The sequence below is a fragment of the Salvia splendens genome, chromosome 2, assembly GCF_004379255.2.
Source record: "Salvia splendens isolate huo1 chromosome 2, SspV2, whole genome shotgun sequence".
NCBI classification, from domain to species: Eukaryota; Viridiplantae; Streptophyta; class Magnoliopsida; order Lamiales; family Lamiaceae; genus Salvia; species Salvia splendens.
In genome coordinates, this window is record NC_056033.1 from 18530679 (window position 1) to 18602767 (window position 72089).

General features: G+C 38.5%; 2 protein-coding genes across 3 annotated transcripts; both read right to left on the reverse strand.

Annotated features, from left to right (window-relative positions):
• Positions 1-19727: 19727 nt before the first annotated feature.
• Positions 19728-21300, reverse strand: LOC121763764 (protein LIGHT-DEPENDENT SHORT HYPOCOTYLS 6-like). 2 transcript variants are annotated; one of them, XR_006042492.1, is made up of 2 exons: positions 20388-21300; positions 19728-19761 (listed from the first exon to the last, which is right to left on the reverse strand). XR_006042492.1 is itself a non-coding variant. In XM_042159846.1 (1 exon), the coding sequence occupies exon 1, from the start codon at positions 21098-21100 to the stop codon at positions 20540-20542; it is 561 nt and encodes a 186-aa protein (XP_042015780.1). In that variant the 5' UTR covers positions 21101-21300; the 3' UTR covers positions 20309-20539. The 2 variants fall into 2 exon arrangements, 1 of the variants encoding a protein (XP_042015780.1); XM_042159846.1 differs by lacking the exon at positions 19728-19761 and having other exon boundaries at positions 20309-21300.
• Positions 21301-63425: 42125 nt separating this feature from the next.
• LOC121762414 (putative uncharacterized protein DDB_G0291608) lies at positions 63426-66336 on the reverse strand. The gene is made up of 3 exons (XM_042158294.1): positions 66098-66336; positions 65319-65609; positions 63426-64849 (listed from the first exon to the last, which is right to left on the reverse strand). Exons 1-3 carry the CDS (start codon positions 66242-66244, stop codon positions 63722-63724), a joined length of 1566 nt encoding a protein of 521 aa, XP_042014228.1. The 5' UTR covers positions 66245-66336; the 3' UTR covers positions 63426-63721.
• Between the last annotated feature and the right edge of the window lie 5753 nt (positions 66337-72089).

Below are 72089 nucleotides of genomic sequence, written 5' to 3' on the forward strand. Positions count from 1 at the left end.
GCTAGATAAGAAGTATCGTAGTGATGATGCGGGCACTAAGAAATGTGTAACAGCTAAGTACTTGGACTACAAAATGGTCGATTCTCGACCAATCATGGACCAAGTGCAAGAGTTCCAGCTGATCATACACGACCTCGCCGCCGAGGGAATGGCCATGCCTGAAGATTTCACGGCGGCCACGGTCATTGAAAAACTTCCACCCGGCTGGAAGGACTTCAAGAGCTACCTTAAGCACAAGCGAAATGAGATGAATCTTGAAGACTTAATCGTGAAGCTGCGCATCGAGTCAGACGTGCGCAAATGCGATGGTTTGGCTAAGGGCCATGGCCCACCTATTGCAAAGGCCAATCTGTTGGAGCAGGGCGGTCCCTCCAACAAACGCTCTCGTTCAACTGCAAAGGACAAGGGCAAGAGGAAGCAGCCTGCGAGGAAGGTCGAAGGCAACTGCTATAACTGTGGCAAACCTGGCCACTTTTCTAAAGACTGCCGCAAGCCGAAGAAGAAGCCGGCTGCCCACGTTGTTGAAAAAGAGTTCAAGAACTGGGATGAAAGTGACCTTGTTGCTGTGGTCACGGAAGAAGTCAACCTTGTTGATAACAAAGGTGGCTGGTACATCAACACTGGAGCTACTACCCACTTTTGTGCCTATAAGAGCAAGTTCCCCTCCTACACCGCTGTTAAAGGGAGGAAAATCAATATAGGGAATCAAGCCTCGTCTCAAGTCCTCGGCATTAGGGACGTGATTCTCATGACGACGTCCGGCGTCACCATCACCTTGAAGGATGTGCTGCACGTCCCGGACATCCGCAAGAACTTAGTCTCGGGATCAATAATAGTGAATAAGGGGTTCAAACTTGTATTCGAATCTGATAGGTTTTCTTTGTACAGGTTTGGAAAGTCACTTGAAAAAGGCTTTGTAACCGACGGACTTTTCAAGCTTAGTGTAGCTACACGCCATGTCACTAAGCCGTTGGCTAATAATAAGAATGCATCTACTTCTTCTTACTTGACTAGGTGTTCTAACTTGTGGCACAATAGATTAGGACATGTAAATCCAAATGCCATTAAAAGATTAGTAAGTTTAGATTTTCTAAAGGCAAATGAAGTAGAAACTCAAAACAAATGTGAAACTTGTCTTGAGGCGAAAATGACTAATTTACCGTTTCATTCGGTTGAACGAAACACAAAACCCCTTGAATTAATTCACACAGACGTATGTGACTTAAAATTGGTGCAAACGAGAGGTGGTAAAAAATACTTTATCACATTCATAGATGATTGCACAAGATATTGTTATGTCTATCTTTTAAGAAGTAAAGATGAAGCAATAGAAGCGTTCAAAAATTATAAGAATGAAGTCGAGAATCAACTTGGATGTACAATCAAAATGATTCGAAGTGATAGATAAGGTGAATACGTAGCCCCGTTTGAGGAATTATGCAACGCAAGTGGTATAATTCATCAAACGACTGCACCATATTCACCACAATCTAATGGTGTTGCAGAACGCAAGAATCGAACTCTCAAAGAGATGATGAATGCATTACTGATCAGTTCGGGGATACCCCAGAACATATGGGGGGGAAGCTGTTCTAACAGCTAACTACATCCTAAACAAAATCCCACGCAAAGGTAAGGACGTTACTCCTTATGAGTTGTGGAAGGGAAGGAAACCATCCTACAAATACCTCAAAGTGTGGGGGTGTTTGGCAAAGGTGATGGTTCCTCCGCCCAAAGAAGTTACAATCGGTCCTAAAACGGTTGACTGTATCTTCATTGGGTATGCACTTAATAGTAGTGCATATCGATTTGTTGTCCATAAGTCTGAAATACCGACTGTCACAGTGGGAACAACAATCAGTCAAGAAATGTTGTATTTCTTGAAAATATATTTCCTCGCAAAGACAAGGAAAATATTGCACCCAATTCTGAGACAAGAATTGAGGATGAAACTACTAGTTCTAAATTAGTGGATGAAGAGCCAGTATCGCGCAAGCGAACAAGGCCTGATCCAAACAATGCGGTACCAAGACGTGGTAGCAGGGTCAGAACACCAAAGATATTTGGTCCTGACTATATGGCATATATGTTGGATGAAGAACCAATATCGATAAAAGTAGCCTTTGCTAGCCCAGACGGGTTGCATTGGAAAGAAGCTGTTCAAAGCGAAATTGATAAAATTTTGCTAAACCACACGTGGGTGTTGGTTGATCTACCTGAAGGTGCTAAACCTTTAGGATGCAAATGGGTCCTTAAAAGAAAGTTTAAGGCCGATGGAACAGTGTCAAGTATAAAGCTCGACTGGTAGTCAAAGGCTTTAAACAAAAGGAAGGGTACGATTTCTTCGATACCTACTCACCTGTAACGAGGATTACATCAATTCGAGTGCTTCTCGCGATTGCTGTTGTACACAATCTTGAGATTCATCAAATGGATGTGAAGACTCTGTTTCTAAACGGTGACCTTGAAGATGAAATCTATATGGAACAACCAGAAGGTTTCGTAGTACCTGGACAAGAGAACAAGGTATGCAAACTGGTTAAATCCCTCTATGGATTGAAACAAGCGCCGCTGCAGTGGCACTTGAAATTTGATAACGTGATGTTATCAAATGGATTTAAAATCAACGAATGTGACAAATGTGTCTACATTAAGAACACTGATAATGGATACATTATAGTGTGTCTCTATGTTGATGATATGTTAATCATGGGTAGTAACACCCAAGTGATTAACGACACGAAAGTCATGTTAAAGAGAAACTTCGACATGAAGGATAAGGGTCTAGCCGATGTAATTCTTGGAATGAAAATTCTAAGAACATCCAAAGGAATTACCTTAACAGAATCTCATTATGTTGAGAAAGTATTTAAAAAGTTCAATGCCTATGATGTCATCCCGGATAAGACGCCTATAGAGCTCAATGTTCACTTGAGCAAGAACAGGGGTAAACCCGTTGCACAAGAAGATTATGCACGAGTCATTGGATGTATTATGTATCTTACTAATTGCACTCGACCTGATATTGCTTGCGCCGTGAACAAGTTGAGTCGTTATACGAGCAATCCAAGCAAGGAGCATTGGAAAGCTCTTGTAAAAGTTTTGAGGTACCTCAAGTATACTCAAAATCATGGGCTACACTTTTCGAGATACCCCCGGTACTTGAAGGGTACTGCGATGCAAACTGGATATCCGATAACAAAGACTCACTTTCGACAAGTGGATATGTCTTTACCATTGGGGGTGACATTGTCTCGTGGAAATCCATGAAACAGACATGTATAGCCTGATCCACCATGGAATCTGAATTCATAGCTTTAGATAAAGCCGCGGAAGAAGCCGAATGGCTTAAAAACTTCCTTGAAGATATTCCATGTTGGTCAAAGCCCGTGCCTCCAGTGTTAATTCACTGTGATACCACTATTGGGAGGGCAAACAATATCCTGTACAATGGTAAATCTCGACACATCAGTCGACGACATAATACCGTGAGACATTTGATCACAACAGGGGTGATTACAATTGACTACGTGAACTCATTGGACAATCTAGCGGATCCGCTAACCAAAGGGTTAAATCGTGATCAAATGAATAAATTGCTAGAGGGAATGGGTTTGAAATCCACAAACTAAAGAATTGTCATAGTGGTAACCCAACCATGATGACTGGAGATCCCAAGAACTTGGTTCAATGGGAAAACTAAGCTATGAGAATTCGTGTGAACGAACACTCATCTACATCTATTCCTTAAAGAGTAATAGAGTGTTGAAAAACTTGTCTAGTGGTGAGGTTAAGTCTATGACTTTTAATGATCCCTAAAGGATCTCGTTCAGATGAAGTTCTCAAGAAGACGGAGTATGGCAAGATACTTAACGAGGAATCACCTATGTAAGTGTGAAGTGGGGCCGCTTCAAACAATACACTTATGAATCCAAAGTGGTGTCCAAGGCCTGAAATGGACATCAAACGTGAGAACAGATGAGGTTGAGGTGTTGAAGTGTTAACATCATTGTCTCGGTGCACAGTGTGGAGGAATAGTTCAAAGCATCGCGCTACTAGTCCACCAGTGTATCCGATGGTGTTGACTATGGATGGTTCAGAGACAAAAACTACCTATCATTGTGCTTACATACCTCTTGATGGTAGAGTTTGTGTCTGCATACATATGCATTTGGCAATTTCCACTCATGTGGGGATTGTTGGAATCGTGCTTGGTCAAACGACTTTGACTAATAATAAATGTTACAAGAAATTTAATTTTGTGAAATTAAATGCAATAGCGTCGATCTACGTTCCGAGTAGATGACCGTAGTATATTCATTTTCTCAAATCCGATTCCCGGTAAGTGAGAAATAATATATTAAAATTGGTCACAATAAAGCTAAAAAAAAGCTATGGAAAAACTAAGAGATTAATTAACTAAGTGTTAATTATCCCACATCGGGGATGATAAACTTCTTTGATGAAGTATTTAATCATATGAATTATTATGTGTAATAATTATCGTAGAATAAGATGGGTGACAGAGCCCACACACGCGCACGCGCGCCGCCGCCGCCCGCGAGCTGCGAGCTGCGCACCGCGCATCGTGACCGGTGACCCGTACCCCGTGCACCGGGCGCCAGGTGCCGTGTGCCGTGTGCCTTGGATCTTGGCAATTGGTCTTTGGGTGGTCTTTGGGCTGTTCTTTGGAGCTGGTCGTTGAGCGTGTTTCAAGCCCCGCTTGATCTTTTTAGACCACCCAAACTCCACGCTATCCCCGATGGGTCCTAGTCCCGTCGGGGATAGTGTGGAGACAAAAGGTCCCGCTGGACCCCGACGCATATGGTCCACGTCATGTTCCCGCTGGACCCCGACGCATAACGGGAGACAAAAGGTCCCGCTGGACCCCGACGCATAACGGGAGACAAAAGGTCCCCGATGGACCCCGACGGTCCATGGTGTATCCCGTCGTGTAGCATGTCCAGGTGCGTCGTGTCTCTTCAGCTCCCAATGATTAGTGCACTAGTCAATAACCCCCGGCGGTTACAGTCAAGCCATCATGGGACACATAATGGCTATTGACTCCATCAATGCCCTTGCGGGTGGACTTGGCCTATAAATAGGCATGCATCCATTGCATTCTACACATAACATACACAAGCATTCTTGCATACACGCTCTCTCCCTCTCTGCATAAACTTCCCGTCGAAGCTCTACCCCTGCCTTACTCTTGTTTGCCGGAGCTTTGCTGCTAGCAGTGCTGCTACTTCAGAGACGAAGCCGTTTTATTTTTGGGGACGACACGCCAAACCGAGAGCGCTACCGGGGCGTATTTCGTCTTGCAGAAAGAGGACTCATCGACTCGGCTTACCGCTTTCCACAGACTTTTACGTGTAATTTTGTTTTCAGTTGTTTCCGTGTAATTTCCTTGTTTTTATTTCCGTGTAATTTTTGCCCGTCAAGTTTGTATCTCAAATTTTCCAACAAGGTTGTGGGAACCGGCACTACTATTGTACTCGCCGGAGACACTGAGCCTCGTCCATGCCCGCCAGCCAGCCTCATCCCCGAACAAAATTTGGGGGATTCAATCAGCTCTACATAGGCATCCCAGTACATAAATTGCCTGAACCGTCTGTGCTCGGGGAACTGCTGGTGCGACAACGATTTGACATCGCCTTAGCTTATGCCGCTTGTCATCATGCGAGTGATGTTCTCGTAGATACCGGAAAATCTAGAGACGGCGACCTTTATCCTATCCCATTGTTTCCGGAGTTCTTCAGGCTTGTGATACTTCGCACCAATTGGCTTCAATGTTTCGTAGCTCATCAGGATGGGAGTCCACATCCCATCCGTTAACTGATTACTCAACCGAACCAGATCATCAACGACAGAGACCTACGCCTTTGCAAGAGCATTGGACACCGCTCCACTCGTCAAATGGTCCAAGATGGGCCGATAAACATTCGTACATTATCTTTTCACAAAAATCCAAAATATGACCATAAAGCACGAAACAAGTCTTATCAGCTACTTTCACTAAAATAAAAACCTAATGGCTCCACTAAACAAGAACTACCTTAACATTGAACTTAGATCTATAAAGAAACAATGCAACCACAATGGATTTTATTTTTGATAAATATTCAAAAATGGGTACTCAACGTTGAGACTTTGTAATATTCAATATGAGTCTAAAGCTGTTGTAAACAAACCCTAACATAACTATTTGTACTATTAGTAAAAAAAGAGGGCAAAATAGCAAAGTTTTGTACAAAAAGTTAATCTCGGGACAAAACTACCAGTCGCACGAAATTAGGCTTTGAAAACGCCCGGCCCATGCAAACTCTATGGAATTGATTGCACAAAATTGGGCTTTGAACCCACTTGGCCCATGCAAACTCTCTGGAATGCAAGAACGCCTAGTCCCGCATTTTTATGCATCAAAACGCACGGCCTGCACATAGGCATGCACAAACCGACCCGGCCCGGCGGTTAACCGGCGGTTCGGAACCGCCGGTTCATGAACCGGAACCGGGCCCGGAACCGGCGGGTTGAACCGGCAGAAGGGTCGCAGGGTCATAAGGGCCGGTTCAGGTTCGGCAATATCTTGAACCGTGAACCGGCGGTTCGGCGGTTCGAACCGCCGGTTCAAAGGGTCGAACGGCATAGGGTTCGTAGGGGTTCGTAGGGGTTCAAAGTAGGGATTGGTATGAACCGGCGGTTCGCCGGTTTTGGGCGAAAACCGCCGGTTTTGGACGAAAACCGCCGGTTTGAACCAGCGGTTCCGACCGGTTTCCGCCGGTTCCGAAAGCTTTTCAGGCGTAGGGGCTAGGTGAGGTCAGAAACCGGCGGTTTGTGTCGGAAAACCGTGGACCAACCCTCCAGTTTTGTGGAAAAACCGCCGGTTTTGTGGTTGAACCGCCGGTTCAGGCGGTAAACCGGCGGTTCGGCCGAAAATTTGAAATTTGAATTTTTTTTTATTTCTTCCAATTTTACTATAATTGTTGATTGTTAGACGAAACTCAACATTTAAAGTTGAATTGCTAAAGGTGTCCTTAATTTAGTTATGTAGAAAGATCTTCTTCGCCGGTTAAGAGTATATATATAATACACTTATACGTTTAAGAACTTCAACGTCATTTCTTGTCATTTGTAATTAGTTCTTCACTAGTAGTCTCATTCGTATTTAAATTTTGTTTAAGACTTCAAGACCGCCATATGTTTTCAATTTGTAATTGTTGTAACTTGTAACGTGTAATTTGTAAACATGCAATTTCAATAAAATTGCAACTTTAGTCGTATTTTTTTCAATTTTATTTACTCACATTGCATACAAAAACAAACTTGAAAAGTGTAATTTAATTTGATTAAAATTGAAAAGTTGAAAAATGCAAAAAAAAAAAAAAAAAAATTCGTCGAACCGCCGAACCGGCCCGGAACCGGCGGTTCAAGCCGAAAACCGGCGGTTTTGAACCGCCGCGTAACCCGCCGGTTTTTTGAACCGGAACCGGAACCGCCGGGAGCTAGGCGGGCCGGTTCAGGTTCGGCAATTTCTCGACCCTTGAACCGCCGGTTCGGGCCCGGAACCGGCGGTTTACGACCTTTGTGCATGCCTACCTGCACAATTCAATCTAGAATGCATGATCTTCATGAAACGATCATAACTTCATCTCCTGAACTCGGATTGAGACATACAAGGTATTCACATAAAGCTCTTTCGAATATAAAGACATTTGTGGTGTTAGAGGTGAATCTGGACATCATTTTATAAGCATATTATTGTTTGAATCAGACTCTAGCTTCGGCTTGACTCCTTGTCATGTCTAACCCTCTTCTCGAACCCCAATCAATCCATAACCTTCAATGACATTTTATTATATCAGCACCACTTGCGACCACCTGAAGTTCGCAAGTGGTGCTGATTGTTGGGGTTTGGTGCTGATTGTACAGCGGAAGACTTGAACACAACAAATAAATCAGATAAGGATCTATTTGACCGATTATGTGATTAATCAATTCACATGTTAAACAGATAACTGCATGCTAGAACACAAATAATACATGCTTAAAGAAAATAAATTCTAAACATGAATACTACTGTTTAAAGTTACCGATTTGATTCTCCAAAGAATTGTCGATTGCTTGCGCCTTCTCCACGATGACCTTCAATACTAGACCACGGATCTTCTGACTGGTTCCTGAACTGTATTTCGATATCAGTGTGAGCTGATCTTTTCAAAACACTAGGACTCGAATAAAGAAGACAGAATTCCCACACGGAGTAGGAAAAGAAAATTTCGACTCCTTCTGTAGATAGAGGAGGGGACGAAAATTTCATCAAGTAAAATTGTATTTTCTGTCTCCTTTATTCTCCTATTTATATTTAGTTACATATTGGGCCCAATTAGGGATTTATGGAAGGTTTTGGATATGGCCTCCCCAATTAGCTTTTTACTAATTAAATTGAACCCACCATTTAATATAAGCTTATATTGAAATATTATTATCAACCACTACAGTAATAATATTGCACTGCCCATCCAAATCCGAAATTACAAGTATTCCGGATATTCGTTTTGTTTATTGTTTATTTTCAGCTCTTAAGATATAATTGTCCATTAATTAATTAAAGTCTGCTATGGACTTAATTAATTAACATCTTTTTAATTCCAAGAGTGGACTTCGCAAAAAACGCTTATTTATTATTCATGGAATAACTAAATTACAACTAGCCAGTTTTCGAGTAATAAAACCTTGTGTCGAGCTCCTCTTGAGGACATTATCAAACCAGACTCACCAGACGCACGATTCAGCATAATAGCAATCCTAGCATACCACCAGGTGTTAAGATTAATATACTAAAAACCATGTTTCGAGCAATTTGAACAATTAGACTTGATTGTATACAACAAACTCTACAATCTTCTTTTAATCCAATTTTATTACGTCGTATTTGCTTATGCATTTATAGGATGTTTCTCAAACATTTAAACGTATAAGAATCAAACACGTCTAATTAGTAGACTGGTTTTAAGAGTCGTTTATAGAAAATAACACATTCGGTACTATACAGTGCTTTACATAAGCGAAATAAATTTTCACAACATAGATGGACTTTGGCTACCTATCGTGAAAGGTTGTAGTGTTAGTCTGCATATTTCCTCTACCTTTAGAAAAAAATTGACATTAGTGTGGTATAGCACAAAACAGATCTAACAGTGAGTGAGATAAGTTTTTTCTTGTTATTTACTAAAAGATGAGGTCTCGGCTGGGTCAAGCGAGCATAGATCAAACAGTGAGATAAATTTTTCTTTGACTTAACAAGAGGTGAGGGTTTTTCCTAACTTAAGAATCCTGATATTTTGGGTAGTGGTGATCAGTATCTAGAGGTGCTAGAATTAATATAAGTCTGAATCGTGCGTTGGGTACGTCCAGTTTATAATGTCCTCAAGAGGCGTTCGAAATAGAGTTTTATTATTCAGAAACCCGTCTGATTGCAATTTATTCCACGAATAATAAATATGCTTTTTTAATTTGAAAACTCTTGGAAAATATCTTAATTAATTAAAGTCAATAACAGAATTAACTTAATTAATGGTTTTTTTTATAACTTAAGCGCGGAAAATAATATATTAAAGAAGAAAGCCTGCAATATTTGTGATTTTAGATTTGGATGGATAGTCAATATTATTTTACTATATCATCTGATAATAATATTGTATTTAGATTTGAATTTAAGACTGAACTATATTAATTAAATTGAACCAATAAATTAAATTGAGACTCAAAGTAATATGATATTTGAAAAGTAATATGATATTTGAAAAGTGGGATTGAGGTTAAGTTTCTCGGCTACGCACTCACTCAGTGCCAATAGATTCTTTGAAGTGAAACTTGACAAATAAAGTTGTAGACTTTGCTAAAATTAGTTTTGAGTCAAGCCACTGATGACTGATGGCCTTCAGCACTTTTTTGGCTGTATATTAGTAATATAAATGAGGTAACACGTGCTGAAATAGGAGTAGTGTCCAGATTGTATGGCTTTGAGGTGGTAAAGGCCCAGCATTATGCGAGAGGGGACCAAAGATCCACCCTCCCCAGTTTTAGCCATACACTGAGATTCTACATTCAAAATCCACTTGAATTTACTCCATCACTCCCTATTAAATATTTCATTTTTCTTTTTCATCCGTCCGTTAATAAATATCTCATTTCACTTTTAATATATCTAGTAAGTGGATATACAATCCACTATTTCACTCACATTCAGTATATAACAGTAGGTCACACATTTCACTAATTTTTTCTACCCATTTTACTATATAGAATCGAACAATTTCTTAAAACTCGTGTCGGTCAGATATGAGACATTTAATCATGGATGAGAGAGTATATAACTATGTAGTACTCTTTGTTGTGTTATACTACTTTTTTTGACTCGGCACGAGTTTTAAAAAGTTGATTAACTTTGTGAAGAAAAAATAGGAAAATTAGTTAGTTAAATGTGGATCTCATTTTTATGTATTGATTTTATAATAGAATGCGAGTGTCATGATTTAGTTGAATGTTGGGCGGCCACTTACCTAAACTTGCGAACCTCCCCAAATGGTAACATGAGGTATTTTTCACGGAAGAAGAGGGTAATAAAATGTGAGTTGAATAAATTAGTGGATTGTGGGACTCATTACTAAAACTAATAAAAGTGAAGTGAGACAATTAATAAGAGACATCTCCAATTCGAAAACTAAGACACATAATGAGAGATGAAAGAAGTACATCCTCCGTTCCACAGTAGCCATTTTTCAATTTCGGGACGTTCTATCATAGTCGAGTCATTTCCCTATTTAGCAAAAAATAAAACTTTATCCCTCATTTACATTATTCTTTCTTACTTTTCTCTTTTTTTTTTCTACTTTATTATCTCTTCACCTAATATATTTAATATCTCTTTATCCCTTTAATTATTATGGAATGGAGAGTACACAACATGAAGAAAGACATCCTAACTGAATGGTGGAACATGTGAATTTATCTTTTGCTCTTTCCACTGTTAAATAAAAGGGTAAGATAACCAAACAAATAAATATGTATGATGTATATGTAGAGTTGACGATGTTTCACATGATATAAACATCCATAAAATTATAAAATTTGGGTCAAATATTATTGGGTTCATGTCCTTACTAAAATCTGATAACTTTGGGTTCAAATGACCCATTAAAAAAATAATTTTAATAATTTAATAATTTTATTATTTTAAAAATAAAGGGTAGTGATAAAATGCAAATTGTATCTTTCCTACAAACCACAAACTATGATCTGGACCGTTATATTTGAAGATTTGATGTCAACATATGACAAATAACGTCAACATAAAATGTCAATACAACATCAATTAGTTGACAATGTTGACAACGAATTTTGAAATCTAACGGTTTAGATCATAGTTTAGAGTTTGTAAAGTATTTAAAGTTTTCATTTGATTACATCCCTAAAAATATACTCCTTATATCCCATTAGAAATGAAATGTTTTCCTTTTTTGGTTGTCCTATTAAAAATGAAATGTTTCTAAAAATGGAAACAACTCTCTCTCTCTACTTTTTCTTCTTTCTTACTTCTCTCTTCATTAACTAACAAAACAACACTACATAAAAATCTTGTGCTAAAAACCAAATGTTTCATATTTAATAGGACGGAGGGAGTATATATTAAAATATTATTTTCTAGGTTCGTGTAAATTAGGTTGTTATCATGTAAATAGGTTTTTAAATTACGTTAAATCATGTAATATTTGGTTTTAATCGTGTAAGTTAGGTTTTTATCCTGCAATATTAGATTTTAATTGTGTAAGTTAGGTTTTTATCCTGTAAATCAGGTTTATGTCGTTATTGAGTTGTTATCATGTTTATCAACTCATATTATATCATATCATATCATTAACAAGTTCGTGTAGTATACAGGTCATGTTCGGGTCTAAAGGTAGCAGTCAGGTTCAAGTTTGAAATAGCAGGGCAGATTTTGGTTCGAGTTCAGAGTTTCTTTAATAAATCGGGTTCGGATTTGACCTGATTGAGTTGAATGGTTATTTGATTTACCTATAACGATCCAACTTGCATGATTTGCCACATCTATGTGCATCTTGGGTAAATATGGATTTTCAGTTTTGTATGTGATGGAGTACGTACTAAACAAGCCCAACAGCAGTAAAGCCCATCAGCCTACAGATCAAGAAAGAGTATCAGTTCGGCATGACTAAAGAGTATCAGTCCGGCATGACTAAAGAGTTCAGTTCGGCACAACCAAAGAGTTCGGCCCCAGCCTACAGCTCGGTAAAAGCCAACCAATCAAACTCTGCTCTCAGGTCGGCATCAAGCTCTACTCTCAGATCGGCAAAAGCTGCTCGGCAATAATTCAGCAGTTCGGTCTCAGTATTCGACCGAACTAGGAGATAGTGGACTCATGCAGGATTTCCACCTCCACTACACCCACGATCTATTTAGTGGTGTCAAGCAGTCTTTAACTCATGCAGGATAGTGGACCCATGCAAGATCGCCACGATCTCCACGACATCCACTACCTAGTAAATGGTGCTGCATGCCACGATCTTTGGTTCAATGTATAAATAGAATCTAGATCAGATAGATAGGGTTAAGTTCTAAAGAAGCTCTCTAGAGAAAGAGATCAAATAGCAAGTCTGTATTGTAAGCTGTAGAAAACAGATCAAGCAATACAACTCTGCCCTCTTTTCTTCCCGTGGACGTAGATTTACCTCAGTAAATCGAACCACGTAAATCTCTGTGTTGTGATCTGCATTTTCCTGCATTCATCACCATCAAAAATTCGCGGATTCATCACTGGCGCCGTCTGTGGGAAACAGAGAACCAAATTTGTGATAAAGCGAATTTTTGACCCTTTTTCCACCCCAAAAAAATGCATACCAGATCACATACTACCCGTAATACCGTTCGTGATAACCGTGAGGAAGCTAGTCCAGCTCGCAGGTCTGAAAAACGGCCTCGGGAGACATCTACCTCCGGTTCTCACGAAGAAGGAACAAGCCACTCCAGGAGTCATCGCACCGAGTCTTCCCAGCAGCCCGATTTAAATGAAGCTGTCAAGCTGTTCTTGGCCGAGAAGCAGGAGGAGTTCTTAACCTTCCTGCAGAAGAGCCAACAGCCGGAGAAGACAACGGCGGATTCTCCCTCCTCATCCAGACATGAAAGTCACTACCGCAGTAGTGACGTGTCTTCCAGGAGAAAGAATCCTCAACACCGACATGTTCCTGTTCCTCCTCGGTACCGGAACCACAGGAGAACTCCATCTCCTCCGTACCGAAGAAATATCGGGTTCGCCATGTACGGAGCATTAAAGACTCCGTTCTCGGACGATATCACCCGAACTCCTTTGCCGCGGAACTACCGGACACCGTCAATGACTTATGACGGGCTAGTGGATCCTCATGACTTCTTGGGACGCTATCAGTATAATATGGCGAACCAGGGTCTCAATGAGGTCCATATGTGCAAGCTGTTCCCCGAGCTTCTTATCGGGAACGCGAGAAGGTGGTTCGATAGCCTCCCCCAAGGCAGCATTAGATCTTACCGAGATCTAATGGATGCTTTCCACAGGAGGTTCTTTCAGAAAGCGGAAGCCCGGATCACTTCGGCTCAGCTGCTTTCTATACGTCAAGGTCGCGACGAAAAGATCAGCGACTTCATGACGAGATTCCACAAGGAATGCCTACAAGTAGATGATCTCAACGATCTACTTGTCATTTCGGCATTCCAAAATGGAATCCTGCCCGGAGCTCTCTACAGAAAGCTTGTGGAGTGCGGTCCGCAAACAGCTCAAGAAATGTGGGACATTGCGGACCAGTTTTCCCATGCGGATGAGGCAGACCGTCGAAAACGGTCTTTAGACAGCTCATCCCGAGAAGAGAAAAAGAAGCCCGATCAAAGCGGCCAAGTGCTTCCTCGCCGAACTCCTTTTGAAAGAATTCAAAGGGCACCGGTACAAGGCAGATTGGGGCCACGTCTCAATCCTGAGAAGCCGCCCGCTCAGTTCGTACCATTAAACAAGTCAAGAGCGGAAATTTTCGAACTACATTCCGATATGTTCGAAAAACCAAAGCGGATGACGAAATCAGCCGCGCGGCGACCTCAGGATCAATATTGCTCCTTCCATCAAGCCCACGGTCACGATACCGAGGAGTGCCGAAATTTGGCTGCAGGTATTGATGTTCTTGTGAAAACAGGAACGTTAAAAGAATACCAAAGCAAGCAGCCGAAAAAGAACAAAAGGCAGAGAGGTGCGAACTGCAATCCTCAGGATCCGAAAAGGCATGAGGATCCCGAAGACGACGACGAGCCGCAATATGATGGAGTAATCCAGACTATTGATGCTCTCCCTGCCGGGAAGACTAAGTCGTCCCTAAAAGCAGAACGCAGAGGTTCCAATCAAGAGGAGCCAACACATAAAAGGCTGAAGAAAGACGAAGTGATTACATTTTCAGATGCCGATCCCGTCCCAGCCATCTCTCCTCACCAAGACGCTATTGTCATTCAAGCCGGAGTGGCAAACAAACTGATCCACAGAGTATTTGTGGATACAGGAGCGTCAGTCAGCATTCTTTTTAAAGAATGTTTCGATAAAATGGAAGTGGATCCAGCTCGGCTCAGTCCGGCTCCACTTCCTCTGAAAAGTTTCGCCCAGGAGGACACCCGCCCTGAAGGTATTATCAGCCTTCCGATCACGGTGGGAAAAGCGCCTACAAGCTCCAATACGATGATCGAGTTCTTTGTGGTGAAAGCTCGGTCCCCGTACAACATCATCCTGGGGAGAGACTGGCTCAACACAGTTCGGGCCGTTTGCTCTACTTATCACCTCACCATCAAGATCCCCACTAAAGGTGGGATAGCGGTCATCCGAGGTGATCAAAAGAGAGCAAAAGAATGTCTGCAGATTGCGCTTAAAAGTGCCGAGCAATCAGTTCGGCACCATCAAGCATAGCAATCACAGCAACCGGAGTCAGAGGTAAGCGAGATGACCGAAGTCACTTCAGAGCCGAACTCAATGACCGTTCAGTTATACGAAGATGATCCATCCCGAACGGTCAAGATCGGCTTCGCAGGAACGCCTCTACTCCGGGAAAAGACCATTCAGCTCCTCAAGGAGTACAAAGATGTCTTTGCATGGTCTCCGTTGGACATGACCGGAGTGCCCCCCGAGGTAATCACTCATCGGTTAAATATTGATCCTTCAATCCGGCCAGTAAAACAGAAGCAAAGACTCTTTGCGGCAGAAAGAAGCCAAGTCATCCATGACGAAGTCCGCCAATTACTAAAAGCGGATGTACTATTCGAGGTGAAATATCCTTCTTGGGTGGCCAATCCTGTGATGATCAAGAAAAAAGGAGGAGGATGGCGGATGTGCATAGATTTTACCGATCTAAACAAGCACTGTCCTAAAGATTGCTATCCCCTTCCGAATATAGATAAAAAAGTAGAAGCTTTGATCGGCTTCGAAATTTTCTGTTTTCTTGATTTATACAAAGGATATCACCAAGTGTTGATGGATGAGAGTGACGCTCCGAAAACAGCTTTCATTACCGATTTCGGCATTTTCGCTTATAAAAAGATGCCATTCGGTTTAAAGAATGCCGGAGCCACTTATCAAAGGATGGTAGACAAGCTTTTTCGGCACCTAATCGGAAAACAGGTTGAAGTGTATGTCGACGACATAGTTGTAAAAAGCAAAAGCACTTCGGAGTACGAAGACAACCTCAAATCCACTCTCGACGTGCTCCGAAAAGCCAACCTCAAACTCAACCCCCAAAAATGTACCTTTTTGGTAGATTCGGGAAAATTTCTGGGTTGTTGGGTTTCAAAGGACGGACTCAAGGCAAATCCCTCAAAAGTTCAAGTTATTCAGAACATGGCGATGCCGAAGTCCATACACGATGTGCAAAGACTAACTGGATGTCTAGCCGCATTGAATAGATTCCTTTCCCAAGCAGCCGAAAAGCAACTGCCGTTCTTCAAAGTGTTAAAAAAGGCACCAAAATTTGAGTGGGGAGCCGAGCAGAAAAAGGCCTTTGACGAGCTCAAAAGTTATCTAGCCAAGCTTCCTATTCTCTCTGCTCCAACCGAAGCCGAAGTAATATTCTTATACTTAGCGGCATCGGATCAAACCATCAGCGCGGTGCTTGTACGAGAAGAAGGCCTAAAGCAGTTTCCCATCTACTTTACAAGCCGAGCATTAAGAGGTCCAGAAACAAGGTATCAACCTCTGGAAAAAATTGCTCTGGCGTTAGTAAATGCAGCAAGGAGACTGCGGCCATACTTCTATGCTCACAAGGTATGCGTCTTAACCGATCTGCCTCTTCGGCAAGTTTTGACCAAGCCAGAAGCATCAGGCAGAATCGCCAAATGGGCCATAGAGCTGGGAGAACACTCAATCGAGTATCTACCTCGGAAAGCCATCAAGGGACAAGCCTTGGCAGATTTTCTTGCAGAAGCAAAGTTCGATCAAGCAATTCCTGTTATTGCCGAACAGAAGAATTCTGCCAATGCCGAACTAGCACAGCCCTTGGAATCCGAAGTAGAGCCGCCGGACTGCTGGAGCGGATTCGTAGATGGAGCTTCAAACAAGATGGGAAGTGGAGCTGGTATTTTACTTGTCGCTCCCGACGGACACGAGGTAACCTACTCACTTCGGTTCCTATTCCCCACTACTAATAATGAAGCCGAGTATGAAGCCCTCCTGGCCGGACTCCAGTTAGCGCAAAGTCTGCTCGTCAAATCTCTCAAAGTCCATTGTGATTCACAAGTCATAGTAAATCACATGTTGGGTACAAGTGAAGCTCGTGACGAGAGAATGAAGAAGTATTTGGACAAAGCGCAAAGCATCAGCCGAAGTTTCTCCTATTTTCGGATAATCCGCATTCCCAGAGCGGAAAATAGCCGAGCAGATACCTTAAGTAAGTTGGCCTCAGATCCGAGCTCAAAGGCGGAAGAATTAATGCATCGAAGCATTGATGAAGCCGAGGTACATTCAGTATCCAGCTCGCCGAACTGGATGACGCCGATCTTGCAGTATCTGGATCAAGGACAATTGCCCGAGGATAAGAGAGAAGCTCGGAAGATCACGTGCCGAGCACTTCGGTACGAACTTCATGAAGGAGTCCTCTTTAGAAAGTCTTACCTCCAGCCGTTATTGCGGTGCGTAGGACCAGAAGAGACGGACTACATCCTCAGAGAAGTTCATGAAGGATCGTGCGGTAGCCACATCGGAGCCAGAGCTTTAGCTAAAAAAGTTCTGAGATGGGGATATTATTGGCCAACCATGGTACAAGAGGCAGTGCAGCTCGTCAAGAAGTGTACGAAGTGCCAAATTCATGCAAATGTCCCAAGGATGCCGCAGACCGATCTATACACTATGCAAAGCCCTTGGCCTTTCATGCAATGGGGCATAGACATAGTGGGACCACTTCCTCAAGCTCCTCGGCAAATGAAATTCCTTATCGTTGCCGTGGACTACTTCACGAAGTGGGTGGAGGCTGAACCATTAGCTACGATAACGAGCTCAAAGGCATTGGACTTCGTCTGGAAGAACATAGTGTGCCGATTTGGCATACCCCACATCCTCATCTCGGATAACGGGACTCAGTTCACCAACAAGACGTTCAAGAATTGGTGCCAAGAGCTGAATATTCAACAGCGGTTCACTTCGGTCTCTCATCCACAAGCAAACGGACAAACGGAGGTAACAAATCGTATCCTGGTGAAAGGGTTAAAAGCTCGGTTAGAACAAGCCAAAGGACAATGGGTAGAAAATCTCCCTCAAGTCCTATGGTCCTACCGAACTACACCCACAACCTCCAACGGTGAAACTCCGTACAGTCTTGTGTACGGCACTGAAGCCGTGATTCCAGTGGAGATCGGCATATCCAGTCCCCGAACTCTAAATTTCTCAGCAGAAATGAATGACGACGGACTGAGAGCCGAGCTAGATCTTGCCGAAGAAAGAAGAGAATTGGCATGCATAAAAGCAGCCAAGTACAAGGAGCAAGTAGCCCGGTATTACAACCAAAGGGTGAAGAAGCTGCAATTTCAAGTGGGAGATCTCGTCTTGAGAAACAACGAAGTAAGCCGAGCAGAAAAGCTGGGCAAGCTCGAACCCACATGGGAAGGTCCGTATCGGGTGTCAGAAGTCCTCGGCAAAGGGTCTTACAAATTGGCTCACATGTCAGGAGAACAGGTACCCCGAACATGGCACATTTCCAACCTCAAGAAGTTCCATTTGTAAGAGACAGTCCGGTCAGTCAGTCTTGAGTCCTGTTCGGTCAATGTGCTTTATTTGGTTTGCTTGGTCTTTGTTTGTCTCTGTGCTTTTTGTCTGTGTGTTTTGTCTGTCTCTGTGCGTGTCGTCTCTTACAAATGTTACTGAGGTATCTTGTTCTTCGAAGGCTGATCCCCTTCTTAGAACATATATAAGCCAATGATTGTGAGTCAAAGCTTCTAAAGAGGATACAAGACCACAATTCAGCTTAAAACAAGCAGTTCGTCTAAAACGAGCTGCAATAAGCCAACGATTGTGAGTCAAAGCTTCTGAAGAGGATACAAGACCACAATTCAGCTTAAACAAGCACTTCGTCTGAAACGAACTGCAATAAGCCAACGATTGTGAGTCAAAGCTTCTGAAGAGGATACAAGACCACAATTCAGCTTAAACAAGCACTTCGTCTGAAACGAACTGCAATAAGCCAACGATTGTGAAGTCCAAGCTTCTAAAGAGGATACAAGACCACAATTCAGCTTAAGAATCAAGCACTTCGTCTGAAACGAACTGCAGCAAAAGTCCGATTCACGCGAAAAAACTTGCCTGAATTAGGACAAGGGAAAGTCCGATCCACGCGATAAAACTCGCCGAATTAGGACAAGGGAAAGTCCGATCCCCAAATTAGGACAACGGAAAGTCCGATCCGAGCGATAAAACTCGCCAAATTAGGACACAAACCATGCCCGGTCAAAGAAGAGTTTACTTCATAAGACCGAGGACAAACATCAACTTACCCCGTACCTTTATCCAGAATGCCGAAGTGATTCACTTCGCTTTCCGGGGGGGGGGTAGTGATGGAGTACGTACTAAACAAGCCCAACAGCAGTAAAGCCCATCAGCCTACAGATCAAGAAAGAGTATCAGTTCGGCATGACTAAAGAGTATCAGTCCGGCATGACTAAAGAGTTCAGTTCGGCACAACCAAAGAGTTCGGCCCCAGCCTACAGCTCGGTAAAAGCCAACCAATCAAACTCTGCTCTCAGGTCGGCATCAAGCTCTACTCTCAGATCGGCAAAAGCTGCTCGGCAATAATTCAGCAGTTCGGTCTCAGTATTCGACCGAACTAGGAGATAGTGGACTCATGCAGGATTTCCACCTCCACTACACCCACGATCTATTTAGTGGTGTCAAGCAGTCTTTAACTCATGCAGGATAGTGGACCCATGCAAGATCGCCACGATCTCCACGACATCCACTACCTAGTAAATGGTGCTGCATGCCACGATCTTTGGTTCAATGTATAAATAGAATCTAGATCAGATAGATAGGGTTAAGTTCTAAAGAAGCTCTCTAGAGAAAGAGATCAAATAGCAAGTCTGTATTGTAAGCTGTAGAAAACAGATCAAGCAATACAACTCTGCCCTCTTTTCTTCCCGTGGACGTAGATTTACCTCAGTAAATCGAACCACGTAAATCTCTGTGTTGTGATCTGCATTTTCCTGCATTCATCACCATCAAAAATTCGCGGATTCATCAGTATGATGGCAAATATAAGAGTGCGGAGGCACAAACTATTTACCATTCCTGTTTTGGATCAGAGACTTATATATATAAGTACAAATAGAGATGAAATAGTAATAAGAAAGATCGTTTTTAAAAAAGGAAATAAGAAGACGGATAATAAACCAAAATGAAGATGACAAATATAAATAATATTAAGAATCCACACTCCAAACACGTACACCTCTGATCCTCTCCACTTAAAAAATGCTCGTGAAATTAGTTACTACAATAAAAATGAGATCATATAAATTAAATTTTGTACATACATGTGTGTCAAAATTGATAATTAATTGCCACTAAACCCCAACTATTATAGAAACCATTGTCGGTGCTAGCTAGTTAGCCCCTCTATAACAAATTAAACCAATGTCGGTCGATGTATTATTGCCTTTACTTAATTCATGTGTTTGACAACCCTAATTTAATTAGCTCATTTTCTATCGACTATATTCATATATAAACATAATAATCCATTATTTACAATTAAGAGAAACAATATGTAAGATAATAAAAAAGTTAAACGAAATTGGAAGCAATTTATAATTACAGTACCATGTCTTACTTGTTTAGTAACTGTAGAGGAATCTCATCCTAACAGTGTCAGACTATGGAGAAGGCGAGTTTTTTTTTAATGCGTCGCCAGTCCGCTGCTAACAGTGTCAGACTATGGAGAAGGCGAGTTTTTTTTTGTAGTGGACATTTTTCGACCATCAATCATACCCCAACGGTCAACTCTCCACCTGCCGCACCACTGCCACTGCCATCGCCATCCCCATCATCTCCTCGGGCGCTGCGATCCGGTCTCTTGCGCTTCTTTTTCTCATAAGGAATGCCTCGGGCTTTGGCCTGACTCTCTCTGACTTCTCTGAGATAAATCCTGACCGCCTTCGCGCCGAAGGGGTTGGAGTCAGGCTTGCCCCCGTGCTCCTCGTATGCGGCGCGGAGGCGGCCGATGAGGGAGTCCAAGCTGCCCCAGGCCTGCCTGGAGGGGCAGGCGCAGGGGGCGGGCGGACTGAGCTGCCCAAAGTTGGGGCACTCGGCCGAGTGCACCTTGGTCTTCCCGAACTGGTCCAAATATTTCAAGAACTCAATCACGTGCGCGCCGCTGCATCGGGTCAGGGTCAGCGGCGGCTTGTGGTTCTTGAGGTACTGAAGGAACGTGTTCCAGTCGCGCCGCTTCTGGGACTCATAGCGGCTGGGGGGCGGGGCCGCCGTTGACTCGCCCTTGGACGACGGCCCCGCCTCGGCCGGGTCGGGTCCAGGTGCGGAGTCCATGAATCGAATCGATGATATATATGATTGTTGATTGGGATGAGATTGAGAGTGTGAATGGGAAGAGAAGGATTAAGAGTGGAAGTGATGGGACGTAAAAGAGCAAACGTAATTGGAGAGTGAGTATGACTTTGTTAGTAGAGAGAGAATGCAACGGTGGAGTGGAGTGGAGTGGAGTGTAATCACATGGTGGCCCCTTCATCAGGTTTACTATTCAACACCACGGCGGGCCGTTAATATTTTAGTACTACTACTTATTTAATTCATATCTTTTGTCTTATATATTGCGTTTAATCAATCTTTATGTATGCTAATCATGAGTATAATAATATGATTTCTAATTAGATATAAAACATGTAGAGCGCCTTCTACTAAATACGAAATATATATTTTTTAGAGGGAACATATTTTTCCATGAACTTTGTCAGATTATTATTTTTGGTCTACAATATTTGAAAATATCTTTTTAGGTTCGTCAACTTCGACTTAATATTATTTGAGCTATTTTTTGTTTTGGACAGAAATACCCTTGTGGCCATAAAGGGTAATTTAGTTTATTTATTCTCTGCTCTTCATTAAAATATTTAATTTTCCTCTTTCTTCTCTCTCTTCATCCTTCTCTGTCTCATTTCTCATCTGAATTGTCTCCGTCCAGGTTGATTTCTACACCAATTTGAAGAATTTAAAGCATCAAACACAAGAACACAAATTCACTTTTTCTTTCTACCTCCTCGTCACCTGCAATTCACTTTATCTCCCCCAATTCACTTTCCCTCTCTAAGTCCTCATCAGTTAAAGCCCTCCTCCAACTGCAGATAAAGTGAATTGGGGTGACCAGGAGTAGATAGAAAAAGTATATTTGGGTTCTTGTGTTTGATGCCTTGAATTCTTCAAATTGGTATAGGAATCGACTTGAACTCGGACGATTGAGATGAGGAAGAAAAGAGAGAAGGATGAAGAGGAAAAAGAATGAGAGGGAAATGAAAATATTTTAATGAAGAAGAAAGTAAATAAGATAAATTACACTTCATGGCCATAAGGTATTTTTGTCCATAAAAAAAACTCACTAGATATTAAGATGAAGTTGACAGATCTCAAAAGATATTTTCAAATATTATGAACTAAAAATAATAGTTTGGCAAGCTCGCATACTAAAACAAATGCTCCCTTTTTATTTTATTAGATCATTTAAATAAAAAATAAGGTCATTGTTTTAATGCATTTTGGTTCATTAAGTTCTTTTATAATTTTTTTGTTTCATTAGATACTAATAAAAATATTTTGATTTAAAAAGTTTTTCATTTTCATTTTTATTTTGGTGTGAATCATATTTAACGAACTTTAAAATTTTATTAATGTTTTTTATAGTAGTTAAACTTTTTTTCCTATTTATTTTGAAATTTACCATATCAACTAAAAATAATTAAACAATAAAATTTTATAGATATTTTCATTATTAATTAATGAATTTTTAATTTTTATTAATAATTCTTTAGTCTTTATAACAATTCAATTAGTATAAAAAAATATAAGAAAACTAAATATATTTAATTAACACTTGAAAAGTAAATTAAAATAATAATAAAACTAAAGAATCTTTTAAATGAAATTTCATTAGTATAAGGATCTAATAAAACAAAAAATTATAAAAGAATCTAATGAAATAAAATACATTAGCACAAGTATATAGGCAACAAATTGTGAAAAATCTAATACTCTACCCGTCTCATAAAAATAGTCTTATTTTTTCATTTTAGTCTGTCCCACAAAAATAGATCCTTTCTATTTTCGGCAAGTCTTTTTCTCTCTTATAAAGTGAGCCTCACTTTCCATTAATAAATTCAGTAAAAAAATTTTACATCTCTCATACTTTCTAATTTCGCATTAAAACTCGTGTTATCCCCAAAATCTCTACTTTTATAGGACAGAGGAAGTAAAATAAAATGTATTTATAAATAAACTTTTAAAAATGTTTTTCCTTTAAAATATGCAATGTATGTGTGCTACATTTATTGCAGTTGCTTATTTAGGTTGGAGTTCATTTGTTTGATTATTGAGAGATGCTTTTATTGGCGGATTAAGTAACTATCACGCCATATATTGTTTAAAGATTTAGAAAACGATCTCTCGAGAAGAACATGAATATCCCACATTCTTAATTCATAGATGATAGGAAATTAATGCTACTTAACCTAGTCAAACAAAATACTACTGACATACTTAGTAGTAGTATATAAACAAATTAATTTATTACTCTTAATCAATATATAATGACATCAAATTAAAAATAGCAACAAAAAATTCCTCCCCCTCTCTCTGTAGCATGTTCGTTCCGTTCCATTTCTTCCCTCTCTACTAATACTTCTAATATCCAATACTGTTATCCAGGCGTGATATCTATTATGAGACAGACGAGTATTAATTTATTCGTTCTCATTCGGAGCAAAACATTTTATTTTTAATATGAAAATTTATGAATTATCAGGGAGAATAAATTATGAAAGAAAATAAATTAGAACATAGCATTTCCAATTCTAGAAATGTCAGTTAAATGAAAAATCTCAGAAAAAATATGTCACTTTAAAAGCATATTATGAAAAAAAAAGATAAAATAAAAAGTGATTGAAGTATTATTAGTGGAGAATTAGTCTCCACTTTATTACAGTAAAATAAAGTTCTAAAATATAAAATGCATAATTTAATAAACAAACTAAAATGAAAATAATTATTATTAAGGAACAAAGGAAATATTATTTTATACATAAGCAATAGAAAATATGTTAATTTGAACTTGTTTAAAATGAACATAAAAAATTCCAGTATTATTTATTCCTTTGTTGTTTTTAGTACAAAAATTTTCAAGCTAGTTAAGGTATCAAAAGTGAAAACCTTTATTAATTTATTTCATGTGCAAAGGAGTGTAAAATTATACTCCTTTCGTACGTCATTATTTCTCACTAAGTGAAAACTTTTATTAATTTAGTTAAAAGTAAAAATCTTTATTAATTTAGTCATACTTGTTATACTAACACTTATTTTTCTTATCTCATTAAAAATGAAACGTTTCTTAAATTAGAAATACCATCATCTCTACTTTTTTCCACTCTCTTATTTTATTCTCTTTTCATTAACTCAAAAACAATGCTACATAAAATCACGTGTCAAAAAACAAACGTTTCAAAAAACAAACATTTCAAAAAACAAACCCACAGTTGGGGTACCAACGAATCCACTTTTTTCCTCTCTACTTTTGATAATGGAACCCACATTTCATTAACTAGTTCCCCTCACATTTTATTAAAACTAGTAGAACTCACTATCCACTAACATTTTTAACTCTCTTTCTATCACGGGTGCTGAACCACCTTATACGAAGGTGGGGCAAATGCCCCTCCTCAAATATGTTTATATGTTCCCCTTCTCCAATTCTCAAATTTTCTTCAGATATAATTTTTCCCCTTTCATTTATAATTTTAGCTCCCTCCTGTTCTATCACATTTTTTAAAATCCATCTCGGATCAAAGTATGACGTTTAATAATGGACGAATGGAGTAACGTAAAATATGCAAAATGTACGTCATCCATTTCACACTGTTCCAACATCTTTCAACACAACGTGTTATGTGTGTAAAAATATAACACCACATACCTCACACCTCGCCTTGACGCCACTCAGCGTCAAGCATGCTTAATACATAATTAAATAATTACAAAAATAGATTTAAATTTTGAAAAAAACATTTCCTCTTTACAGTTGGGGTACCAACGAATCCCATCTTCTTTTTTATTAGTATTAAATTTCTTTGCTCTAAATGTATGATGAGAGTCCTGGAAAAAATTTGTGCCGCAAACTGATCTACAATTCCGGAATTGGCAACTGTCAGAACGTCCCGACGAAATCCATATGTTCCGTCGCACATAGTTCGAAGCTTCAGCCTCGTTTAAACAATCATGATTTTTGAGTGTTCAATGTCAACACTATTTATTTATAGGCAAATATAATTTTGTATTATTATATGCTTAGTATTGCTTGAATTATGACATGTTGAGGAAATTATCCGAACACGAACCCGGCCTGACATATTTAAACTGAACACGATCCTCGCTTGACACGAACCCATTAACGAAACTATATAATATGGATTGACACGACACCGTACGTAACGACACGATATCAAACCGAATCTGATATTACACGATTGAACCTTATTTACACGATAACTTTTTTACACGATTGCTGATTTACAAGAGACTAAAGAATTCAAAAATGTTTTTTTTAAGTAATAATATTATTTCTTAATGAGTTATATCCGTATCCAACTCGCTTCTAACCCAAAATTATCAGATTCTTAACCGGTCAATCCGATAAGGACCGGATCCAATAAAACTTGACCCAAATCTATTAGTTATGTGTGGATTCATATTGGATTATCGTTTCGTATCAAAAAATTATTAGGAAGTGTCATATATTCTTCCAAGAATCACACAATTATTATTAGATCATAACTGTCGACGATTCTTCAAAGTATAATGTACAATAAATCCACCAAACAATTATTGGTCCCAGTGCTAACTGTTATGAAAAAAAATCCAGTATATAAAAAATGAGAAAATGTTTTGCGAATTATGAATTATAGCATAGGTCTAAATACTACTACAGGCCATCCGCAACGCTGTCTCTTATCCGTCTCATCTTTTAACTATTCATGGGTCTCACTGTACTTTTCATCTCATCTCTTAACTAAGAGACAGCACCTGCAACCCTCTATCTATTAACCGTCTCTTAACCATCTCATCCTTTAACTATTCATTCAATTTCATTTTTTATTTTTATTTCCAACAAATTCAATTAATAAAAACACAGTTCATTAAATAAAATAAAATTACAACTTAAAATTCTACGTCGATCTTCTTCAAGTGATTCTTCCATTATTCGACGCATTTGCTCAAATGGATCCATGAATGGATTAAATTTGGGAGAAGAATAAAAGAGATGATTTGAGATGAAAATTGGAGAGGAAAGAGAGATGATTTGAGAAGAATAGATGTGTGTTTGTGTGTGTGAAAGAGGAGTATTTATAGAATAAAAAAAGGAAAAAAATAAAAAAAAATTAATAAAATAACTGTTGAACGGTCATATTACCGTTTTTAAATTTATTATTATTATTATTATTATTATTATTATTATTATTATTATTATTTTTTTTTTTTTTTTTTTTTTTATTAAATTTGATTTTTTTTAAAATGATTTATTGCATCAGCGTGACGAATCCCACTCGCGGGCCGGCGAGTGGGCGTCACGCCTAGCGCCAGCGCGCGACACGTCGCGCGGGCGCGTGGCGAGCTGGCGCGCCAGCTGTCTCGGTGAGACGGGCGTCTCGGCGAGACATGGACGAGACGGGACGCTGCAACGCGTCTCGCGTCTGTCTCGTCTCGGAGGGACGAGATAAGAGACACAGGCGGGATGCATTGCGGATGGTCTAAGATGATAAGAAATTTACGAATTTCGTTTACACATATTGATATAAAAGAATATAAGTGTGTGTATGTGTGAGAGAGAGAGTAAATTAAATAAATATAGAGAGATTAATGAAAAGAGTACCTCAAACGAGAAAAAGGGGAAAGGAAAAAAAATACTAGAAAACAATGAAAAAGTACATAAAACGAGATTATATCATTATTCAAAGATCTCTGGTGATATTTATTTTATAAGATATCAAAAATGTGTAAATCCCATTGACCAATAATTTTTCTTTGGAATTAATTCACTATAAATTTTTGATCACACTATTACACTTACTCCGTCATTTAAAAATAAAAAAATTATTTTTATTTTGATCTTTTCCTTAAAAATAAAAACATCCTGTATTAGGAAATTTTTTTCTAATGAGAAATAATGGTAGTTAAATATTAAATACGTACTGTATTAATTACTCAAAATGCATGCAGTGCGACTCCTTCCACGTGTTAACAATTTCTTGGTCATTAATAATCTTCATATGAAAATCAGCATTTAGATATTTAAATAGTTCTAAATTACGTTATCTCATTTGCCCCTACCTCTCTGTCTCACACACACTTTTCCTACAAAGACTATCGATTTAAGATTTGTTATGGCTCATAATCACAAACTTATATTAATTGTGATAGTGATGTGACCAAATGAAAATTTTAAATATTGTACAAATTTTAAATTATGATTTGGACTGTTACAAAATGTCAACATATGATAAAATAATAGCAATAAAAAATGTCAACACAATGTGAACGATTGATGTTGTGTTGACATTGTGTTGAAAATATGTTAGATATTTTTTGTTGCTATTATTTTGTCATCTATTGACATTTTCTAACGACCCAAATCATAGTTTAGAGTTTGCATTTTATGACTATAAATTTAGTTAAATCTCTCTATTATTACGAGTAACGTATCAAGATAATTAGTATACTATGGAGTACTACATTAAAACGAAAATAAATTTCCACAAATCACAAGGCCTTATCGATCTTTGCATTCATTGATTGGGATTTGATATTAATACTAGGGTATCAAACATTAGCATGTACTCCCTCTGTCCCAAGGAAGATAACATCTTTCTTAGGTGGCACAGAATTTTATGCATTTTTATTTTGTGTGTTAAATGGAGAGAGTAAATTAAGAGAGGGGGATAAAGTAGAGATAAAAGTGTTTCCATTTTAAGTATGAGTCATCTTGGTTGAGACAAACCAAAAAGAAAAGTGAGTCATCTTTAATAGAACGGAGGGAGTATACGTTTAATCGTTTACTTTATTGCCTGTAATGAAGAAAATAGTGGATAATATTTTGTGTAAACAAAGATATGGGAATCACCGTGATTCCGTGAATTGGTGATTAGAGAAAACTCGAGTTAATTATTATGGATTAATTATAGGGTTTAAATCAACTTACCGTGATTTATGGGAAGATAATTATAGAAAATATTAAATTAAATACTAATTACACTAGTTACTCAGGGGTGGGAATTTGGGTATCCATGGGTACCCAACCCGAAAAAACCGGGTACCCAAAACCCAAAAATCGTCCAAAATGCACACCTAATACATGACCCGATATATTTTTCGGGTAACCAAATACCCGCCATGAATATCCAAACCCGATGATTGGGTACCCAAATATCCGACTCTTTACATATATTAATAATTAATAAAAAAAATTAAAAATGAAAATGTATTAAATTTTTAAAGCTAAAATTCTCTTTAAACATTGAGAATATTTTTTTTATGTATCCAATACCCGACTTTTCTTAAATTTTATTACCCGATCTCATATTGAATCCCATTTTATTGGATATTGGATATCCAATTCCCGGCTGGTATCGCCCTATCGGGTCGGAAACGGATAAACCCCATGATCCATATTCCCACCGCTACTAATTAGGGTATGACGCGGAATAATATCCTAGTTTGAAGTTCAAATATTAATTTATTCCAAATATAAATTAATATTCGAACTTCAAATAATCAAACAACAAATTTCTTTTAACGATTTGGAATTTTTCAGTTTTTTTTTAGTTTTTATTTTTTATCTTTTTTTATATTTATGTTATGTTTATATTTTCCGACTAGGATATTAGGTGGAATATATTTAATAATTAACATATGATGTGTTATTTTATAACAGAAAAGTTACCAGTTCCGTCAAATAAGGATTACAATATATCGAATATAAAAGTATAAGGATTTACTAAAACAAAAAAATTGTAAAAGGAGTTATTGAAATAAACAATCAAAGTACAGTGATTTAAGGGTGTGTTTTGTCTATATTATACTAACTATAATACACGTATATACACATTAATTACTATCTTATTAACTATGAACTTAAATCCTTCACATCAATTCCATCAATATTGATATTATTGAGAATAAATTATACACGTAGGAATCATCACCTATTTCCAAGGATTGCTTATATTTTTTTATTGCTAACATTTCACATAATATATAATGATTTTTTTTTTCGTTTTTGCTAGCATTGAACACAATAAATCTATATGAATGATTATATAGTATGAATCTTATTTTATTTTTCCATAGTACGTTAATTTGATAATATTTATATTCTATATTAAAGTATAAATATAGTTAATATTAATAACATGATAAAAAATAGTTTATTATATTAAATCTTTGTCGATATACTATGAAAAAACTCTAGAAACAAAATAGAATAGATAAGTGTTGCATTAATATGAATAAAAATAAAAATAAAAGAAATAAAAGTATTTTACTGATCACCAACTATAAAGTTTCATCATATAAAAAAGAATAAAGGTCAATTTTGATCCTAAACATATGACTAAAATATGAATTTAGTCCAAAACATTCACTTTTAGAAAAATAGGTCTATAGCGTTGACCGTTAGTTTTTTTACGGAACTGTATAGTAAAGGGCTACTTCGTCGACATTTTCATTTGTTATTGACATATTTTTCAAAAAGTGAATATTTTGAACCAAAATATATTGTTTGGGACCAAAAGGTAACAAATTTAATATTAAAGACCTAAAAGTTTTTAGAGCAAATGTAAAGGACCGATTTGGACTTTAATATATATTAAATCATAAATTGAATGCAAGTTAATCAATAAAAGGTTTGTGTATAAATAGGCAGTTTATGTCAAAAGTTAATAGAAGATATTATGAAATTGAATATATCATTTATTAGATTTAAATGTGATGCATGAGCTCATGGTAACTCATAAATCAATTGATGCCCTACATAAATTTGGTATAATAACCGAATCCATATTTAATTTAAATCAATAACCAGCTAAGAGGTATAGCTATAAATACACAATACATAACTTTCTCAAAACATCACACTAGTCAATAGAATCCTCTAAGAAAACATTTAATCTAGTAATGTCTTCCTACAAAAATTGTTATGTTGCAATTCTTTTGTATATTTTTGCAACATCATGTTATCATGTAACATTATCGTTGTCATATAGTGAGGAAAGCATGTCTATGAAACATGAGAAATGGATGGCTCAACATGGATTCTCCTATGAGAATGAGGAAGTAAAGGAAGCACGGTTTCAAATATTTAAACACAATGTGCAGCATATTGAGAGGCATAATCAAGACGGGAATCACACATACAAGCTTGGGATAAACAAATTTGCAGATTTAACAAATGAAGAGTTCTTGGCTAAATATGCAAGAAGTTCCATGTCATCATTTAAGGTAGCATTATTGAATCAATCATCTTTTGGATACAAAAATATGAAAGATATACCACCTAATTTTGATTGGAGGGATCACAATGTTGTTACAGCGGTAAAAGATCAAGGAACTTGTGGTTAGTTCTCACAATTTTAAATATGACCTATTGTCTTTTATAGTAACAATGCAATACATTTTAATTTATATTATGATAGTTATGGGAACTCTATAACGAACCTTATGTAATCTGCAAAGTTCTCACAATTTTAAAATATTTATTTGAACCACATAATATATATATGTGTGTCGTGTGTTAATGTCAAAGTCGCATTACATGTCCATTATTTGCATATTTTGTATATTTTGGTATTTTGACATGTTTTGTGATAAATGTGCATATTTGAGCCTAAAAAGGGAGTCAAATCGCGAAGATGGAAATCTGGAGCTGTTCTGCATGTCCAGCGACCGCTGCAGCACAGCCGGCGACCGCTGCTAAGCCAGTAGCGGCCAGCTCCGAAAAAGTTGTGCATGAAATCAAGACACGCCCACCGACCGCTGGAGAATGCGTGGCGACCGCTGTCAAGAGTCCAGATAGTTACGGAATGATGGATGGCGACCGCTGAAACGAGTGCAGCGACCGCCAGCCAAAGGTCAGAAGCCTCAGACCATCTCGTGGAGACCGCTGGCCAAGGTGCAGCGGCCCGCCAGGAAAAAGCGGCGAGCGAATTTGCCCTACTTTTTCCCCATGATTTACCATATTTTGCAACCCTTTTCCTTATATGATGAGATGCGATTTTTCCCCTATAAATAGCTCCCAAAGCTTCATCAAAAGAAGTTCTTCTTTTTGCAAAATATTTCCATAGTTCAAGAGTTAGAGTACTTCATTGTGCAAGGAGTTGAAGAAGGATTCAAGATCATCAAGGCTACAAAGATTCAACCTTTGGGTTTTATTGCTTCATGGCGGACCTGCGGATGCGACTTGCGGTTTTCTTTGATTCAAGTTATATGGAAGAGATAACTGAACCGGATGGATCAGCTAGCAAATGTCGTTGCTACTTGATCAAGTTGCTCTCGCTCTCGCACGCCACCAATTTAATTTATAAACTCTCAATTTTGCACTACTTTAACAGTAAAGCGGCAAGTTCGGGGTCGATCCCACAGAGAAGCTCGTGTATCAAGTGTGTGAGTAGTGAACAGGGGGTTGGCTGCTGCCACGCTTTAACTTTTGGGAGTTTTTAACTACTTATTTTACCTTAGACAGAAAAGTAACTAACTACTTGCTCAAGGGAATTTTAACTACTGGGTCAATTGAATTTCAGACTGGAATGAAAATTAACTACTTGGAACAGTAAACATGATGACGAAAGTAGAACAACTTCGATTTTATATTTAGAATCCAAACGAGTGAAATGCGGAATACAAAAAGCTCGAAACTTTAACTACAAAGCAACTTGAAATTAAACTAAGCTAACACTTCGGAAAATACGAAAGCAAGTAAACCGAGAAGATCCTCGGCAGGAAACATGAGACAACGCTAATAGATATAGAGTATTCTGTAGCGCTCCCTTCGGTCGCCCTTTTCTCTAACTAAGCATTACTTTATCTAAACTATCTAGAGGACTGGACTAAACTAGAGAACTAACTAAACTAAAGACGGAAAGTAAAAGATCGGATTTCCTTTTTTGTGGTGGCACATCCTCTATTTATAAGCTAGGTAACGACCTCCAGCTGGATAACGATATTGGCAGGGAATATTCGCTCACACTGAGAGTGAGCGACTCATCGATTGCTACGTGCTTTCCTTCTAGAATGACGCCACTTTTCAGTAACAGATTCATGACTCAGCTCCGTCCTTGCGTCTCATATATCAGCACGTATCCCCTTCTAGACCGTTGTCCTTGCTAACAGAATGATGCGCACCATCCAGCTCATTGCCTCACATGTCCTTCTTCTGGAAGCCAGTGGTCCCCTCCTTGACTGCTTGATTACCCCCCTTGATCAACTCCCCCGCTTTCTGGCCTTTTTCTCCTATTGTACTTGCTTGATCAGTTTGGCCTTGTTGCCTTGGTCAAGCGGCATTTCTGCACATTTAACACTTGCTTTGCGCGATAAAACCGATCAAGTAGCGTACATTTTACCCCTAAATCGATGCATGAAATGAGCCTTATCACTTCAGTTCTTATGCTTTCATTGTCTTCCCTTCAATCTATGTGTTTAGCTCATTTCATTATGTGTAACTAAAATCATAGGATACTAAGGATGTGTTAGTAACTTTTATTGGTTTATACAATTCCTTTATCTATTTAACATCCGTTTGTTCTTACGTTGTTTCTTCCTTAAGTTGTTCCGTAATACTTCACGTTTGAGTGACACATTCGGTGATGATTTAATATAACTTTCTACATAATCGTGAGAGGAGGTTGGCGAGTTAGATCCGCTTAATAGACACTACAATTAGCTTCCTTTAAAATGACACTGTTAATTGAGAGTGAGGACTTTTCAAAGGTCTTAGGAGCTTCTAGGAGTTACATATTTAGGATTGACAACCCTAATGTTCGTAATCAACGTTTGCATCGCATGAGCATAAGCTAGGTGACTCGTTCTATCAAAGTAAAAACTGTGTTAGGGTGTTGTAGTTGGAATTTGTATAACCATAATTGTGAAAGCACATCCTTGGAATTCCCCTTATCTGTATACTTTTATCCCTGTGATTTATTTGCAATTAGTTGTTTCTTTGTTTCTAAAGTATTTTGTTTAAAAAAATCTCCAAATCTTTCGGTTTTCCAAATAGTAATTGAGTTTTAGTAGAGGATAGACAAATTGTGTTTGTTTTCCCCGTGATCGATATCAGGTACTGACCTTTAGCTATACTATTCCTACTCTGTATACTTGCAGGTATTTATAGTGCTAATAAAAAGTGCATCATGCGCTCAGCAGATCAATCCTTTATATACTCTATCAATATGCATAAGGGTGGAGTGGTATGGTATACCGCACTGAGAATGTCATACCGCATACCGTACAACAAATTGTGGTATGAGAAAATGGCATACCTATACCTTACCGAAAATTCGGTATCATAATTCCCGATACTGTTACCATACCGTTTATGCGGTATATCATACCGTATTTTGGTATACCGTACTTTTACAGTATATCGAAATAATGTATGGCATACCGAGCACGGTATACCAAAATAAGGTAACATACCGTGATACCTGTGTTTCATACCAAAAAAGATCCTATTTTATAATCAAATATATAAAATAAAATATCATCTATTTAAATAATGTCTAAAATATTAAAACTACACCACAATCAAATCTTATTCAAAAAATTCAAATTAACAAAACTTCAACAATCATATCCATATAGTGGACTGGATTTGAATCTCTGCGTGGGTGTGTTTGGGGTTGGGGGCAGAGGAACTAAAATGTGAAAGTAGGGTTATAGATTTTAACTTTTTAACTATTTTTATATAAATTATAAAATAATATATATACCAAATACTATATATGCGGTATACGAAAAATCTATACCTTTACCGTACCGAAATATATCGGTAAGGTATTATACCATACCGCAACTTGCAGTATACCGGAAATTCGGTATTTTTGATATTTTGTTCAGTACGGTAAGTGTTGTATTTCGATATCTCAATATATTTGCCCAAACTTAAATATGCACACCTAAATTATCCATATCGACATTACTTTACATTAAAAATAATAATGGAAATGTTTAAGAGCATCCACTACGCTGTCCCCCCACCGTCCCTTAACCGTCCCTTAAACTACTATTTGAGGGCCTCACTGTACTTTATTCCTCCATCCCTTAACTAAGGGACGGAACCTGCAACGCTCCGTCCCTTAACCGTCCCTTAAATTACTATTCATTCAATTTCATTTTTTATTTTTATTTCCTAAAAAATTAAAAATGACATAATTAAAATCCTAAAAAATAAAAATGACATAATTTAAAATACAATTTTATAGAGACATCCTTGAATGTTTTATGTTTCACTTTCGATGTGGGACAAAATCATTCAAGGATGTCTCTATAAAAGAGAAACAACCAAGAATGAGTTTGTCCCACATCGAAAGTGAGACATAAAACATTCAAGGATGTCTCTATAAAAGAGAAACAACCATGAATGATTTTGTCCTCTATAAAAGAGAAACAACCAAGAATGATTTTGTCCCACATCGAAAGTGAAACATAAAACATTCAAGGGTGTCTCTATAAAAGAGAAACAACTAAGAATGATTTCATAAATTCGCAAGCACATCAAATATATATGGGCTATTACGAATTTCTTGTATTAATTTATTTATAAAAATTGTTTTTAAATATAAAAACAATTTTTATAAATAAAAAGTATTTTTTTCAAATTTGATTTTTTTAAAAAAAAATTGATTTATTACGTCAGCGTGACGACGCCCACTCGCGGGCCGGCGAGTGGGCGTCACGCATGGCGCAGGGGTGCGCCGCGTCGCCACAGCGCGTGGCGTGACAGCCCGTCCCGTGTCTCGCATGCACGGGTCGCGGGACGGGACGATGTGCCGCAACGCGTCGCGCGAGCGTTCCATCCCTCCCCGACGGAACGCGGGACGGTGGCGCACCGCGTAGTGGACTCAACTGGCAGAATACGGAGGGACGGAACGCGGGACGGTGGTGTGCCGCTTAGTGGACTCAACTGGCAGAATACATTAAAAACGAATTAAATAAAACCATGCTCAACAAATATCGAAAATGATAGGTCTTAATTAATCCATTACACAGTAAAATTGAATGATACATATGGACCGCACCGCACCTAATCTACCTTTCCAACTACCTTAACCAATTCTCTTCAAATTCCCAAATTAAAGAAATAGCCACCCGCCAAACCTAAACCCCCAATTTCTGCGCGATTGATTGAAATTGGAAAGTAAACTCGTGTGGTTTAGACGAACCAAATCAAGGATTCCCTCTCACGCCGCCGCCCAAATTCGCCTGCTCCTCCTTCAAAGACATTCACATTCTCCTCTCCGACGACGGCAGTACCTCTACACAGCTCTCAATTTGCCACCGCAACCGCAGCAGCGTCAACTCTCTAAACCTCGAGAATTCCGCCGCCGCTGTTGCATGCATGATCATTCATGCGTAAATAATTGCATGCAACGTAAAGAGTGAGCTTAGTTGCGGAGTTAGTTGGAGTAGCGTTGAGAAGTTCGTTGGAGTCGGTTAAACCAGCTAACTAACTCATCCAGCTGTCATATTGAGCACGAGATATTTTGCTAGAGGAAGTGATGTGGCAAGAAGTGAGAGGAAGCGAGCTTAGTATAAAACAAAGGAAGCGCGTTCATTTCCGGTTGTCATCGATATTATTCATTGTTATTTCTCATGCTTTAGATCGTGGATCTACTGCAATTATCTTAGTTCCTTGTTTACATCCTATTGTAATCGTGAGATCTTATTCAGGATCAATATAGTTCCTATTCTTCCGTCTTAGCTCGATTGGTTGATTGATAATTCGATTGTTAGTCAATTGTTGTGCGATTGTTGTGAAGTTACGATCAATATTGGGAAGTCACGACGTCAGATCGTAACAAGTGGTATCCAGAGTCACCGATCTTCAGATAGCGGAATTGTAACTCGAAGCGCTGAAATGGAGAAGAAATTGATGGAGTTCATAGGGCAGAAATTGAATGAGCTGCGGGAGCAAGTGACGCAGGAACAAGGATAAAAAATTTTCGAGTTGTCGCAATCGATTGCTGCGATCAACTTACAAAATCAGAGAACTAAAGCTACGATGGAGAGCGGTGAAGGAAGCAGTGAAGTACGAACTGATTGGGGAAGATCTACTCGATATGAATTCCCTAAGTTCGACGGTGATGGATTCGAAGGATGGACGATGAGAGCAGAGTACTTTTTTCAAGTAGCAAGAGTACCGGAAGAAGAGAGAGTGCGAGTAGCAGCCATTCATTTAGAAGGCAAGGCTCTCCAATGGCACCGAGGATTTTTGAGTTTACATGGTGAAGAAGCATACGTGGACTGGGGATATTACCTCTCATGCTTGGCAGCTCGTTTTGGAGCTCAAGCTTATGATGATCCGCTTGCAGATCTGAGAAATCTCAAACAAAAAGGTACGCTCCAATCTTCTATGGACATCTTTGATGAATTATATCCAAGAGCTGGCATTAGAGAAGATCAGGCGCTTAGCTTCTTCCTATCTGGACTTATTGATGAATTACAAATGCCGGTTAGGATGTTTAGACCTAAAAGTCTAGCTGAAGCGTATTCACTAGCTAAACTACAAGATCTAACGGTGAAAGCTTTAGGTATTAAGCCAAAAGGAATGCTGAATAATGTGTCTAATAACAGCAGCTATTATTCCAATACTAGACCTATGGCTGTAACAGCCACTAATAAACCAGTGCCTAGTGGAAACAACTGGAATGGGGGTAATAAGGAACCTAATCGTTTTGGAGGTGTTCGAGCTAGCACCAACCTATCACCTAAAGAGTTAGATGAGAAAAGAGCTAAGAAAGAGTGCTTTTGGTGCACTGAAAAATTTACTCCAAATCATCAATGTTCCAAGAGGAAATCGTATGTTATACAACTGATAGAATTGAGTGAAGTATCAGAATGTGAAGAGCAGGAAGAGAAGGAAGTTGAACAGAAGAAGAGGGAAAAGCAGATCTTCAGATGTCTCTTCATGCGGTTTGGGGAAAAGATGGTCCACAAGTGATGAGAATTAGAGGCAATTGTCAGAAAAAGGCATTGAAAATTCTGATTGACACAGGCAGCACTCATAACTTCTTGAGTATTAAGGTGGCTAAGAAGATTAAATGTCATCTTATTGCAGTCAATTCTAAAGCTGTGGAAGTTGCCAATGGACAGCTATTGCAATGCAACCAAAAATGTAGTAGCTTAACATGGGAGATGCAAGGAGCTCAATTTCAGGCTGAAGTTTATTTGATTGAATTGGAGACTTATGATCTGATATTAGGAGGTGCATGGCTATCTACATTGGGAGAAATCACATGGAATTTCAACAAATTGAGTATGCACTTTACACTTGCTGGTGTTAAAATCAAACTGCAAGGTGAGTTGTGGTCTCCAAAAGCTGATCAACTTCATTGCTTACACATTTGTAATCAACAAGAAGTAGATGAAGATGAGAGGAAAATCAGTCAGTGGATGCCTTCAGTGGAGGGTGACCTTAGTTGCTGTTATGGGGTTAGTGCAGAGGATATCTGGCCAAATCTTAGCTCTATATTGATGGAATATGAGGAAGTCTTTGAGGAGCCAGTGGCTTTACCTCCACAAAGAGAGCAAGATCACAAGATAATATTAAAAGAAGGTTCTAATGCAGTAAACATGAGACTTTATAAATATGCAGCAAAACAAAAGGATGTGATTGAAGCAATGATTAAGGACATGCTGAAATCTGGAGTCATAAGGCATAGTGAAAGCTCTTTTGCTAGTCCTATTGTTCTGGTTAAGAAGAAAGATTCTTCATGGAGGATGTGTGTGGATTATAGAGCTTTGAATGCAATTACAGTGAAGAACAAGTATCCAATACCTGTTATAGAGGAGCTTTTGGATGAGTTAGGTGGAGCTATTTGGTTCTCAAAAATCGATCTCAGATCAGGTTATTGGCAGGTGAGAATGCGGCCAGAGGATATCCACAAAACAGCTTTTAAAACTCATTCGGGCCATTATGAATTTTTAGTGATGCCATTTGGATTAACCAATGCTCCAGCCACGTTTCAAAATTTGATGAATACGGTTTTCAGAGATCATTTGAGGAAGTTTATTCTGGTTTTCTTTGATGATATACTTATCTACAGCAGAAGCAAGGAGGAGCATGAATTGCATCTCAAAATGGTGATGACTTTGATGAAGAAAAACAAACTCTTGGCTAAAAGATCTAAATGCACATTCGGTTGTAAAAAGGTGGAGTATTTAGGACATGTAATCTCAGAAGAAGGAGTGTCAACAGATGAGGGAAAGGTAGAAGCTGTTAAAAATTGGCCGAAGCCTAAAACTATTAAACAAGTCAGAAGCTTTTTGGGTCTCACTGGGTACTACAGGCGTTTTGTGTACAATTATGGAGTTATAGCCAGACCCTTAATAGAGATAACCAAAGATCTTACCTTCAAATGGACTGAGAAGGCTCAAGAAGCATTTGGCAAGCTAAAGCATGCTATGATAACTGCTCCGGTACTTGCTTTACCTGATTTTTCTAAAGAATTTGTTGTGGAAACAGATGCTTCTGGAGTTGGGATAGGGGCTGTACTTATGCAAGAGAGACATCCTATAGCCTTCATTAGTAAAGCTTTATCTCCAAGGCATCAGAGTTTATCAGTTTATGAGAAGGAGTTATTGGCTATTTTGATGGCAGTCAAGAAGTGGTATCACTACTTGCAATGTAGGAAGTTTGTTATATTAACTGATCATCAAAGCTTGAAGTACTTGTTAGAACAGAAGTTAACAACTCCAACTCAACAAGCTTGGATGACTAAGCTTATGCATTTCGATTATGAGATAAGATACAAAAAAGGAAGTGAAAATACAGTTGCAGATGCACTGTCAAGAGTGCCTGAAGCTATGGTGTTTGCTCTAACCTCCCTTGTGATTCCTCTGGAACTTATTACAAAAATCAAAGATTCTTGGAAGAATGATCCTCATATTCAGATTGTAATCAATGCTAAACAACGAAATCTTGCCTCCCATCCTAAATTTAGTTGGAACAATGGAGAGCTGCGGAGGAAAGGTAAGCTAGTAGTGGGTAATGACTTGTCCTTAAAGGCTCAAATCCTATCCTTATTTCATGAATCTGCTATGGCTGGCCACTCGGGTGTGTTGGCTACATATAAGAGGATCTCTGCTTTATGCTATTGGCCTAAAATGAGGAAAGATGTCAAGGAGTTTGTGAGGGTTTGTGTTACTTGTCAACGCTATAAACCAGGTAACACTTCGCCCGCTGGGTTACTTCAACCTCTACCTATGCCGGCTGCCATATTCTCTGACATTACTATGGACTTCATTGAAGCTTTGCCTATTTCACAAGGAAAAGATACTATATTTGTGGTCGTGGATAGACTCAGTAAATATGCTCACTTTATGTCATTATCTCACCCTTTTACAGCCAAGAAAGTTGCTGAGGTGTTCTTGGATGCAGTTTTTAAATTGCATGGTATGCCTGCAAAAATTGTGAGTGATAGAGGTGCTATTTTTGTAAGCTCGTTCTGGAAGGAATTTATGCTATTATTGGGAGTTGATTTGCTTTATTCCACGGCTTATCACCCTGAGACAGATGGACAATCTGAAGTGGTTAACCGTTGCTTACAATGCTATCTAAGGTGTGCTATGGGAGAGAAGCCAAACTCTTGGACTCACTGGCTTGGACTTGCCGAATTTTGGTACAATACTACATATCATTCAAGCATCCAAATGACACCATTTGAGGCTCTATATGGTTTTCCACCCCCTCTTCATGTTCCATACTTGCCTGGGGACTCAGATGTTGAAGCTGTGAACCTAGCTTTAAGAGATAGAGAGGATATGATAGCTGTGCTTAAAAGGAATATCCATAAAGCTGCTGACCGCATGAGGAGACAAGCCGATCGACATAGACATGATAAGGAGTTTCAAATTGGCGATTGGGTATGGCTTAAGCTCCAGGATTACAGGCAAAGATCTATCCGAGGAAGGCATCACAAATTTGAGGCCAAATTTTTTGGTCCCTATCAGATTCTGGACAGAGTGGGGAAAGTTGCTTACAAGCTAAATCTTCCATCGTCGGCTACAATTCATGATGTATTCCATGTGTCTCTTCTTAAGCCAGCGGCCCCACCAAACGGACCAACCACTGAATTACCCAGCACTTCTCACATTGTTGATGCTGTACCACAGGCTATCTTAGATAGAAAGATGGCCAAGCGCCATAATCATGCTGTCACAAGTGGTTGATCCATTGGAAAGACAAATCTCCTGCCGATGCTTCATGGGAATTTGCTGATGAGATTCAGGCACGTTTTCCTTGGTTCCTTGCGGACAAGGAACCTTAAAGGGGAAGGTATTGTTGCATGCATGATCATTCATGCGTAAATAAATGCATGCAACGTAAAGAGTGAGCTTAGTTGCGGAGTTAGTTGGAGTAGCGTTGAGAAGTTCGTTGGAGTCGGTTAAACCAGCTAACTAACTCATCCAGCTGTCATATTGAGCACGAGATATTTTGCTAGAGGAAGTGATGTGGCAAGAAGTGAGAGGAAGCGAGCTTAGTATAAAACAAAGGAAGCGCGTTCATTTCCGGTTGTCATCGATATTATTCATTGTTGTTTCTCATGCTTTAGATCGTGGATCTACTGCAATTATCTTAGTTCCTTGTTTACATCCTATTGTAATCGTGAGATCTTATTCAGGATCAATATAGTTCCTATTCTTCCGTCTTAGCTCGATTGGTTGATTGATAATTCGATTGTTAGTCAATTGTTGTGCGATTGTTGTGAAGTTGCGATCAATATTGGGAAGTCACGACGTCAGATCGTAACAGTCGCGGAGGAAGAGGAAATCCGGATCGGAGGAAACGGTGGTAGTCTACTTCACGAGTTTGCGGGTGGTCCGATCCACAGTCGAGGACTGCAGGGCCGTCCGATCGATCCTGCGCGCGCTCCGCAAAGCGATCGACGAGCGGGATCTGTCGATGGACGGATCCTTCGCGGCGGAGCTTTGGGGGATCCTAGGCCTCAGGGAGAAGTCGGAGGTGAAGCTGCCGAGGGTGTTCGTCGGCGGAAGGTACATCGGCGGGGCTGAGGAGGTCCGCCGCCTCCACGAGACCGGGGCGCTGAGCAAGTCCGTGGAGAGGCTGCCGCGAGCCGAGCTTGGCACGTGCGACACGTGCGGAGGGTACAGATTTGCCGTCTGCGTAGAATGCGACGGCAGCCGGAAATGCTTCCGCGAGAAATCAGGCTTCAGGAGTTGTACGTTGTGCAATGAGAATGGCCTCATTAGGTGCCCTTCTTGCTCCATTGTGAAATGTTGTCTACGTTTTGACTCAGCCGCGCGGGTTTTAAAAATGTGAAAAAAAGGGAGTGGAAAAAGGTAGTGGAATATAAATTCTACTAGTTTTATAATGGAACGTGAATGTAATAAGTTAATGGGAAGTGGTCTCCATTACCAAAAAAGGAAAAAAAATCAAAGTGAACAGTATATCGTGAACGGATCGAAATAGCAAAAATGGATAATATTTCACGAGATTGAGGGAGTGTTGTGTTTACTTGGATTTTTAGTTAGTGTAGTTTTCTTTGACTGAAAAGAAGGAATATCTATAACATCACTAGAAGAACAAATGTGTTTGATATTATTGTTGCAACAACTGAGACTTGGAATCGTGTATCAGAGTGATGAAAATTCAAGGAATGTGTTGTATCTCGATTTTATTTTTCTTTGCTTATTTGCGTACTTCCCCGTCTTCAAAGAACATGCACTTTGGAGTTGACACGGGTTTTAATATAAAATTGATAAAGTAAGAGAGAGGTAGAGAGAAGAAAATGGATCCCACCTCTTTAGAAAGAAAAAGCTTTCTAAAATTAGAAAGTGCATATCCTTGTGTGACGGATTAAAAAGGAAAGAATGCATATTATTGAGGGACGAAGGGGTATTATTTTTTCTTTTGTCAAAATTGCGCCGACAGTTGAAGATCTTAATTGGTTGGTTTTTTGTTTTTTTTTTCAATATGTAACAACTAGTTTTAGAAATTTGTGTATTTTTCAATTTCTAACAACTTGTTTTAGGATTTTTTTTATACCCTCCTAATGTAAACATCACATTTTCCTCACACGTTTTTCATTAAAAAATCATTCTCTAATCGTTCTGTTATTTCTTTTTTCAATTTTGCCAATTTATATCTAGAAGTAGAAGTTCATTCTTTTTAAATTTCAGTGCTAATGAATCCAAAAATTCTCAATGTCAAACTTTAAATTTCAACTTATGACCCAGATTGCCACAACAATTTCTTCTCTTTTGTAAAAAAAAAAGAGTATGAATCCAACAATCCGGCCTCTTGGAATTTGACTTATACTCCCTCCATCCCAATTTAAACGACACATTTCGTTTTCGCATATTTTTTTTGAAAATGATACTCCCATGTCTCATGTTACTCGCACTTTTCATCTTGACAGCGTAAATTTGAACATGAGTAATTAGTGTAATTAAATTAGAATTTTAAGTGTAATAAGACAACACTTAATAAAGGACAGACTAACTAACTATAATATCTTAATTAAATACCATAATTTTTTATTTAAAATAGAAATAGTGCAAATAGTTTGGGACAATCCAAAAATGAAATGTGCAAGTAGCATAGGACAGAGGGAGTAATAAATAGTTAAAGTGAAAAGAAAGTAAAGTAAGCGAGATAATAATGTAGAAGAAACTCTCATCTAAATTATTATCTCTTGATTTATTTTTCTCTCTATTTTAACTATTTATTACTATTATTTTCACAAAACACATGCGAAAACGAAATGTACTATCACTTCGGCTGGAACGGAGGGAGTAATTACCGAGGTGTTTCGATCGCGACTCAAATGAAAGTCCACGAGGCCTCTCGGGTGTGTGGTTCCACGTCATCCCCGACAATGATGAGGATACGAAAGCATATACTCATATCAAAGGCATGAAGAAGTTTATAGCGCCAGCTAAAGGGTTTGTGGAGTCAGGAGTGGAGAGATCGATGAGAGTAAGGGCATCCGCAACGCGTGCCTTCACGGTGCCGCGTTCGGTGTCTGCGGAACGAAACCGTGGAGACACGCGTTGCAGCCTCCCGTGTCGTCCCTGGCGGGCTCGGAAACGCGCGGATTACAGCGTGAAAATAAACTAAGCTAACACTTCAAAAATAAAGAAAGCGGTAAACTGAGAAGAATCTCAGCGGGAAACTTTAGTTACGCCTACAGAAATGGTTATTCTGCAGCGCTCCCTTCGGTCGCCCTTTTAACTACGCTATCTAAGCTAAACTAGAGATCTGAACTAAACTAAGCTAAGAGAGCAGAACTAAGCTAAACTAAGATAGAGAGCTGAACTAAGCTAAACTAGGCGGAAAGCAAAGTCTCGGATCCTTTCTTGTGGTGGCGCAGCCTCTATTTATAAGCTCGATTCGGCCTCTAGCTGGATAACGATCTTGACAGGGAATATTCACTCATGCAGAGGATGAGCGACTCATTGATTGCTACGTGTTCTTTTTTCTAGAATAACGACGCTTTTGGATAACAAATTTCTGATCGGTTCGTCCTGGCATCTTCACAAGCTGGCACGTGTCCCCTTCTAGAACGTTGTCCTGGATAACAGAATGGTTCACCACATCCAGCTCATTTCCTCACGTTTTCCTTCTAGAAACCAGCGGTCCCCACTTTAATTGCTTGACCTCGCCCTTGATCAACTTCCCCGATTTTTGGCCTTTTTCGCCTTTTGTACGTGCTTGATCAGTTCGGCCTCGCTGCCTTCGACAAGTAGCATTTTTGCACATTTTAACACTTGTTTGCGCGATAAACCGATCAAGTAGTATATGTTTTACCCCCAAAACCGATGCATGAAATGAGCCTTATCAAACTGCTCACACTTAAAACATACTTGTCCTCAAGTATAAAGAGGAAGAAAAAGAAAGAGAAAAAGATAAGACAAATTTCAGGCATGGTTTACTTATTTCACAAGCAAAAGAAAGAAGAACAAGAACTAAAAACACGTATTCACATGTATGATCAACCTGATTGTCTAACTTGATCGACCCGACTACCTTTTAATTTTTTTTTATTCTATTGCTATCCCCTTTTGTTCCCCTTCATAAATTTCATCTCCTTGACCCTCTTTCCTCATGTGATACGAAATTTTTTGGTTTTAAGGTTTCAAAGAATAGGTAAGAGTGTATGGGCTCAAAGTGGCTAACTAAGGGGTGCCTTTAGTAATGAGGCGGGTTCGTGGAACGAAGGAAGAAAAACGGCTCAACTGGTTAAATCCTAATGCCTTTAGTCCTCACTACTTGTGCAATTTTCATCTCAATATTAAAAGTTAGCCTCTCGTAATTTTTCTTTTGTAAAGAGTAATAGAAAGTGTTCTACTTTTGGCTTATAACTCACATATAGAGACGCTTCACAGTTGGTTTAGACATTGAGCGATTCCATCATACTTGCGTCATTCAAATTGATCAAGTTTTTGCAATCAAGTTTTACATGTGAGCGTACTGAATCCTTTCTCTAACTCTTCCACGAAGTAATCAAGTCTTTCATTTATCCGATTTCATGCAAATATCCTATCTTATTGCTATCTAAAATTTGTTATTTTTGAAAAATTTTAGCATGTATGAATTTTCTGTAACTAACCCGTCCCTCCTCCCCACTGCATATGAGCTCGTCCTCGAGGGACTGGATGCAGTGGAAAGAAGGGTTAGGTACAAGCAATTTGCACAAAAACAAACAAGGGAAACTTCTCACACTTAGACCAAGTATTGGGCTAAGTGTGAGGCGGTGCCAATAATCAAAACATGCTAAGAAACACAAAACACTTAAGCAAAACTAAAAACAATTTTCCATAAACTTCTCACACTTAGTCTCGACTTAGAACTAAGTGTGAGAGTAGAGTCAAAACGCAATTTGCACAAAGAAACATAGTTGAGGGTGATACTGTTGCCTTGTGGATGGTTGGATCAGGGGATGTTGCACGCCTTCCTTATAGCCTCCATGGTTCTTACGTTTATTGGAGCTCCTCTTCTTTGGAATTTTTATTCTTTTTCTCCCTGGGAGGGGAAGACTTATGCTGGCGGCGTTAGTGGACTTTCACACCTTGATTGGTATGGTGGTCCTTCTTCGGAGGAGGAAGAACACTTCCTTCCTCTACTCTAATTTGGCTGCCTCCCACAGTCTTGCTTGCTTCTGCGGCTGGCATGGTCCCTCGGTCTACTTATCTCTTCTCATCCACCTGCTGCCTTGAACCCTCAGCTTTAAGAAGGAGTGGTTCGGAGTCTGGTGACGCGTCCTTTTCAGGATGGAGTAAACCTCTATAGTCAAAGAAAGGTTACATTCTGTCTTCTTCCGTTGCCATAGAGGATTACTAGGAAGAGGCACCCCTTCGTGAAGGTGCATAAGGTCCTTGCCACTGGGTAGTGACTTGGTGTTCTGAGCAAGCATACCCTCCGTCGGTGGCGGCGTAGAGAAGTCCTTTGGTCGAGAAATTGTTTGGCGAACCTTGACAGCGATGTGTCTTTCCACGGGGTCAGCGCCGGCGGAGAAACTTCTGAGTAAGAAACCCACACGCCTTATGTCAGTCGGGCTCATAACTGGGAGTGGACCGATGACCCTAGGAGGTAATGAAGGGGTTCTGGTTGTTGGTGGGTTGGGCGGTAACAAGGATCTCTGATTATCACTGTTGATGCCGGCTCCTGAAGAAAACGAGGAGGTACTGGAAACTTTGAGTTGATTGTCCTTCATCTCTTCTGATTATGTTTGCAGCTGATTTGCATTGGAGAGAATTAGATAAGGATAGTAAAGAGGTAGCTGATGGAAAGTGAGATCCGAAAGATTCCTTTTATGCTTGAGCTCCGACTGTTGAGATTTCTTCCTATCGAAGTCTCTGCGACCTTTCGCATACCGATGCGCCTTTTTAGAATGCCAGGTGGCAATGCTTCCCCGACACGCTTCGTTCCTCTCTCTTCAGGGAGTCCTTTCATTTCAACAGTCGGCGCCGCCTGATACTCCTCTAATTACTGCACACTTCTTATCATCTCCTGTTTTTAATCAACTCAATCCCTGCACCACTAATTGAACTCAACTTGCACTGATCCCGTGGGCCATGACATCTCACATAATCCTACTTGATCAGTTTCTTGCTTTTACTTCCGACTTTTGATTTAAATAAAACTAAACCTAGGCATGCACAACGGTTCCGAACCGCCGGTTCCGGTTCATGAACTGGCGGTTCACGGTTCATCATATGCATGAACCGGAACCGGCCCGCCAAGGGTCCTGGCAGTTCCGGTTCCGGTTCAAAAAACCGCCGGTTCACGGGCGGTTCAACCGAAAATTTTAAAAAAAATACTTTTTATTTATAAAAATTGATTTTTATACTTAAAAACAACTTTTACAAATAAATGAATACAAGAAATTCATAATAGCCCATAGATATTTGATGAGCTTGTGAATTTATGAAACCATTCTTGGTTGTTTCTCTTTTATAGAGACATCCTTGAATGTTTCTCTTTTATAGAGACATCCTTGAATGTTTTATGTTTCACTTTCGATGTGGGACAAATCATTCTTAGTTGTTTCTCTTTTATAGAGACATCCTTGAATGTTTTATGTTTCACTTTCGATGTGGGACAAAATATGTTGAAGTATTTTCTTTTATATTGATGGGCTTGTGAATTTATGAAATCATTCTTAGTTGTTTCTCTTTTATAGAGACATCCTTGAATGTTTTATGTTTCACTTTCGATGTGGGACAAAATATGTTGAAGTATTTTCTTTTATAACTACATGTTTAGAGCATTCATTCATCTTTTTCCAATGTGGGATACAAAACTTTCTTTTATCTTCTACTTTTCTTCATGTTTTGTATAATATATATAAACAAAATTATTATTCAAATATATTCTTGATTGATAAAAATAAAGAATTATTGAGAAATATGATTTGTATATAGAAAATATTTATTTGTATAATAATTATTGTTAGATTTATACAATTTGTATAAGAATTATTCTTTCAATGTGTATAATATTATTTATTAGTTAACATATACATAAATTTATAAACCTAAGCAAATCATTAATGATAAAGAACTAATGAATAATAGTTTATGTAATAATATTTGTTGTTAAATTATAATAATAGAAGATAGAGTATTAATATAGACGAAGAATGATGGACGATCTATAATATACTTATAAATAAAGACTTTTATCTCACATTGAAATAAAGAGTAACACATCAAAAATGTGTAACTATAAAAGAGAATAATTCAATATACTATCTTCTAAATTAAATAAAATCCAATATACTATCATCCAAGTATTGGCATTTTAAAAATCAAATCCAACTTTAAGTATGGAGTAATTTTTTTTTTTTGACTTTTTAGTCTTTATTATGTATAAAATGTGCTTAAACAAATTTCAAACAATAAGGTGAAAATTACAATTTTATTGATAATAAATTTGAATTAGACTAAAAATTAAAACTTATAATGAATATATTTAATTTACAAAAATTAATAAACACTACTTAAAGTTAAACCTTTTGATTTTTAAAATATCAATACTTAATATTGGACTTGAGCATTTTAATTGGAAGAGAGTGTATTGAATTATAGGGAAAACACTACTTGAATTATAGAGAGTGTATTGAATTATAGAGAGTGTATTTCAACTTATAATGAATATATTTTATTTACAAAAATTAATAAACACTACTTAATATTTTATTTATCATTAATGATTTGCTTATTTTTATAAATTTATGTATATGTTAACTAATAAATAATATTATACACATTGAAAGAATAATTCTTATAAAAATTGTATAAACCTAACAATAATTATTACACAAATAAATATTTTCTATATACAAATCATATTTCTCAATAATTCTTTATTTTTATCAATCAAGAATATATTTGAATAATAATTTTGTTTATATATATCATACAAAACATGAAGAAAAGTATAAGACAAAAGAAAGTTTTGTATCACACATTGGAAAAAGATGAATGAATGCTCTAAACATGTAGTTATAAAAGAAAGTACTTCAACATATTTTGTCCCACATCGAAAGTGGAACATTAAACATTCAAGGATGTCTCTATAAAAGAGAAACAACCAAGAATGATTTTGTCCCACATCGAAAGTGGAACATAAAACATTTAAGGATGTCTCTATAAAAGAGAAACAACCAAGAATGATTTTGTCCCACATCGAAAGTGGAACATAAAACATTCAAGGATGTCTCTATAAAAGTGAAACAACCAAGAATGAGTTTGTCCCACATCGAAAGTGGAACATAAAACATTCAAGGATGTCTCTATAAAAGAGAAATAACCAAGAATGGTTTCATAAATTCGCAAGCCCATCAAATATATATGGGCTATTACGAATTTCTTGTATTCATTTGTTTGTAAAAATTGATTTTAAATATTAAAATCAATTTTTATAAATAATTTTTTTTTAAAATTCGGTTGAACCGGCGGTTCAACCCTGAACCGGCGGTTTGAACTGTTGAACCGGCGGTTTGAACCGTTGAACCACCGGTTCAAACCCGTAAACCGCCGATTTTGAACCGCCGGTTCACGGTTCACGCATCCTTCGACCCTGAACCGGCCCGTTGGAACCGGCAACCCGCCGGACGGTTCAAACCGTCGGTTCCGGTCCCGGTTCCGGTTTATGAACCGGCGGGCCCGAACCGGCGGTTAACCGCTGGGCCGGTTTGGTTTGTGCACACCTAACTAAACCTACTAAAGACTATTTACACTAACAAGGGGTTGACCGAGTTTTCTTGGAATGTCACTTGTCAGATTAAGAAATTTAGACATTATCGATTGATCAAGCAGACTATCCATGAATACTCGATCACTCCTTTTACCCGTTTACTGGCGCGAGCAAGGCGTTGGTAGTGACATGTAGTCCACTACAAACGCCGCCCTTTTGTCTTTTCCGGGTAACCCTTCTTCCTTCAATCCGTTGCTACTTGCGAGCCTTGCCTTCTTGGATTCAAGTCTTTCCCAGCTATTCTGTCTTCCTTGATCAGTAATCCCTTTTTGGTAGACCCGTTGTTTCTCAGACTTGGACTTGATCAAATACAAGTGCTTTTCAGGGATTCTGTCTGAAAGGCCCCCCTTCCTTTCTTCCTGCAGAGCTCGGCGCTGGTGATTCGCCTCTGTATTTTCACATTTGTTCCTATCAACTGCCTCCCACTCAAATTCCTGTAGGAAGAGTAACCATCTGATTAATTGCGGGTTTGACTTCTCCCTTGATGGTAGGTACTTGATGGCGGCACGGTTAGTATACACCAGCACCTTCAAACCAAGAAGGTGCTGTCTGAACTTCTCAAATGCAAAAACTACTGCCAGCATTTCTTTTTTGGTCGCATCATAGTTTCTTTGCACCTGACCCTATGTTTTTTACGCGTAGAGGACCACATGACTCTTCTCTCGGATTCTCTGACTCAGTACTGCTCTGATTGCATGGTCACCAGCTTCACACATCACTTCAAAAGAGTGATTCCAGTCAGGACCGCGTATCATAGAATAACTCCTGAATCGATCTCTTAGAAACGGGAACGCGGTCTCGCAGACATCAGGATATTTAACATTGCTCCGGGGTGACTTCGTCAGGACCTGTGCTCTTTCGGCGAAATCCTTTATGAGTCTTCTATGGGCTCCAGCGCATCTTAACGATGCTCTGACCTCCTCTTGGTCAATGGGGTATGGAAGTTTTGTCGTGACTGCTCGAAGGTTCGACCAAGTTGAACTTCGCTTCTTAGGCATCAGTTGGGAGTGATGTTGGGGGAGTAGTTGCCTTGTAAGCGAGAGATCCCTTTTCAGCATTCCTTTTAGTGGGGCGGTTCGGTCTGGAGGTTTTTTGACCGTTCTCGGTTGGGTACCCTCTCCTGCCTCGGTGGGTCGCGATGGCTGGCAAAATTCCATAATTGCGCCCCCAACGGCTTGATCATCCCTTACTCCAGTCATTGTCGCTTCAAGCCAATCTTCTGCCTCTCTCCTGATCAGTTTACTCTTAGTGGAGACAGATGGTGGCTCCTTGAAGGACTCCTCCATCGGATGCGTCTGTCTCCGAGGGCCAATGGCGTCTACAGTTTGTATGCTTTCTCTGTCCTGCAACCGTTTTGCAGCTTTATTAATTCGACTGTAAGCCGCTCTCCTTTAAACTCCAAATTAATTGTTCCCTAGCGAACGTCAATGACCGTGTTAGCGGTGGATAAGAAAGGTCTCCCCAAGAGGATTCCAATAGACTCCTCCGCTCCTAGTTCCGTCATCTTTAAGACTACTTCTCTATTGTATTGGTATTAGATCATCGTCAGCACTATATGCTGCCAGTGGCGGATCCAGAAATTTTAGATTTGGAGTGCGATAAATAATTACATTAACTTAAAGAATTAATATACAAACGATTTTTTTCTATTATCTCAATTATTGTTATTTTTTTCTATTACCTCAATTATTTATTTTCAAGTAGGTCAAATTATTATATAGTATAAAACATATTTTTTGTGTTTTATTACTTGAAAAAATTTCACTATTTAAAAAAAAGATTATTATTATTATTATATAATGGAGAATTAATTTTAGAAGTTCAGAAAAAGTTTTTAAAAAATTTAAATAAAACAAAATGTATCGTATATGATCATAATAAAAAAACGTAAATAGTAAAGATTATATCCATCCCCGTTTAATGAAAAGCCAAATAATATATTAGTACTATACTTAATATATGTATTAGTTACTTAAGTGATTACAGCCTACTCCTATAATACATAGCCAAAAAATAGCGCAAAAGTGGATTCAAACTCGGGTCTAGAGCTAGGAAAGTGAACATTTTACCTCTAGTCTACTCACAATTTTAGAGATATAATTGTATCCTCTTGTCCTTAATTGGATCCGCCACTGTATGCTGCTGACGAAATAGATTTTTATTCCACGAAAACAAAGTGGCATAGTTTCGTATGTATAACCAATTACCAGGATTATCATATTATAATTATTACTAAGATGTATTTTTTTGTTTTTACTACAGGTGTTCCGGACCCGCCTTTGGCGGAAAGCCTCACATGGGTGGCGAAGTGTGAATTAATAAGATGAATTTTCGTATTGTTATACTCCCTCCGTCCCATAAAAATATGGGTAGTGAGTATGACACGAGAATTAAGACAAAATTGGTAAAGTAAGAGAGATGAAGAGAATGGTGCGGTACAGTAAGAGAGATGATGAGAATGATAGTTAAAGTAGAGTTAGTGGGACATACATTATTTAATTGATAGTATAACTTTCCAAAAATAGAATGCACATATTTTTGTGGGACGGACGAAAATGGAAAGTGCACATATTTTTTAAGACGGATGGAGTATAAAATTTGAATTGATTTATATTGTTTGAAACATTTGTTATATACATTTGAATTGATTTATTTTATTTCTAATTTGCTATAATTTCGATATAGATAGCGACTGACGTCAACATTCTTAAGACACAATCAGCGAAAATTGACGTCATTGAAATTTCAATAGCATATACCCCAACCGGGGTGCGTTAGGGTGACACCACCCTTAAAGTAACAACGCGACAACAAATAACATGCAATCTGCAATACATATGCAAGCAATATGTGATACATAGGCAAACAACTATGCATATGGTTTTAAGCAATATGAGATACGGAATCAAAGCATTATGGTGACAGAATAGTTAAATTGACAAGTTAGGTAAGCAAACTGCGATACATAGGGAAGCAATCTGCAATACATAGGAAAGCAATTCGGTATATGGTTCCAAGCAATATGTGATACGAAATCAAAGATAATCAAACAATCTACAATACACAGGTAAGCAAGTCTACCACGTGGCGGGCTAAGATCGAATCTGCTCCTAAATCTAAGGGTTCTCATTGGTGGTATATTGTCATTTTAAAAGTGATTGTCATCTTAATACAATCCTACCCCAATATTAGCACATGACTCAAGTTTTTTGAGGAATTTTCACTACAAAAAAAGTTCAATTACCAATGGTAGCCAATCCGTCAGTAATTACAGACGAAAATAGGTGTTGCTAACAGATTTGATAAATTACTGATGGAGTTAGCAACTAAATCTCCGTAGGCGACAGCTACAAAAAATTATCGACATAATTTTCCATCGGTAAAACACTTTACTAACGGAAAAATTGGAATTACCGACAGTAAATTAAATTTGTTAATTTTGGTTGTGTTTGTATCTTGATCTTAGAATGGGCTAAGCTTATCCAAATATATTGGTCTTGAATAGAGAAGAGATAGAATCCCACAATCCTATGTGTAGGGGGGACGAAAATTTGATCAATTTATATGCTCTGTCTCTCATCTATTCACCTATTTATTAAGTTACGTATTGAGTGAGTCAGGGATCTATATTGGTTTGGATTTGAGCCACACCTATTTGAATTTAAATAATTAAATTGGCCCTCAATTTAATCCAGACTAAAATAGAATATTATTATTAGCCACTACAGAAATATAATATTGACTGCTCATCCAAATCCGAAATTACAAGTAATCAAGCTTCCTCTTTTATTTAAATTTTTTTTATCTTAAGATATAAATATCCATTAAATAATTGAAGTCTGCTATTAACCTAATTAATTAATATCTTATATTCTTATTTACTTGTGGACTTAGCTTGAAATTCTTATTTACATTCATTTTATAGTAGGTTCATTTAAAAAAAATAGATTAGCTTTAATCTTAATAATTTAGAACAATATAAATCAATTGTTCTGTTTATATTTTATACAATATCCATGGTTATATAAGGGGAAGATAAAAAATATTGGGTAAATTGTCATATAAATCATTATGTTCTGTAAAATACTGATCCATATTTTATTTTTTGAAATAAGAACTACAAATTACCATGCTTAAAAATTGAGGATGATGTGTAACCGAAAATATCTATGAGAGGAAAATGGGTAGAGGACAAAATAATGTTGTCGGTAACATTGGAAAACGAATTGCCAACTAAGTTATCAAATTAGTAAAATTTTGGTTAAACTATCGAATTTGAAAATATTGGCAATCATCACATGTTTCTTAAATTGGCGCAACCGACATTAATGTGTCAACTGAAAACATCGATGTGGACAAACAGCGAGATGATAAAACAACATCGCTCGATAATTCTAAAAATAAAATCGCATTAGTACTAAGTTATCCATCGATCGTTAGTGTATCACCATTTTCTTGTATACGAAAAAAAGTAATATTTCATAATTTAATAGTATTTCGTTTCAAATCTTATCGGATTTGACCATTCTTCCTGATTTAAAGACTATTTAGCCACATTACTTAAATTAGTACATATATGCATCATGTCATTAAAATTGGACGAGATAATTGAAACTTTTTCAAACTTTAATTTGATTTATAATTCTGTTGTTAAAAATATGGTTTAAATGAAAATACGACAAAACCTATTTGGCAATTTGTCCAAAAATATTTATTATTATTATTATTATTATTATTATACCCACATTTCACATGGGACGAAATCTATACTAATATAAAGTGAGAGTTATCATAAAAATAACAAGATTGCCATTGATGACTGTTTTGGCGGGAACTGTTACTTTATGTTATGTGGTCAACATCTTGGCTTAAATTTTGACACCTTATTGTAAAATCCAGTTAGCTCATAGTCTGATCTATTTTGTATGAATCGAGATATATTATCTTTTTAGTGTGCAGTCTACTAAATATAGGTCTGCTTAGCTTTAGAAAAACAAATGCTATTCTATTACAATTTATATAATTTTTTTATTATTTCAAAACCGTGGCTCATCCATTATTCAATTTCTAATACAATTTATATAATTTTTTATTATTTCAAAATTGCTACACATCCATTATTCAATTTCCAATGCAATTAGTACCTGAAAAAAACTCTAATATGTTAGTTTTCTTAACTATAAAGACATAAAACCAACTAAGAACCAAAAGAAAATCCTTACCAGGAACCGGAATGAGCATGTTAGGCCACCCGCAACGCGTCACGCGGGTGGCTCGTAACCCGTCACGCCGGGACGAGACGGCGGCGAGACGCGTTGCAGCGTCCCGTCTCGTCCCCAGCCCGCCGAGACGGATGGCGAGCCGTCTCGCCACGCGCCCGCGCGACGTGGCGCGCTCTGGCGCCATGCGTGACGCCCACTCGCCGGCCCGCAAGTGGGCATCTTCACGCTGACGAAATAAATTATTTTTTTAAATTCAAATTTTTTAAAAAAAATAAATAAATAATCGAAAAATGGTAATATTACCGTTAATATTACAGTTATTTATTTATTTTTTATTTTATTTTTTACTGTTGGATTTATGTGCTTGTTTGGTTTTTCTAGTCCACTTATTCACTGTGCAGGCTTCTGTGCTGTGCCAAATGGTTTTCTTACTATGTGTTTGTTTTTCTCTTTGATCTGCTTCGTAAATTTCTTTTTTCTAAAATGGTTGCGTCCGTTATTGGGATTACTCCATTTAATTGCTAAAATAATTTTAGTATTTGGAAACAGAAAACCAAATGCATTTAAATATAGGAAAAAGTTTTCAAAGGTTGTAGATAAGATAAAACAATTCCCTAAACAGAATCTGTTGAAAAGAGAGCTGAAATAAATGAGTTGGCTAGATCAGTCATAATTCTCAACATGAGTGATTTCGTCATAATGAAGGTTGGAACATTGATTTTGCTTCAGAATTATGGGAAAAACTTAAAGCTTGTACACTGAAACATCAATGTCCAGTAGGATGTATCTTATTAAGATTTCAAAAGTTCATCCAGGACATTAAACGTAAAACTATTGATGAATACGCCTGCATTGCTTTAATGAATGTTATTTCTGACTCATACAGTGATGTAAAGGTTGTCATCAAGTATGACAGGGATAGTGTCCCCCTTGAATTGATCACTAGTTCTTTAAAATCTAAGGAAATTGAAATTAAAGAAAATATTGAGTATAAGTCCTCCCAGAATAAGGCCATGAATGTGAGGGGTAGGTCCAAGAATTAGGGGGATGACATTAGCAAGCAGAATAACGATGGTAATGGAAAAAAGTAAAACTGAGGTAGGTCTAGGTCCAAGAGTAAAATTCCGAAAGGCAATAGAAAACTGTGTTTGAAATTTCAAAATGGTTTTACTTTGAATTTTGACAATAAGAAGTATTTGTCTGATTTGTGTTACAACTTGCTTTCCTGTACTTTTCTTGAAAAAGAAGGTTTTGAGGGAAAGTGGGGCAGTGTGTTATGAAAATTAAATATAGATGGTATTAGGTACAAGGCCAGACTTTTGGCCATTTGGTTCACTCAGCAAGAAGGTGTACTAAAATATTTGCTCCTGCTGTGAAATTTACTACTGTCAGACTTATGCTTGCTTTGTGTGCTCATTTCAATTGGAAAATGAAACAAATGAATGTTAAACTACTTTTCTTCATGGTGATCTTGATAAACCTATCTATATGAAACTGTTTGTGGGATTTGTAGACCGTAAGTTTCCTAATCATGTTTGCTTGTTTAAAAAGACTTTATATAATTTGAAGCAGTCTACAGTGTAACATCAAGTTTAATACATGCATGCAAAAGTTAGGCTTTGTTAGGAGTACATTTGATGTAAGTCAGTATGTTAAAAAGCTTGATAACGTTCATGTGTGTTCTTGTTAGATGATATGCTTATTATGGGACCATGTATTAAGTCTATTAAGTATGTGCAAATAGCTTTGAGTGAGGACTTTTATATGAAGGACTTGTGTGATCATGGGCGGATCTACATAGATGATTGGTGGGGCATTTGCCCCTCCTAAAAAATCTATACCCATGACATTTTTCTTCAAATTTAAAAATTTATTTTAAATTCTCTTTTAAATGCCCCTTCTAGTTACAACAAAATTTGTTTATAAATATATTTTTGCCCCTCCTCTCGTCAAATCCTGGCTCCACCCTCGTGTGTAATGCCCAGAAGATATTAAGCATCAATATCTTTAAGAATAGAAAGGATTTTATCCCAGTGCTTCACCAAGAACCACATGTTCATAAGATCTTGCAAAAGTTTAATATGTCATTTGTTAAGTCTGCTTTTGTTCCCTTAGCTACACATTTTTACTGAGTAAAGATCTTTGACCTAAGTCTGATGTTGATATTGTTGCCATGAAAAAGATTCCTTATGCAAATGCCATTGGATCTATGATGTACTTAATGGTTAGCACTAGGCCTGATATTGCTAATGCTATTTATGTGTCTAGTAGATACATGTCTAATCCTGGTCCCTGTGCTTGACTGCAACAAGCTGCCTTGCTGGATCTAGGGTTTTCTGTGGATACGGTGAAGCAGATCTGTCATCTACTATATTTTCTCCTTGAGGGTCAAATCAATCGGTGAATAAGGGATTGGAGGGTCGGATTAATAGCCTTGTGCAGTTGTACCTAGTGCAACCTGAGCCTATGTGTTATCTTGGAACTTCCAGTTGTTTCTTGCTATTCTCGTTTGATTTTACTTGGTATTTGATTGTGAACGTATATAATTTGTGTGCTAAGCGTTCCAGGTTTAGTTCTTCATGATATGATGCTGATAGATCTAAGAAATAGTTAGATCTGTTATATAATATATTTGTATTATTTTGTAATTTTTCGGATGGTTGAAACTTTACACGGAATAAGGCCGAAGTCTTCCATCAAGTGGTGGGTTTTGATGTATCTTTAATGAACGCTGATAACTCGATAGGTTTTTCATTCATTCATTCATGTTAGCTAATCCGAGATGAGTTTTTATCAATAAGCTTACAAATAGCGTGACAAAGTATAACTCAATTTTATTTAATTACCATATGTGACGCATACAATTCGTCATTCTGATTAATAATTTTTCAAAATGACAACATTTATATGTTTGATAAAATGATTTTAATTAAGTACTGGTAAATAACAAATATGCATCATGAAGGAGATTTCACACTGCGGCGAACTGAAAACCAAAATTCTAATAATTTGAAGATCACTCTCGCTTACAAATATATAAAATAAACTTGTATTGTTGCTAATATAAAATAGAAACGTCAAAAAGAGACATATAATCAAGAAATATAATTATAATTTTCCTGCATATAGTTAAACCAAATTGTCATATTTGCAACATCACGAATTGTCTTATTTCTCAATGCATGAGCAATCCTGACATACCGAACAAACTTGGTTTCATTGGCATATCTGCACAAGGGAAATCCAATCATCAATACAAGGCTAGATCTCAAGAACTTCACCAAAATACAAATTGAAACAACTAATGCAAATAGGCTAAGAAAAAACAATTCACAAAATTAAAGAGGTCCAATAAATGAATATATACTAAAATCTGAAATAGAAAAAGATAAATAGGGTATCAATTAGGAGCATTCCAAATCAGATGAATGATATGCTACATGTCTTATGTGAGCTTCTTATATAAGCACCACCCATTTGACGTATGTTGCGTTGTTCGTTTCGATTTATATATTTAGTTTGCTTCTAATATATTAAAAAATGTTATTGAAATTTTTAATTTCACAAAATTCATAACAATCAATGCATGATTTGTTATTTTATTAATTTATTTGAAATTATAGGAAAAAACGAGCAACTTGAGCTTTGATTTTTTATGAATTTTGTGAAATTAGAAATTTCAATAACATTTTTTAATGTACAAGAATTAAACTAAATACATAAATCAAAACGAACAACGTTAAACGTGCATCAAACGAGAATGATGCCCAAATAAGGTATGTAGCATATCATTCCTCTCCAAATCAGACCTATCATATACGTATTAAAATAGTAAAGATGAGAAGTTCAAAGGCACGTACCAAGTTAGCTTGTTTAGGGTTTTAGAGCTTATATGCATTGAATTTGTCTCAATTCATACACAAGTTCTGAGTATCATTCTTATATCCTGCCTATTTCTAAATTTCAATCAAATATAATTTAAAAAAAAGACTAAGACAAAAAAAACGAAATAAACTTATTTAAACATGTAGTAAAATTAGGCTAACTTGGTAAGCAATTCGACTAGCGTCGATAGTTCCTCAGGCGTCCAATATACCGATAGGCACGGTTTATGGAAGCGTGTTTTTCGGCCTGACACGCCACCGTTTTTGTTGTTGCCATCTCTTCGAACGCCTAAAGGATTAGCCATCGACGAAATCTGCAATTAACACTGAATTTCCAACTCAATTTAAGAATTCTGTAAAATAAAGTTGTATTGAGTTGAGTTGAGGAAGACAATATGTAAGTTATATAGCTACTGAGGATAGGTAATGCCAAAGAAAAGAAAATAATTCGAATATGAACATTTTCTTCTTAAAGTTCACTTTCCAATCCAATGGAAAATATATATTTCAGAAAATACTATACGTCTTCAACTTAATTTGAAAACCTAATTATTTATTACCTTTTTTAATTTATATTCTTCCCTTGTTGAAATATAAACATAAAATATATCTTCTCAAATTAATTACCTTTTTTCTTTTGGAGAGAGTTTAAGCTTTTATTTTGCTGAATTATGTAAATAAAATAAAGAAGACTTAATTATATGATTTTGCCATGAATGATGTCTACCTATCAATTGTTGCTTTTTTTTATCAAATAACATACAAGTTTAATATTCTTATGAACAATACAAAAAAAATTATTTAATGTGGTAGGCGGACTGATTTCATTATACGTATTTAACTAAGCAATGTAATCATATACAAACTCTAAATATTGTACAAACTTTAAACTATAATCTGGACCGTTAAAAAATGTCAACAAATTATAAAATAATAGCAAAAGAAAATATCAACACAGCGTCAAAATCTTGAAATTTTACACTGAGTTGAAATTGTGTAAATAATTATATCTATAAAAGTGCTATTTTTAGATCAAATTGTTTGGCTGAGTTATATAATTAATAGTCATAATTTTAAAGGTAAAGTGACATATAAAGTTTGAATTGTATGGTTTGTCCACAAACTGATGCACGAAACTTGTCTTATAAAAATGCCCACGCTTAAACACACACACATATTGTTAAGGATATTCTCCTTAACGCGATGGCGGAAGATAGATTAGAAGTCCCGGGAGGCGAAATCCCGTCGACAACTAGGGTTTGCAGAAAAACGATAAAGAAAACAAGAAAGACGATAAACGATTATTTCATTGATTGCGATAGAAGAATACAATATCTCCTATTTATAAGACTACTCTCACTTAGGGAATAAGAAATAAAGATACTAAGAATATATGAAAAGATATGGCAAATCACTAATTAACTAAATAATAGGGTAGAGGGAATATTCAATGAGATATCTCGTATCAACTCCCCCGCGGTTAAAATCCACCTTGTCCTCAAGGTGGGAACCACGACACAATGAAGAGCTTCACGAACAAAAGCTTTGGTGAGCTATTCCCTCCTGGATCAAACGCACACCGAATAGGGAAGCGTCTCCCTTCCTCATCCCTATCAAAAATCATCAAAAGAGGACCAATGTGATTATCAAAATTCAGCGCTAAAATGGATAGCTTGTCAACGCATCCAATGCCCAAACACGGCGTGTTGTTTTGCGGAGGGATCAACCGTGCATCTGCGTCGAGCGATGATGATCGATGATTCATACTTGCAACATCCCTGACATGCGATGAATCACCCAATAATTCCAGCGAAGCGTTGTCCACAATGGAATCACCCAAATCAATCTGTGATTGGAGAATCTTGATTCGAGAAGCATTCAATTGTTGGGAGCACTCAACCTCTATGCAACCTTGCACCGGTTTCTCTTTGCGTGCGGAATCCGGACTGGATTTCTCCATCTTCTCAACCGTTTCAACTCCACCAAAACCAGCAAAAGAATCAGGAATATTTTTGGTAGAATCAGCAAAGCCTTCCTCAACTCGATCACAATCAAGAATCAACGGCGGCGGTGGCGGTGGCGGCTGAGTGTGGAAGTTGTGCAGCGGTGGTGGTGGCGGTGGGGCAATAGTAGGCAGCAGCGCAACTGAGCGACAGTGACTCGGCAGTGGCGGTGATGGTAAATGCAGCGGAAGGCGAGGGAGGGGGAGCTGTTGTGATGGGAAATTTTTCGGCTGCCACGGATAATATCCCGAGGAGCAATTTATAGGCTGCACAAGTGATTCTGAGTCTGTATATGGCAGCCGAGGGGGCTGGGAGTCAGGCTGCTCTCGGTGGTCTCCGGTGTAGGGAATTTGCAGTGGCGCGTATGAATTGATGTAGGTGTAGGACGGCTGCTCAAAGGCCGGTGTTGGCGGGTACCAACAGGACGGTCCCGGCGGGTCCCAGCTGGTAGGCAGCCGTGGTGGAGGTTGATCATAACCCGGGTATCCCTGCTGCCTTGGTGGATTGTACGCGTATGGGTAGGGTTCCGGAGCATAAGTTGGCGTTTGTTGATATCCATAAGACAGATTGCCGCAGTCAGGAAGGTCCCAGCAGGTTGCACGTCGTGGATGAACCGGCTGCGGCGGCTGGTTCCAACACTGCTTATCATACGTGTGAGATAGTTGATGATAGCAGTCCATGGTGCTGGTGGGGCTGTCCGGCTGGTAGGGAGACGATGGTTGCCGGTGGATCGGTGGTTGAGGCTGTGAGGCGGCGTACAGTCGGGGTCGGTCGGTTGGATCAGTATCGGGTTGCAACGGAGGGAGCGTTGCTGCTACCCTTCGCTCATGCTCAACCAATCGAGTCTCGAGTCGGGTGAACCTAGCGAGAATATGCTCCAACGTTGCTGCTGTTGGATTCAATTGCAAGCCTTCGCATGCTTGCGATATCTCCGACCATGAACAAAGCTTGACTTCGGCCATGAGTTCGAGGATGAAAGCACCAATTTGTTAAGGATATTCTCCTTAACGCGATGGCGGAAGATAGATTAGAAGTCCCGGGAGGCGAAATCCCGTCGACAACTAGGGTTTGCAGAAAAACGATAAAGAAAACAAGAAAGACGATAAACGATTATTTCATTGATTGCGATAGAAGAATACAATATCTCCTATTTATAAGACTACTCTGACTTAGGGAATAAGAAATAAAGATACTAAGAATATATGGAAAGATATGGCAAATCACTAATTAACTAAATAATAGGGTAGAGGGAATATTCAATGAGATATCTCGTATCACATATCCTAAGTATAAAAGAACAAGCCAATTAAGAAGAGATAAAGACAGTTTCAAATATACTTGTACTCCAAATATTCTTAGATGATGTTTGGTTTCCAAGATAAAATAATACCAAGATATGATCTAGTATTGAATTGTGAGATTATTTTAGTCATAGGGGGTTAGTTATGAGTAATTTATCACATGATTATCCATCTAGGATTGAGTTATGAGATTGAATCTTATGAACCAAACACACTACAAATTTAATCCCGGATACAATGTTGCAACCCGAACACCCACTTATGCTACAAAGATTATGATTTAATTATATTATTTTTTTTCTTATTCTAACAAGCAGAGTGGAACACCCAAGAACAAAAGTTGTGATTGTAGACAGTGGTGAACTTCCCTTGTAATTCACCCCTATACAGACAAAGCTGGATCCTCTCTCCCTCTTGTTCCCACCTTTCATATTCAAGTTGCAGTTGTATGAGCTTCAACAGTGAAAGCTAGGGACAAGACCTTGACTAGTTTTCTTCATTGGCAATGTTTTTGTATTCTAAGTTTTATCTCAAATATGTTACTGAACCACTATAACTCTTGTTGAAAGGCACAAGACACGCTCTCCCATTCAACAGAAGAAGAAAATAACCTGATTACAACTTAGCCAATTACAAGATGTTCCTTTGAAAATGGAAACAAAAAATGAATCAGTGTTTGCAGTAAGCTTTGCAAGTCATAGAAACAAGGACCTCCACAGTGTAGTGGACAGTCCAATCTCATTCCCTCACACCTTCCTCTCATGGTGCATTCCTATATTCTTCTCTCTTCTCGAACGCTTCGTGCATTGACATCTCCACTACCACTGCTGCCCCCGGGGCCTCCCCCGCATCCTGGGAGCTTAGCCTTTCCCAAAGGAGCAACAGGATTGTTGCTGATTTGATAGCAAACAATAAAGCTAGCAACACCAATCTCATTGACACTTGATATTCAACCGGTTAATGTGTCGCCTATTTGTATCCGAAATCTTGAAGCACATATGAATTAGGTGTGCAATGAACAGATCAAGGGATTATAAAGCTGTGTAACTAACGAAAGCAATCAATGTATGTATATCTCAGTAGGTGGGAGTGTAGATTGTTTAAGAAGTCTTAGGTTTCACCTTTGTGCCCACCTGAAAATCATCTTGCAATACAAAACTGAGAAAGGCGTGCTTGTTCATCATCTAACTTCCATTTCTTTCATTTCTTGTTTCTCTCACTCAACATCATTTTCGCCCCATGTAATTAATAAAATTATAATTGAAAATATGCACTTCAATTGATTTTTTTTTTACTTTTTGGTACTCCATATACTCCCTATGTACTAATTTACCCCAATATGTGTTCTAACGGGATTTTATGTTATGTGGTTTTGTGAGTTACGAGAAGAGAATAAAATAAGAGAGATAGATATTGTTATTATTTTTAGAAACGTCTCATTTTTAATGGGACAATCCAAAAATGAAAACATTTTATTTTTAATGGAACAAAGGACGGACCAAAATAGATACATATTTGAGGACGGAGGGAATACAAGACATAATTTTTGTCCCGTTCAAAATGGTGGGTTGTCATGCGAAACCCAAAAAGAGAATAATCATACATTTGCGTCGGTAATAATCCTATGAACCAAAGAAATACTTCATTTGTTTCATATTAATTGAGTCATTTTTCTATTTTGGATATTCTAAGATAATTAAGTCATTTTTATTTTTGAAAAAAAAAATATCTGTTTTACTTTATTGCCAGTTAACAAGGGAGGAAGTAATTTATATAATATAAATATGTAAAGCAAAACTACCGGTACTCAATCCTGATGGTTTCAAACTTGTTTACTTCAAAATTTATTATTATTATTAAACGTAGAATCTCAGCATTGGATACAAGAGATCACAGTTTTGGAGGTTTGAATAAAAGAGACATTAGCAATTACATGGCCAGCCATTTCTCAGTATTTTTGATGGATCTAAATGGAAGAAAAGGAAAATGGCCTTTCCCACCACCCTATCCTCCCCTCTATTTCAGACTTAAACCAAGATTCTAGTGTCTTCCGCCCATAAAATGGCCATTCTCCGAGCACCGGCAGTCCTGAGCTCCACAGCAACCACCATACCAATCTATATTCTTGATATAAATTACGATACATGGACACACAGCCACAAAATTATTATGTTTCAGCCACATAACTATATCTATATGGTTAGGGTTGATGAATTTTGCATTAGTTCGAAAGAGGGCGTGACGAAACACGCGGGAATACAAAGATCTTCCACTCCAAATTTCTACCACGCTAAAACTTCGATATAGAAATAAAAAGAGGACAAGGTCTACCATGTCCCAAATTAGCAGTAACAACATTGGGAAAGAGATTACTTATAAAAGAGCATCTCTTTATCCCTATATATACGAAATCATGCGACAGTACATCTCACAAATCCTTTATTCATTCATTACATGAAATCACACAGAGCAGTGAAACCGGTTTGAGTATGCTTACCATCCTCTCTGAGAACCCGAAGAGTGTCCATTTAACCTGTCGAGCACAGAATTAAAATCGATAGGCTGACCACTCTCTTCCAGCCTCTGGATGACACCAATAACATGGTCGCTTCTGTATCCCATGTTGCCCAGTTTCTCAATCAGCTCGTTGTAAGGATGGCCGCGCATGGGCTGAGGTGTGCCTAACATGTTATTGCTGGGAACACGAGGTGGATTCTGTGGAGGGATGCTATTAGAAGGATAAACATTTTGTTGGAACTGAGGCTGTGGAGGCAGATGATGTGCCCTTCCTGATTCACCATCGAAAACCATGTATGCATTCCCAGGAGGAAGCTGTGGACGAGGGCCAACGGTCATGTAACCATCCCCTGATTGTGCTGCGTACCCAGTCTTGTGTTGTTGTGTAGGAACCTGCTGTTGAATTGGTCGGGCAGGTGCACCGTACCCATAAGGTAATCCATCAGAGTCTGCCGGACCAGGCTGGGATGCTCCTGCGAAGGATACCTGCATATGCATGCTTCCAGGAGCCATTTCAGAAGGAGATTGGTTTGGCTGAGCAGGAGAATAGGAAGAGTAAACCAGTGGAGAGGAGGCTCTAATCTGTGGCGGCAAAGCAGACTGTTGGGGTGGTTGCTGCTGGGACCACTGCTGCGGATATGGCTGAACCTGCGGGCTCATATTTCCCTGAGGCTGGGAAGGCTGTGGTGCCATCCTGGAGAGATCTTGAAGTTGAGGTTGTGCCGGCAGGTACTGAGTCTGAGATTGTTGGGATGGGGGTATATTGGTCATTTGTTGAGGAGGCAAGCAATATGACGCCATACTCTGGGGAGGCATGGATGACTGGGGTGCAACTGAAGGATGCTGATGCTCGACTGGCCGAGGATGGTGAGAGGGCTGTGGAGCTACTTGATGAGGTAGTGCAAGTGCCAATTGCTGATCATGAAAATTTGATGAGTTCTCAGCATTTTTGGGTTCAGAAGCAGGTGCAGAAGTTCTCTCCTCATGCTGTTGTTTAGTGTTAGCTGAAGAGGAATCCTTTTGTGCAAGCTGAAGTTTGGCTAACTCCTTCTGAGTATCAGCAAGTTCCTGCTTATCTCGTAAAATCTGCACAGACCTGTGCACCTGTATTCCAAATATTAGTTCACTCAGAAAGGATGGATATGAATAATTGTAAGGCAGACTGAAAGAGAGATCGAAGAGTAATATCTAACTCTTCATCCAACTTGGCGGTTTACCCAATGACCTTTTGTTAGTTTACAATGATATAATCTTGATATGCCTAGTACAAAATATAATTCCAGTTCCAAGAAAAAAATTCAACAAACTACTCATGTAGAAACAGGCAGCATGCCAGACCATAAATATCCGATAAAGGAAGCGCTATAGACTATAGACTAAAAATTTGAAAACAAAATATGTTCAGTTGCAGTTTCCATGAAATCAAGATTCAATATAAAATTTTGTTCTTACATTTTACTGAATCTCTCCAAAAAATGGTGAGTAAGGGGGTTGGCACTTACAAACAATAGCCCATGCCCGTATGATAAAAAATGGTAATAGTATATAGCAAATTAATGGTAACAGATACTACCTCTTGAACATGCTTTTCCAGAGATCTGAGCTTTGACTCTGCCTCTCGGTGATCACGAACCCAGTCAGCGCGCATTTCTCCAACTGATTTGTCCAGATTGTAACAGTATAATTCCAACTGTGACAGCCGTGAACTAATTCCCTCAAGAAAACGCATGATATTGTCAGTGTATTTCTTCACACTGCTTTCAACGGTGGAGATTACATCTTGACTAAACGAAGCTTCTTCAGGTGTAACATAAGTTGCAGCAGAAAATACAGACGATCTCGCCATCCTGCTTTTGTTGAACTCCTGTTCAATACAGAGCAGAGACCAGCAGTTACATCGCGTGATCAATCTTAATTCATAAATAGAAATAAATAAATTAGCAGTGGATTCAAGCACAGCAATTAAAACACAAATTCCTACTAAAACTAAGCTGCCGACTACAACCTAACAAGAAGGCAGGGCACAGAATAGGCATTCAGCAAACCATCAAAAGCTCATGAAATTAAATGCTTTTATTCCCTACTTTACTAGCAGATAACAATTCAATCTGGATTATTTTCTATGAATACCAAGGCTTCTAGATTTCTTCATACAAAGCCTTCTGAATCGACTCATACAAGCACATCAATTAAAGCTTGATTGTAGCCGAAATTTTCATGAACAATCAGATGCAAGAAGTTTAGAAACCGCATAAAACATACATCCACGCCTTCAATAAAACAGCAAAAACCTAAATCAAGCATAATTAGACAACAGAGGAACGAGAGAAAAGGTGAATAAGTAAAATATACCATGGGTGCAATGGAAGGATCGGTGTGGATACCATTATTTCCGTCCTGATTTCCGTAATCGTCGTGGGAACAAAGGATATCATCGGAGCCGAAATCGAACGATTTTGAACCGGAAGTAGGGGCGCGACCAGTAGAGCTCGATGCCATAGCTACTAGGGTTTTCTGAGAGAGAATGAATTGAGAGATGGAGCTTTGGGAAAGAAAGAAAGAAAGAAAGACAAACGTAAGCTTAATCTTACCTGAACTCTTTACTCCATGTCTCAATTTTTTATTTTGATCAAATTTATATTTTTTAATTTTTCTTTTTTTCTTTTATTTTTCTCTCTCTTTTTAATTACACATTAAAACTTTAAAATTTTGAGAAATACTACAATTATGACATTAATCAATCAAAGTATCAAATTGAAGTAGAATAATTCTAATCCTTATATATTTTTTTAATTCAATAGATCATTCTACCTATAAATATAATATCATTGTGAATATTATCTGTGCAATCAAATATTTTATATGATTGATTGACAATGATGTCGTGGCGCGTTCATAATTTTATGTTTTTAAACTATAGTCGATAACTTTTGATTATATAGGACTAGGATAATTTAGTACTCCGTACTATTTTTTTTTCAATTCCACCATAGGCTAGGGTATATTATTTGGGTACAAAAATTAAAGAGTTAAATAAAAAGATTATAATGTAGAGAGATAATAAAGTAGAGAATGGAAGAGAAAATCAATTATAAGAGAATACTTGTTTTAGATTTTATTAAAAAATAAAATGGCTCGTTTTAAATGGAACATCCTAAAAGGTTATACAAGTCGCTTATAGTTGAACGTATGAAGTACTTACCTTTTTTGTAAGTTTTAATGTGTGACTAGATAAGAATTGTCTTACTTGTTAATTAAGATTTTAAATCTTTTGTACGGACGAACATGATTTTTACCATTGTCGAAAAGGTTTCATCACAATCAATGTCTTCCCGCCAACTATTAGGGTTTCATCATGGTCAATACTTGAGCTGTCGATATATGAAAAACTCTAACACACTTTTATCCATTTATGAGAAGATATAATGCTATCACATTGGGCTTTGCTTATTCATTACTCCCTCTCTCTCCAAAGAGTATGAACTTCGGGTTCGTCACAAGTTTTAATGCATTATTGGTAAAGTAAGAGAGAGAGATTGAGAAAGTTTTTTAAGAATTATTAGTGGAGAATGAGTTTCACCTCATTAGAGAGAAGAAAGTTTTCAAAAGTGAAAGTTCATACTCTTTGGGGACGGACGAAAAAGGAAATAGTGCATACTCTTCAGGGACGGATGGGGTATTATTGTACATTTATTTCTAAGAATAAAGGAGACAACGTCTTATGCATTATAGACTGGTCGTGGAATAAGTCATCATAATAAGTAGCACAGTTGGTTCCTTGCAGAAGTAAATAGGGGTGAGCAAAAAAACCGGAAACCGAATATCCGAACCGAACCAAACCGATATTTTGAAATTCGGTTCGGTTTTTCAGTTTTTCGGTTCGGTTCGGTTTTAAAAATAAAAAAAAATTTGGTTTTTCGGTTCGGTTCGGTTCGGGCGAAGAAAAAACCGAAAAACCGAATTTTATATATATTCTATTAATTTAATATATTATATTATATATAATATATATATATTCTTTTAATATATTCTACTATATAATATATATTATATGTATTATTAATTTTATATTATATATAAATATTCTATTAGTATATATAAAATAAAATAAAATACACATATATAAATATATATTTATATTATATTTATTTTTTTCAGGTTTTTCGGTTTTTTTTTGGGTTTTTCGGTTTTGTTCGGGTTTTTCAGTTTTTTAAGTTCGGTTTTCGATTTTTCGGTTTCGGTTTTTCGGTTTTTCGGGTTCGGTTCGGTTTGGATTTTGAACTAAATTCGGTTTTTCGGTTTTGGTTCAGTTTTGGCAAAAAACTGAACCGAAACCCGAATGCACACCCTTAGAAGTAAAAATGTAGTATTTCACGATATAGATAGACTTTTGCTATCAATCGTGAAAGATTGCAATGAAATGTGATCCTCGTCTCAATCGACAAGCCACGCATGAGAAGAGGAAAAGTATATTGGCCCTAAGTGTTAAGTTAGGTGAAAGAGTGGATCAAAAGAAGAAAATACAGATTGGACAATTCATCGAACCCATAGTGTGCATACTCTTGGGGAAAGCCTATGCGAATGCAGCAAAGTAAACAATATTTGGGGCGTTCCCGTTGCACCAAGAAAGAAGGTTGGTGTAATAGTATGACCCTTAAGTGTAGGCCTGGTTAGCTTCTCCTGTAACCCGGCCCATGTCATATCTATCCACTTTATTTGGGCCTAAGCCCAAATGCTAATGAAACCCTACCATGTGGCGCATTCTTGTGGTGAGCTGAGGTTGTGTCATTTATATGCTCCCACACCGCCTCTTTTAACTCACTTTTTATTATTCCTCTAGTTCTCTTTCTCTCTGCGGTTTGGAGTAGTGATGTTAGAGCATCCGTAGCGACGGACGTCGGACCGGCTTGCCGGATGTCCGCACGGGACGTCCGCCATTAGGCGTGGGAAGGACGGATGCGGACGGCCGCTGCGGACACCGCATATCCGCGGCTTTCCGACGACGTCTGTCGGGACGTCCGCCATTGCGGGTTCTCGACGGACGTCCCGATTTTTAATATTTAAAAAAAACTCTATATATACGGCTCGTTGAACTTCATTTCATTTGCACCACTTGTTTTAACAAGGTTCTCTCTCTACGTTTCTTTTATATATCCAAAATAGCTAGTGGTAGTGGTAGTGGTGCGGACGGTAGTGGTTGGGGTGTTGATGACGTACGCCGGAGAATTAAAGAACAGTTGCGGGCCGTTACGTCCAGGGAGATAAATCGCACGATACAAGCGGCCTTGCAGCAGCAGCAGCAGCAGCAGCCGGCGGTACCTTGACCCATCCATCGTTGAACTATAGTACCCCGGGACCACATCGCTGCACACCGTCGGTTGTATGAGGACTACTTCGCTCCGGAGCCGCAGTTTGGGGAGAACATGTTCCGGTGACGTTTTAGGATGCATTGTCCGCTATTTCTGCGTATCGTGGGCGCTTTAGAGCGTCAATATGAGTATTTCAGGATAAGGGAGGATGCGGTTGGTAAACCCGGCCCACGCCCATACAGAAGTGCACTGCCGCAATCAGGCAGCTGGCATACGGAGGTGCGGCCGACATGTTCGATGGGTACCTCCACATCGGCGAGACGACTGCCCGCGAATGTCTGAAGTATTTTTGTGAGGGCGTTAGGGAGATATTCGGGGATAGGTATCTTTGGAAGCCTACCCCCGAAGATTGCCAGGCTCTGATGGATATGCACGGGAGTCGGCACGGGTTTCCGGGAATGTTGGACAACATCGATTGTATGCATTGGGAGTGAAAGAACTGTCCCGCTGCCTGGAAAGGGGTGTTCACTACCAGTTTCAAGGGCAAGAATCCCACGATGATCCTTGAAGTGGTAGCTGACTACCGGCTGTGGATTTGACATGCGTATTTTGGAGTAGCCGGGTCGAACAACAACATCAACGTCCTCCAGTCGTCGCCCCTTTTCAACGACCAGTGCATGGGCGTTGGTCCAGCCGTTAGTTTCGCTGCCAACGGCAACCAGCACAAGGGCTATTATTTGGCGGATGAGATATATCCTATGTGGTCCGTCTTTGTGAAGACGATCAGATGCGCAACAGACGAAAAGAAGATCTATTTTGCGGGTCGTCAGGAGGCAGCGCGCAAGGATGTGGAGCGGGCATTTGGTGTGCTCCAAGCTCGATGGACGGCAGTGAAGGGTCCATCACGGCTGCGGTATATTGACAGCATCGCTGATATCATGTACGCATGTATTATCATGCACAACATGATTGTAGAAGATGAAGGTCCAACACTGACTGATTGGGCCAATGATGATGTTGATGCTGCCGGTCCAAGCCACGCGCGTGGCCGCCGCCAATGTACGTATGGGGATACCCCATGAAGAGGCCGATCGAGTCCGTGCATTTGCCGACATGCGCCAACGACAAGCCCATATTCGACTTCAGAACGATATAATTGAAGAGCTATGGACTCAGAGGGGTCGTCGTTGATATTTATAATGTAATTTGTTTAGACTTATTTTTTTGTTGAAATGTACTTTTTTATTTTTTTATTTAATGAAATTATCATTGCACTTTCTCCGTCCGTATTCGTGTCGAAATTTTAATTCGGTAAATTGTTTAATTCCGTAAATTATTTAATTTGGTGAATTTGTGCATTTTTATTATTGTGGATGTCCGTCGGGATGTCCGTCATTGTGTAGTGGGATGTTCTTATGACGTGGCAGGAGGTGTTTTTGGGAAGTCCGTCGGGACATCCGTCCCACTGTGGAGGCTCTTAGAGTTTTCTTCTCTCTTCTTTTCTTGTGATCTCTTTGTGATGAAAGCTTGAGAGCTCAGTTTGTTCCTCCTTCCATGTGTCTGTATACACTGAGTCAGTGAGTGGAGTGTGAGTGAGTGAATTTTGAAACTGTTGGTTTCTTGTCGGATGTGCTTGGCCGTGTGAGGTGGCTTCTTGCAATGTTGGAGGAGCTGATGAGTGATGTTTGGTGGTGACTGGAACTCTTGAGAGCATGTGCGACAAAGTGGTTGCTAGATCTAGGGTTTAGTGGATATGGTGAAGCTGACTTGTTGTTTGCTATGGGCAAATTGAACGGTGATTCAAGGGATTGAGGGTCGGATTAATAGGTTTGTGCAGTTATACCTAGTGCAACCTGAGCCTATACGTTTCCTTTTGTGCTTCTTCTTTCGATTTCAATTGTTTCAAACCTTTGTATTAAGTGTTTCAAGTTTGAGCTATCAAGATCTGGAGACTATAGATCTAATAGCCTAATTTGTTATGCATTTGTACTTGTAATTACTCGGTGGATTGAAACCTTACAGTTGGGTTGTTCATTATGGGAAGAAGGAGCGAGCTCACTCGGTACGAGATAGAGTAAGAGTCGGATGCATTTATTTTGCTGGAGTCTCGTTATATTAGTTAGATTAAGTTAGGATTTGTATTTAAATTTAATGTAGATAATCTTCTTTAAGGCCATCCGCAATGGGCGGACGATGGCACGCCCGATGGCACGCATCGTCCGCGCCATTCATCGTCCGCCCCCACTGTGGGTGTGTGGCATAGGCCGCGGACGATAGTCGCGGCCTATGCTTCGGGCGCGACTTAAACCGCGGACGATGGCCATCGTCCGCGCCATCGTCCGCTCCATTGCGGACGTCGCGGACGATGGCCATCGTCCGCGACATCGTCCGCCCCATTGTGAAGGCCGCGGACGATGGCACGCAGACGATGGCACGCGGTTTCGTTTTTTTATATAAATCTCGTTTCTCATTCAGTTGTGCATACGAACATATCGACTATCTCTCAACATATTCTCTCTCAACATCCAACGAAAATGAATCCCGGCGAAGACACCAATAGTTCTAGTTCGTCTGATTCCGGTCGTTCAATTGACGAAGCATTCGATGCAGCCGTTGAAGAGGCCATGGCGGCATGCTATTCGCAAATGCAGCGCGAGAAGGCGGCGGCTGCAGCAGCGGCTGAGCAAGTCCATCGTCCTATTCGACATAGGACGTATGTCCGACGCAACCACGAGGAAGCTCACAGGCGTCTGGTTGAAGACTATTTTGCCGATCAACCACGTTGGGGCCCGACTGTGTTCCGCCGCCGGTTTCGAATGTCGAGGTACCTTTTTCTTAGCATTGTTCGTACATTGTCTTCACGTGAAGAATACTTCACGTTTCGGGAGGACGGCATCGGGAAACCTGGCCTTACACCATTGCAAAAGTGCACGACTGCTATTCGTCAGTTGGCATACGGCACCACGGCGGACCTTTTTGACGAGTACCTCCACTGTTGGGAGACTACAGGCCGCGAGTGTCTGAAGTACTTTTGT

Coding starts and splice junctions, on each gene's coding strand:
- LOC121763764 (XM_042159846.1), bottom strand. CDS start 21,100: ATGGACTCCGCACCTGGACCCGACCCGGCCGAGGCGGGGCCGTCGTCC.
- LOC121762414 (XM_042158294.1), bottom strand. CDS start 66,244: ATGGCATCGAGCTCTACTGGTCGCGCCCCTACTTCCGGTTCAAAATCG. Junction 65,610..66,097: donor ATCCTTCCATTGCACCCATG/GTATATTTTACT, acceptor TGTATTGAACAG/GAGTTCAACAAAAGCAGGAT. Junction 64,850..65,318: donor TGGAAAAGCATGTTCAAGAG/GTAGTATCTGTT, acceptor TTTGGAATACAG/GTGCACAGGTCTGTGCAGAT.